This window comes from Acomys minous (assembly GCF_964271855.1).
Source record: "Acomys minous genome assembly, chromosome: 1".
In the NCBI taxonomy this organism is placed as follows: domain Eukaryota; kingdom Metazoa; phylum Chordata; class Mammalia; order Rodentia; family Muridae; genus Acomys; species Acomys minous.
Genome location: NC_140483.1, coordinates 61,603,774 through 61,668,694, shown reverse-complemented (window position 1 = coordinate 61,668,694; position 64,921 = coordinate 61,603,774). Strand labels below are relative to the sequence as shown.

The 64,921-nt window shown below is 43.4% G+C and overlaps 2 protein-coding genes across 8 annotated transcripts in view; one reads left to right on the top strand and one right to left on the bottom strand.

Annotated features, from left to right (window-relative positions):
- Positions 1-6,828: 6,828 nt before the first annotated feature.
- CCNT2 (cyclin T2) lies at positions 6,829-39,253 on the top strand. Of its 5 annotated transcripts, XM_084787722.1 has the most exons (10): positions 6,829-7,107; positions 7,853-7,934; positions 24,541-24,669; positions 26,404-26,464; positions 28,282-28,344; positions 30,924-30,969; positions 32,489-32,652; positions 34,952-35,022; positions 35,466-36,597; positions 36,696-39,253. In XM_084787722.1, the coding sequence occupies exons 1-10, from the start codon at positions 6,950-6,952 to the stop codon at positions 36,761-36,763; spliced, it is 1,974 nt and encodes a 657-aa protein (XP_084643848.1). In that variant the 5' UTR covers positions 6,829-6,949; the 3' UTR covers positions 36,764-39,253. The 5 variants fall into 5 exon arrangements, 4 of the variants coding, with proteins under 4 accessions (XP_084643848.1, XP_084643847.1, XP_084643846.1 ...); XM_084787721.1 differs by having other exon boundaries at positions 35,466-39,253; XM_084787720.1 differs by having other exon boundaries at positions 28,267-28,344; positions 35,466-39,253.
- Positions 39,254-46,784: 7,531 nt separating this feature from the next.
- The window catches only part of MAP3K19 (mitogen-activated protein kinase kinase kinase 19), a 38,808-nt gene continuing 20,671 nt past the window's right edge, over positions 46,785-64,921 (bottom strand). For all 3 annotated transcript variants that reach the window (XM_084796089.1, XM_084796090.1, XM_084796091.1), the window contains 8 exons: positions 64,528-64,618; positions 63,380-63,452; positions 61,940-62,178; positions 60,629-60,672; positions 53,805-56,192; positions 51,654-51,803; positions 48,290-48,987; positions 46,785-47,404 (listed from right to left, as the gene is read on the bottom strand). In XM_084796089.1, the coding sequence (XP_084652215.1) occupies positions 47,338-47,404; positions 48,290-48,987; positions 51,654-51,803; positions 53,805-56,192; positions 60,629-60,672; positions 61,940-62,178; positions 63,380-63,452; positions 64,528-64,618 (3,750 nt within the window). In that variant the 3' untranslated portion in view covers positions 46,785-47,337. The remainder of the gene's footprint in view (positions 47,405-48,289; positions 48,988-51,653; positions 51,804-53,804; positions 56,193-60,628; positions 60,673-61,939; positions 62,179-63,379; positions 63,453-64,527; positions 64,619-64,921) is intronic.

The window sequence follows — 64,921 nt, the reverse complement described above, 5'->3', positions numbered from 1 at the left end:
ACACAATGCCTGTCTGTGAGAGCAAGTAGTTGGCTGTTCTCAAAGCAACCATTTTTGTCCACTAGGACAAAACCAGGCTTCTGCCTCTGCCTCTCTGGATTTTCGAGCTCCAAGCAAATTTCTCTTACTGGCTGTTCAAGAAACAGCCACTGACTTGCTCGTCAGGCTGGGCCCTAGTTGCTAAGCTCCTTTGACCCTGAGCTCCACCCTTTTCCTCTCCAGACCATTCACTTCCGGTTTCGTGCTCCACCAAGCCCAAGCTTCCCAGGAGACTACCAAAACCCAGGCTCCCGCCAGCTGGGACACAGAACTACAAAGAAACTTAAGGGACAGTTCAGTCCATTGTGTTGGGGAGGCCTGGCAGAACAGAACAGCTCAGAATACTGTGGGAACGCATCAGGGAGCGAGAGAACATCTGTAATAGTGGGCTTTCTCCTTTTTCTTTTTTTTTTTTCAACCTGGAACCCAGCCCTAGTGATGGTGTCACCCACATTCAAGGCAGGTCACTGTCTTAGTCTGCTTTGGAAGAGTCTTCACAGCCACATGTAGAAGTGTGCTTTACTACTCTCAATCAACCACACCACGTCCATCCCTTGTCAACCCGACATCTTATCCCATAAGATTTGATTTCTCCCCCATTCCCAATGCTCCAAAGCTCTAGCCCAGTTTCTCCTGAGACCCGGGCAAACACTTAGCTGGGTGATCTGCTAATATCAAGTTATATAGTCCCAAGATACAATAACGTCTCCAGTCCCAAAGAATCCAGGAAGGATCCACCCAAAGCAACACTGAGACCCAGCAGGACAAATATTTCATCCTATAGCTAAATACCCAGCACCCAGAGCTCATAGTGCTGTGTCCAATAGGCTTGGGCAACCCGGCCCCTACGGTCTTGCTATTTGTAACCCAACTAGCCTTGGCTGGCACCGCTCTGTCTGAAGCCTTCCTCAGGAGACATCCCACCTTCCTGGCATCGCCAACACCCTAGAATCTTCCCTGCATCCATCCTAGAATTTACCCTCACTGTTCCATGCACTGCCCTCCAAGGAGCTACCTGCAGAGAAGCCAACAGTGTGGTACACAGTGCCTAGCCTCCCAGACTTTCCTTCAAAATCTGCCTGGAGGCTTCTCTTGTGAAAGACTGTGTAAGAACGCTGTGAACTTACTGTGAACTTGGGCAGAGTGCAGAACCTTCTTCCCACAAGGTGGCCTTCTACAATGGTAATGCCCCTGGAAGCAAGGCCATGGACGAAATGTTCTGGCTAGCATGCCTTATCTCTGGAGAAAAGACAAAGGCCTAGTAAGAATGTTCTTGGCCCTTTTCACGTGACCAAAGATGGTAAGCTACAATGCCAGGCATGTTCCCTTGCTGTGCTTGCTTAAGCTAACTGTAAACATCACCTCATGTTTTGCTTGCTTTAGTAACAAAAATGAGCAATGCTTCGTTTTCACGACTCTGGAGCTCAAACACCTGGAGTCCCCTGCCTATCCCGCATAGCACACCTCTGGAATATCCTTCGCTTCTCAGAGGCTTAGCCTCGGTGGCCACGGGGTGGGCTGACGTCTATGATTCTGTAACTCTTTCATTGTGTATGCCTGCAAGACCAGTGTCCTGTGGACATGAGCAGTGTCTGCCTCAGGCCTGAGGAATAGCTGAGCCGCTTTGACCACAGACGTAGCAGCCTCCAAGTACAGGAGCGCCGAGAGGTCAGTCTTGGAGAACCTTCTTAGAAAGCCGCTTGTCAGATGTCTACTCAAGGAAAAGTCTTTTCTACTGTCCTGGTGCAAGATACTTGCTGTTTTTTGTTTGTTTGTTTTTGTTTTTGTTTTTAAAGACAGTCTCAATGATCCTAGCCTGACTTTGAGCTCAACTCGGGATGTAGCCAAGTACCCTTGGACTTCTGATTCATCTGTTCAACCTGATAATTTTAAGAAGAAAGACCAAATCCACAATTGTGCAATTAAAGCAAACTTTATTTAATACTGGCCTGGAAGATGGACACTGGACAGGTCTATACCCAGGATTTCCAGAGATTGACACTAAATTAAGTCAGCCAGGTGCCTGTAAACCCACAGGGCTAAGTACTTTGTCTTGGTCCAGTGGGGAGCAAGCACACATCCTGATTGTACTTCCTGCCTACTACCTCCTGCCTCCGTGCGATCAAGTACAGCCTGTACAGCTGGGGCAACCAACCTTGTTTACTGGAGGGAAAACATGTGACTTGTTGTCACAAGTGTACTATAGCCCCCAGCATTCCAGGAAATTGTCTTTGGGCAAGCGGGGCTTACAGGTTAACTTTAGCCCTGACACCTCTTGCCCACCCTGTACCCCACCAGTGCTGGGATTACAGGATGTGCCACCATGCCGTTTGTTCTTATGCACTCCTGGCAATAGAACCCAGAGGCTTCAGTGCATCCTCAGTGCCCTGTCTCCCAGCAGAGCACCCACACCTTCCCGGGGTCTTTTTAAGAGCGTAATCTCTTCAAACATCACACTCTTTTCCTAAACTAAATTACCTTTCAAATCCTTCTTCTCTGCTCTTTTGCTCCAAGTTCTCACTATAAAACTGTTTTAAAGCAGCCAGGAGCGCCCACTCCACAACTGGAATAATGGGCTGTCTTGAAGCTTCCTGTTCTAGATCAACTAGTCTGTTTCCAATAAACCTAGCTTCCCCTAGGCCTAGGGCCTGGGCAGAATACAGGCAAGATAACACAAATGGCCTCTAGTCCAATTCTTAACACAATCCCCGTTCTCATCTGAAGGCGCGTTCACATCTCATTGGCTCTCCGCCAGGAATCCTGTCTGCATAATCCCAGGGATCTGTAGCTGGCTTCTCACCAGTTCTTCTTAACCACAGCCACAACCCCACTTCTGTGGCACCCGATTTCTCTACCAGTCACTCTTCCACCACTGTAATTGAATACAATAGAAACAACACGAGACACGAGGTTTCTTCGGGCTTAGTACCAGATCTCAGGCCAGCACCACAGGGATGGTGGAGCACAGGCGTTCCTGCCATGCTGAGCAGTAAGCGGAGGGTACCCGTGATAGGGGGGTTTTCTTTTCTCTGCCTTGTTCTGCAGGATGGTTCCACTTGTATTCAGCAGGGCTCATCGTCATCGGTGTGGTGTCCCCCCACCTCCACCCTCAGACACACCCACCTGTGTGTTGTACTAATCTCTCAGGCGTGTCTTAGTCCACGCAAACTGACAGGCAAGACCGACCACATGATATGGCTGTTTCATTATCACGTGACCTGATTAGTTTATTCAATGTCATAGATATATGCAGGTGTTACAGTCATGTAAAAGGCTCATTAAGGGGAATGGGATGGGATCTTTGGCCTCAACAGTCCTAAGACACCAACTAGACTTGCCAACAGTCTAGCTAAGGAACTCCCCCTCTGAAAGGTGACCTCACTTTGTATGCTGAAGGGATGAAAGAAATAATTATACCTTTAATGAGACTGTGTTCTTTTTCTTCCCAGAACCTCTGCCCTCTGCAGGGTGACTTGAGGGCCACAGCCACACAGCCTCATTAACCCTATCTGCTTTTCTAAGTTCTCACTTAAAAAAAGCATACACTTTCCCTTTTCTTCTTTTTGCCGCTGATACTTGTCGTGCGCGCGCGCGCACACACACACACACACACACACACACACACACACACACTTTCAGCATGTAGCTTACAAGCATGGCTTTTTCTTTCTCCTGTCTACTCCCTCTGGGTAGACGCCAAGGTTTATAGCTTTCTGGCCCTGGGAGTTTTTTTGTTTTTTTAAACTCTAATAAAGTTGTCCTTGAACTTCCTTCTGATTCTATTTTAATTTTAATTTTATTAATGAAGCCTAAGAAGGGACTGAGATTTTCCAGGTAACATGTAGCGCCCCAGTGGAGCACCCCCAAACTTCCAGTCACATAGTGTTCATACTCACCTTCCTAAGAACATTTTCCCTGTGTCAGAGGTGCAGGCACGCTCTAGGCACTGGGGTGTAGAGACGTGAACAGAAAGGATGGGATTTCTTCCCTACAAGTTGCAAAGTGAGGAGCATTAAGGAGGGAGAGAAGAGGACATAGGTAGGCTAAGAGGAGGAACAGGAGGCCTGAAGGAAATGTCTCTTCATGGCTGAATACCTTACAGACAGGGGAAATGTGATGGCGACGAGGAGACAGCTGGGAAGTAAGATATTCAGTTGTGCAGCCTCTTTAAAGAGGATTCGGAGACGTGAATGACAGATTGGTTAGCCATGAAGAGGCTTCCTGCGTGACAACAGCACAAAAGTGCTGAGGCCGAAAGAGACTGTAGCTAGAGAGCCTGGGCAAGCAAAACCGGAAGACGATGAAGCCAGAAATTTGGCCAGATTATTAGGACACAATGAAGCATTTAGATTTTTATACTGAATCTCACAAGAAACTGTCAAAAAAAAATTTTAATAGTATAAACTTAAGCCCTGTGGCGTAAGGGGACAGGGCAAGAAAGACGACTGGGGACAGAAGTGACAAGGAAGAGATTCTTGGGGCAAAGTGGCAAGGTCATGTGAGGCCAGTTATAGAAGTGCTATGGAACGCCAAGGTCAGTTATAGTTTCATGTATAAAAAAAGGAATGAAGGCTGGGCCTGGAAAGATGACTCAGCAGTTACAAGCACGTCCAGCTCTTTAGGAGGACACAAGGTTTAGACCCCAGCATCCATGATCCAGCAGCTCCAGGAAATCTGGCCCCGTTGTGGGTACCATCCCTATGTGGTGCACATTCATGCATGCAGGTGCTCAAACACTTACAAAAAAATGTTAAAAAAAAAAAAAAGGATGAAGGTTTTCATGGGTTAATTCAATAGCTTATAGGATAAAAGTAACTGCCACCCAGACCTTAGCTCAAACCCACAGTCCACACGGTAGGCAAGAACAGAGTCCTACATGTCTGCTTTGGCATGCCTGCAGCAATATGCGAAATTGGGAAAAAATTAAAAATCTACTTCTTCCTTCCCAATCTGCTTACAGTTTGTTTCTCTCTTTTATTGCATTCCCAAGACACTTCGTACCACATTGAAAAGAGTCAACAGAGAGGGCCCGTGTCCCGGATCTTCTATGGAAATCACCTTGGTATCAAGCGCCATGCTGGCTGTGGCCTTCTGTAGATGCTAGCAGGCTGAAGAAGCCCTCCTGCATTTCGACTTCTTTAACAAGATGTGAGATCTTGTTCTAGTACCTGTGACTGGGTATCAGTTAGGCAGCCGTTCACAGTCGCCACCTACAATAATCAAAACACTAGCACAGTACAACGGGGGCAGGCAGCAGGCTGAGGCCAGGAACCCCAAAATACTGACAAACAAAAGCCTCAAGTTGGAATCACAAACACACTGGCCTCTGTATTTATTTTCTTTTTTAAATAGGGTCATTTTCAGGACAAGTTGTTTTTTGCGCAGGAGTGTGTCCATGCGTGTACGCCACTGAACACACGTGCAGCTGAGAAGACAAGTTGTGTTGGTTCCTTCTTTCCACCATATGGGCTGTGGTGACTGAACTCTAGGTGTCCAGCTTGGTAGCAAGTGCCCTTAACTGCGCAGCCATCTCACTTGCTTTTTGAGAGGCCAATTTTTGCTCCCCTTTTGCTCCTCTTCAGCAAATAGTTAAAAACTAAAATGTACTTTGATCCTATACAATAGGCATTAACTCGGAGGCAGATAACATTTAACTGAGTGGTGCATCAGTTATAAGAGAGATTACTTTAGAAAATTCTAAGGATTTTTTTTTCCCCCCTATTTGGCTCCTCTTGCCCTCAGCTGGTAGACTGTTGGCCTAGTATGCCCTTAAAGCCCTTGGTTGTAAACTCAAGCACTTCAGTCAACCAAGATGTGCCACACGGGCCTATAATCCCTGCACGCCAGAGGCTAACAGTAGGGGAATCTGACGTTCAAAGTCGTCCAGCCTGAGTGTCTAGACAGCCTGGGTTAGCACATTCTGCTTCCCCCCAACCCGCGAAAACCACACAGAAGTTTAAAGCCATACACCCAATCTGGATGGAAGGCCTAGAAGCCCTCCAATTATTAACTTCATAGTGTTTGTCAAGTAACTTAGACAGGAAGCTATCTGTATAGTGGTTGCCACCGACCTGTAACCCCCAGCCATAGGATCGGAAGGTCAAGGCTACAGAAGTGAACTCAAGGCCAGCCTGGGACACATTTTAAAATGAAATAACCCGCCCCTTGAATGATCTTATTTAAAGTAACATGTTTAAAGACACATGCCCCCAACATCTATTAGCGATCTTTTTTTTTTTTTTTTAACCACAGAAGATACCTAAGCGCTGACCATTGTTAGAATTTGCGTTATTTCTTCCCAGTCTTCCTTAGCTAACTCCTCCTGGGAGCCGTCCTCGGGATGGGAGCCATTCGTAGGCACAAGATTCAACACACTTAAGAAAATACACCCACAAACTTGTAAGGAAAATGGAGGCTTTGGCGTGGGAACCGCGACCAAAAAAAGCCTTTTTCTGTCTCTAGTACATCGCAAACACTCAGACCGAGAATTAAAGCGCGGAGTTCAAAGTACACGCCCAAACCCTACTGCGCAGCCGCGTGACCTCTTCCCTGCCCGCCCCGCCGCCCCTTCGCCGAATTCCCTTTCCCGACCCAGAGTGCACCGCGTCGACCTTTTCTTTCCGAGTGTGACCCCCTATTTACGGCGCCTTCTCAATGACAAGAGGCGCGGAGCATTGTGGTCCCGCGGACCAGAGAGAGAGGCGGGAGGCCGGAAGGAGAAAGCTAAACAGGCCTCTGCGAACCGGCAGGGAGGCCCCTGCGCATGCGCACAGGGTGAGGCCCGGACCGGAAAGGGCGTGGCCCGCTCTACGGAGAGCGCATTGGGGCGGGGCCTCGAGGCCTTGGCGCCGAGTCCCGGAGGCAGGCGGGGAGGGGGCGGGCTGAGGGTGCGGGCGGAGGAGGAAGTGTCATGGCGTCGGGCCGTGGAGCTTCTTCTCGCTGGTTCTTTACTCGAGAACAGCTAGAGAACACGCCGAGCCGCCGCTGCGGAGTGGAAGCGGATGAAGAGCTGTCGCATCGCCAGCAGGCGGCCAACCTCATCCAGGACATGGGGCAACGTCTCAATGTGTATCCTTTTCCTAAGTGGAGGCCCTGCGTTCCTCACGCCGCGGTCGCGTTCGCCGGGTGACCCGGCCTAGTGTCCGGCCGAACATGGCGCCGCTGCTTCTTCTGCCTTCTGGCCTGGGGAAAGAGAGAAGCACAGGAAGCTTGTGTCCCCCCCCCCCCCCCGCCAGCTGCCGAGGCGAGCCCGGCGAAGAGGAGATGTGCCGGGGAAGGCGGCCCCGGGAGCCCGCGTTGTGTGACCTGCGCCTGGAAGCGCGTGATGCGCTAAGGGAAGAGCCGCCCTGCCCCGGCGAGAGGGGAAAAGCCCGGCGGAGCGAAACCGAGGGGCGGCCCTTCCCGCTACTTCGGAAGTCGGAAAAGGCCTTGAGGCGTAGGGAGGTCCCCAGACGTTTCCCAGAGAGTGTTTTTCGAAGGCTTCCTTGCCGGCTCCAGGGCGACTCTTTTGGCGCCGTGGGAGCGCATGGAGATCTCTCGTGTTCTTTGCGTGTGCGGCGCGCGCGCCTTTCGACTACTTAATTTCGACTGTACTAAGCTGTAGACATTACAGATAATTCCCGGGCTCTCTCTACGTGGCGTGGTAGAATAATCTGGCGTCAGACCTGGCCTCTCTCCTCCCCGCAGACTTAGATACTTTCAATTCGGGGGTTGGATTGTGAGTAACTGGAAAGGGGGGTTGTCCATTCCCAATTGATTTAGTTCTTAGAGGTATTTTTTTTTCTCGGATTATTTCCTAAACGTTGTATCCCAGCTCTCAGCTTACAATAAACACTGCGATTGTTTATATGCACAGGTTTTATATGCACCATTCTTTCACCAAATTCAACAGAAATGTAAGTACTGTTTTATAGTAGTCATAGTCGCCGGATGTTAAAATGAATAGATAGTGCAGAAAAAAAGTTAGTTGATCGTTGGATTGAGTGTTTTGCGTTGATCGTAAAATGTGAGTTATGTAATAAACGTTTTGCCTCAAATGCAGAGGTGTGTGTGAGAGAGAGAATTTTATTAATTAATCTCTAAAGCATGGTGTTATCCTTTCGTTGTTGGTGGGTTTTGGGTTTTGGGTTTAGTTTTTTTGGTTTTTGAGTCATGCATGGTCTCACTGAAGCACTGGCTGTCCTACACGTCACTATGTAGACTAGGCTGGCCTTGAACGCAAAGAGACACCTGCCGCTGGCCACCAAGCCAGCCAAGAAACAAACGTTTCTTAACTCAAAAAGACAACAGTGTTTTATTCATTTAGACTTTGCGGGGGGGGGGGGGGGGGGGGAGTGGTTTATATTAGAATAATTTCAGTAGCCACATACAGAATAGTTGGGCAAGTCTACTCCTTGGGGAGGATACATCTTAATTGTATAGGACTCATTGTTTCAAATGGTTTGAATTGAGACTTGCATAGTTACGTTGCTCTGAAGTGATACTTTGAAAAGGCAGGCTGTCTAGAGAAAGCCCACAGTGAAATTTCTTACAGTGTGAAGAGGGCATCAAGCAAGCGCTGAGCATTGCTTGTCTCTGTTTTTTTGGCAGTGCCAATGTCAGTGCTCCCGTCGCACCCATCAACTACACTGTTATTTTTGGTTGCAGAAAGCCTGTCAAATAGTCTTGAATATAACATGTACATCTTTACTGAGAGGTAGTTATTTTAATAAATTAATTTGTTTACTTAGAGACCCTATCACTTTTCAATGCAAGGTGGCCTCAAACTTACAATCCTCCTGCCTCAGCCCTCCTGAGTGCTGAAATTTTAGGCCTGTGGCATTGTACCTGACTTCTTTTGGCATTTTAAAGCTATCAGCGTTAGGAGTTGATGGCTGTTCTTTTCAGAGTAACATGTAATATACCTTTTTAAGAACCTGTTCTTGTGGGTTCTTGTTTTGCCTCCACCTTAATTTCTCATCTCTTTATTATTTGCCTTTTATTACAATTTTGAAACTGTTATCTGAAAGGTACATGTAGGAAAATAGGACACATTAGGACTATTTTGTTTGTGGATAGTCATTAGGAGCTCTGTTGCTAAGGAAATAGTTTAAGAAAAGTTTCTTACATTGTTGCTTTTGAAGTGGTTAGAAATTTCACAGTTTAGATTAATTCCTGCTTTAAGTTTAATTGATCTTAAATCTAACCTATCGAATTCACAAGTAGTGTTTTCTTAACTTGGGCATTTCTATATAGTACTTTTCTATGCAGACCTTCCTCTATGCTCTTTTGATCTGTTGCAGCTCTTGCTCTGTCCTAATTCTTTCCTGTTGCTCAGGTCAGTAGTGCTGTTGTGGAGAAGAAAAGAGCCTATGCTGTGTCGTGGTGAGGCTAAGAGAATTGGGTTTTTATTTCAGTTCTCTCTAAAAGTAGCAGGGAATTAGTGAGCACTAAATACATTTGGCCTTTTTAAAGTAGCCCCGGATAATGCTGTTAGAAACTACAAGTGGAAATTCTTTATAGAGCTGTAGGTGTCCTATTTTGTGAATGGGTTTACTTTTCTATTTTCATTAGAAAATCTTGTCACAAGGCCCTGCTTTTTGAGCCCTCTCTTTGTTTTTGCGGCCTGGTTTGTGTGCTTTAAACAAACACCCTTCTTGAGAGTAGAATCTATCTCTTCAAATTAGTTTTGTTAAGTGCAGGTCATTTCATTTTTGCTTTCACCACTTTTACTACAAGCCATCTAATGTAATCACCTCACTTAACCTCTTAACACGTGTGAGGAATGCTTGAGCACCTGGCACTAAGTCTCTTAGCAGGGTACTTGAAATACCTGTTTGGGGAAGCAGCACCGTCCCTCTTACAGCAGACTTCTTTCTGGCTTTCCAGCATTAAAGGCGCTTTGTATTGTATGCTTGCATCAGTTTCACAGCCTCTGTAGTCCTCCCTGCACACCTGATCCTTCGGTGATAATCTCAAATTGAATGTTGGCCGTGTTTAATTTCATATTTTCCTACATTTTTGAGATTTTTTTTTCTTTTTCTTTTGTTTTTGTTTTTTCTTTTTGACACAGGGTTTCTCTGTGTAGCCTTGGCTGGCCTGGACTTGCTTTGTAGGCCAGGCTGGCCTCAAACTCACAAGAGATCCATCTGCCTCTGTCTCCTGAGTGCTGGGATTACAGGCACGGCTGAGAAATTTTTTCTTACGGTTATAATCAAGTGTCATAGTAAAACAAACAAACAAGTGTCCTTTGATAAGTTAAATCCAGTGGAATCAGAAGCCAAGGTGGTAGGACAAACTGTAAGGTCTTAAACTGTCATAAGGTATCTTTCAGTGTTCAGTGCTTCATTTTAGTCTCAGATTAACAGATTTAAATGTAAAGAAGTGATTCTGTGCTGCTTATTTAAGAATAGAATCAATCTTACCTTCTGTGAGGGTGTCAGATTACCTAGGACCAAAGTTGACAGTTGTGAGCTACCATGGGTGCTGGGGCTTGAACCTGGGTCCTCTGGAAGAGCAGCCATCTCTCCAGCCCCATCGTGTGTTAGTACTATTGCTGCCTTAGTACTAGTACTGCTCCTGCAGTCAGACCTACCTGTAATATGCAAACTTCAACATATTGTAGTCCTTCCTCTTTAAGGACCCAGGAGTACATACTGAGTTAGGTGGGGTAAGTACTCAGAGCCAGTAGTCTTCAAGAATGACTGAGAATGCATCAAGACTTCTGAGAATGCATCAGCATCATATTTTATTCATGTACATCCATTTATACATGTTTACTTGGTCTCTTGCTACACAAAACAAATCTGTATCTGCTTGTGTTGAGTGCTTTTTTTTGTTTGATTGGTTTTAGGACTCTATACTCTTGCTGGTTTTGAGCCCTAGATGTTCCCAAACCCACAGTCCTCCTACCTCAGCCTCCTGTTATGCTAAAGTTTTATTTTTACATTCTTGCTTAAAGTAGGCTTGTAAGTGACTTCATTTTATTAGTGTCACTAGAAGCATGAAAACAGTCTTTCCCTAGATTCCTTACCTCCTCGTTGGTTTGGAAGAAGGCTGATCTTTACTCAGGGAGCGCTGCTCCTTTTCTTCTATTCCTCTGTAGAACGTGGCCTGTTGGGCTGTGAGGGTAAGGTGTTTTCTTTGGGGGCTTTACTCACTGTTGTGTCACTGGTGCCTAAAGAAGCATTTGCCTGTCAGAGAGATTTGGCCTCGGCTCACTGGGCTAGTGAATGTGCCATCTACATTTTCTTGATAAATACATTCTCCACGTAGATGTATTTAAAACAGTGGTTCTCAACCTTCCTAACGCTGCGACCCTTGAGTAAAGTTTCCTCATGCTGTGGTGACCCCCAACCACAAAATTATTTTCATTGCTCCTTCATAACTGTGGCTTTGCCACTGTTACAAACTGTAATGTAAATGTGTTTTACAATGGTCTTAGATGGACCTACAAGTTAAAAGCCACTGATTTAAATATTTCATTATTGAAAATTATTATAGGTATGTGGTAAGTGAAACAGTAGAATGGGGGTTAGGATAAATCTTCCTTGTCTTATGCCAGCTTCAAACCATTCGGGGCCTCCTTTCTGAAATATTTTTTTGCATGTATAAGTGCATATGCTACATATATGGCCATGTGTGTGTCTTGCATCACAGAAGTTTCTCCTTTTCCCATAGTTCTTATATGTAGCACACAGCATTAACATGGGATCCTAGATTTCAGAGGGGTGATATAGTCAGTTTTTACAGTAGTAAGGATTTAGCCCCAGGCTTCATGCATACTAGACTTGTGTTCTACAGCTGGACTACCTCCTAAGTCTGGAGGTATTAATCTGTAAAATGGCATCAGAAGGCATAGTGTAGACGGGATGAGTCTTTCTCAGCCAGAGCTAGTTTTGTCCTCCAGGAGACAACATATATGTTGCTGGGATGAGTAAGTGCGGGGTTATTCCTGCTGTTAAGTGCACTGAGGCTAGGAATGCTTTTAAACAGTTGATAAGCAATAGGACTGCAGCTGGTCCAGCCTGGGGGGTGGGGCAAGGAAGGGGGAGGTTTCTCTACTTCCAGAGTTCTGGATTGACCTTAAATATTGAGTGGAGAAGGGCAGAGCTGGTGCAATTAAAGCTATTATCTCCACTAAATTAATTGCAGATTCAGTTTTCTTACAATAAATCATTACATGCCCTTTTCTCCAAGGATCTTAATAAAATTTACGTACATGATTTCTGTTAAATTAAGAACTCTAGAGACAGTATGCTGTTTCTAAAATTTTAAGCTTAGTGTTAAACACTGCCTTCCTGGGAACTACTAGTGTGTGTTATTTAGCTTATTTGAGCTTGCTCCACGTTTCTCATATCTTGTTAGTAAGGTATTTTTATTTTGTCTTTTAATTTTTTATTGTAAATTTATTAATCAAATATATCACTTTAATTTTGCTTTCATTATCTAATGCTTAGGTTTATTTAATGATTTCATGTTTCATGATTGAGACAGGGTTTCTCTGTATAGCCTTGACTGTTCTGGAACTTACTCTGTAGACCAGACTGGCCTCAGAGATCCACCCGCCTATGCTGGCATTAGTGGTGTACCCCACACACCTGGCCTGTAGAGGGACTTCTTTTAATTCTTAGATTTCTTGTTGTGGGCTCCTAAACACTTGTTTGGGGTTGGTATCTTCTTTCTCCTTTTTCATGCAAATAAAGAAGATAGGAATCATGAAGGTTGAATTCCTTTTCTGAAGTCACATAGCTACAGTGACAGTCTAACTCAGATGTGAATTTCGTATCTCTGTGCTGCTGGGGCCTCTTTGTATCCCTGAAACTTCCCAGTAAAAGCACTGTGAAAGGCTCTGTGTGGGAAGAGTGATTCATTAGCTACCTGCACCAATGTCAGCAACTGGATCTTTAAAAAGTAAACCTCACTGAGCTGTACCGACTTATGTAATTAGGGTTTGTGGGAAGGCACCGTCTACCTTAACCAGCCTCCCCTGTGGTGCCTGTGCTGGAGGACGTTTAAGGCTGGTGGCTGAACTTTTGCTTTTCTTTCTGTGATTTTTCTCTACCGCTGTATGCTCTCAGGTGTCACAGGAGGCAGAGCCGTGTGTGTGTAGTTCTTTACCTTCTGGAGTGGGTGTCTTAGGAAAGCTAAGGGCCCCGCCATGGAACTGGCATTTACAGAGAGTGTGTGTGTCTGTTCACTTCTCAGAGTTTTCTCTTGAAGAAGCAGACTCATTTAGTGAATGTGTGTTTTTCTCTAAGCAGCTGCAGTGTCCGTAACCCAGCTCGTAGCATGTCTTGATACTGGTGGTTAGATGATGCGCCCTCAGTTCACACTTCCCTTCTAGCATGCGCTCTTTCGTGCTCTAACCATTTAGGTACTCACTAGTTTGGCAAGGTGTTAGGTACTCTCAGGTCGTGACTGCAGTACCTGACTGAAACAACTACAGGGAAGATTGGTTTTGACTCACTATTTCAAAGGGGATCGTTCACAGAAGTAAGGCAGCTCTGCAGAGCTGGAGGAAAACTGTTTACATCATTTTGGTATGGGAAACAGAAGACCTTGGCAAGAACCATGGACTCTGTATAGCCTAACAGTTGTACCAGTGTGACCTCCTGAAGCACCAGCATCAGCTAGGAGCAGGCTTTTAGCCAGGAGCCCAAAGGAACATTTCATCGTCACACTATGACAGGAAATAGGTTGCAATTTGAATTTTGTGGTAAGATGTGAAAAGGCCTTTCGTGCATACTCCTGTGACTACATTGCAACTATTGCCTGGTTCATCACCGGAACTTTGCTTCATTCCCTCTGATTGAATGATTGCCAGTAGCAGCTTCCCAGGCCCGAGGCAGCCATCACTCTGTTTTCTTCTTGGTTGTGGGGCTGTGTGTCATGTTGTTTTGTTGTTTCAAACTGGAGTTTCCCCTTTCTCCTGTGCCATTGCCATGCCTGCTGCTTACTCTGACAAAGTGGAAGCATACAGCATTCATCCTTTCATATCCAGCTTTTTTCCCACTTAGCATAATGCTTGTTCAGTTCATGTCTTAGCATTCAGAACTTCGCTTTAAGGCCTGAATATAGTCTCTTCTCTTGTGTGTTCACCTGTTAGCCTATCAGTGTATACTTGAGTTAACCTATCAGTGTCTACCTCTCACCTACGTGTCACAAGTGCTCACTCAAGGCTTTGCTTTACTTTCTTTTGCATATTGCCAAAAGCAGATTGCTGAATCATCTAAACCGTATTTTAATATATGACAGGAGGGCTGGTGGTTTATGTTTTGCTTTTTGTTCTAAATTATTTATTTTTATTCTGTGTACATTGGTGTTTTGTCTGTGTGTATGTCTGTGTGAGGGTGTCAGATCCCCTGGGACTGGAGCTACAGACAGTTGTGAGCTGCCATGTGGGTGCTGGAAATTGAATCTGGGTCCGCTAGAAGAACAGCCAATGCTCTCAACCACTGAGCCATCTCTCTGGCTTGGTTTTTTGAGACAGAGTTTCTCTGTACAGCCTTGGCTGTCCTGGACTTACTTTGCAGACTAGGCTGGCCTGAAACTCACAGCAATCCACCTGCCTCTGCCTCCCGAGTGCTGGGACTAAAGGCATGCACCACCACGCCTGGCCTTGTTTTTTGTTTTTAAACAAAGTCTCACTACATAGCTAAGGCTTGGCTGAAACTCACTGTGCAACCCAGGCAGGCCTTTCATAGTGCTTCTACTTTGATTTGGGGGGCGGGGTGGAGGCACGGGGGTTGAGGCAAGATTTCTGTATAGCCATGCTGCCCTGGAACTTGCTCTGTAGACCAGGCTAACCTCAAACTCAGGACTCTGCCTGCCTCTACCTCCTGAGTGCTGGGATTAAAGGCATGTACCAGCACCACCCGACCTCTACCTTTTAATTTTTGAGCAGCCTACCATATCACTTTGTAGAGCAGCTGCTGGTTGTAAGTTTCTGTTGCGTGTGTGATTTGCTTCTTTGTAGAAATACAGTATAAGTAGGGGCTTTTTCCTTTGCCCATTCCAGATCCTAAATAATGTCAGGGACCTATTACACTTATTAATAAGCCATAAACACTGCAGCTGGGCAGATACTGATTTATTCTAACTTGATTATACTAGCCCAGCACTTCCCAGCCATGCTTCTTCCTCTGTTACCTGGCATCTTAGTCTTGCATTGGCTGCTTTTGCTCCATCTGTCTCTCCTCAACCTTAGACCTCCTGACTGGGATCTGAAGTCCTGCCTCCTCTCCTCTTGCCCAGCTATAGGCTGGTCAGCTCTTCATTAACCAATAGGAGATGATGGAGACCAGTTTTTACCCAACAGTGAGACGGGATTCTTCATAGAAATGGCAATGCCACAAGACCATCCCCAACACTTCTTTCTGTGGGTTTTGCTGTTTTGAGCAGAGACTCACTCACTATGTTACCCTGATTGTCTGAGAAATCACTATGTAGACCAGTCTGGTCTCAATTTAGAGAGATTCACCTGCCTCCAGAATGCTGGGATTAAAAGACACTGGGGGCCTAGTGGCTCACTCAGGAGACAGGCACGTGATTTCTGACTTAGGGATTCTGGTTTACAGAGCTAAACAGAGAAGCCCTCTATATATGGGGGGGGGGGGATGACACCATGCCAGGCTACTTTTTGGGGGTGCCTGGTTTGGTTTGTTTGTTTGTTTCCTTTTTTTTTTGAGCACAAAAGTTACTGTGAAATCCAGTGTTCTAAAATTTTTCTTCTTTTCATCCAAAAATGTATAGTTGTAGATCCTAAGCTTATTAAATGTCTTATATACAGTGTAAGGTAAGATTCCAAGTTCATTCTTTACCGTATGGATGTCCTGCACCATTTTGTAAGTAGTTCTTTTCATTATGATTAGTTGCCACAGCTTTCCAAGCTTATAGTGGCTTTCCGTGGCCTAAGCCCTCTGATTACTCAGTGTTGTGAGGCTCCGCTTTCCTGTACTGTAGTGAGAATGTGCACTGCAGAGGTATTTTCCCATCTCACAAAGCTCTTTCTCGTTCATTTTCCTCTTCCTTCATTGTTGTCTTCTCTCTAGGCCTTCTCCAATCAGTGTGCCTTGCTCCCAGGAGTGGATTTCCAGGAGAGCATAAGAGGCAGTCTCAAAGCCTCACTTCTAAGCTGTGAGGGTCTTTATTCACCAGCAACACTTTGCCTGGATTCCCAGTGGACACCTGTCGGCTCTGTTAAGGTTTTCCTGTAATCAAATCTTTTCATACCCTGTCCCTCCTTTGGTTTCTTGCCACGTAAATGCTGGGCACTATGTCTTGCAGAGCATCCTGTTCTACATTTGTATTTGAGATTTTCCCAGCATGCCTTGTCATGTAGTTTGGTTATAAGTATCCATAGGACCTCTCTCTGATTTTTTTGTTTTGTTTTGGGTTTTGTTGTTGTTTTGTTTTTGTTTAGTTTATTGTTATCTGGTGGGGCTTGGTAAAATTTTCAAGTAAGTCGTGAAAGGATTTTTGTTGGTCCCTTTGATAATACCCCAAGACCATGACAACTCCCCTCACTACAATAGGCTATTCTTTAAATGTGTCCTATGAAGAAGGCAAGAACACAAGAGAAGGAACCTATTTCCCCTCTTTACACTGACTTTCAAAGCAACCTTAGAGTTAGATTTTAATGGTGTGTAAGTGATTAGAATAGTTTTCTAAGTGACAAGTCAATTCAATTGTTATCCTATTGTAAATGGGTAACGTGTTCTAGGAACTGGGGACAACTGAGGGAGCTAGCAGTTGACATTATATGGAGGCGTTAATCTAATACTTTACAGTAGGTTCTAGTTTAAAGCTGCTGTGGTATGGCCATGTTTAGGGGAAGTCTGGAGGGTTCTTTGAAGGCGATGGCGTTACTTGTTCATTACTTGTTTTAGATATGAAGTTGTTATACAGAGTGTAGGCCAATAATAAAGATGTAAAGCTAGTCACTTGTACTTAGTAATAGTATATTCATTTACTGACCACAGGACCAATAGTCTACAGATTGAGTTTATAGTGACAAGCAAAGATGAGATTTGCCACTTTCTTCATAAATACAGAAGACATACACAGTGCTGTCCCTTAAGGACACATCCTGTGGGAGAGAAAATTACCTATGAGGGAGCTTAGAGTCTGAAGTGTAGTGTGAGCTGGCTTACATTGGCAAGTGCTCGCTGCCTCTCCCTGGATAGAAGCTGGGAGGTCATGATAAGCACTAAGCAGAAGTGGCTGTGTAACACATGGAATGTGGTAGTTGCACTAGGAAGCTGATTTATTTACTTATTTTGGTTTTTCAAGACACGGTTTCTCTGTGAAACAGCCATGGCTGGCCTGGTTACTTTGTAGACCATGCTGACCTCGAACTCACAGAAATCTGCCTGCCTCTGCCTCCCTGAGGGCAGGGGATTAAAGGCATGGAGGCACCACAGCGCTCAGTTTGGAAGCTAATTTGTAATGAATCATATTTTAGAACTCAGGCAATATGAGGTAATTTCTATTAAGCATACTTTGTCTTTACAATGTCTCAGTAAAATGTCACATTTTAGAGCTCTAATATGACAGAAATATAAACTTACCACGTTTAACAAGTTTTATATTGATTTTAGTTTATTGTGATAAAGTACATCTAAACTAATTTTACTTTTAAAAGATTACAAGTTTCTTGCTATTTGTGGCTGGGTTTTTCTGTTTAACAAGTCTGCTTTGGGCTATAGATATTGGTATATCGATTGAAAAACTATTGGGGCTCAGCTATATAGTAATTTGCTGTATACACATATCTGTACACTAAAACTAAATTTAAAGCTGAAAACTGCTTTAAATTTAATGCTGAGACTTTTTTTACGTGGAAAAGATTATCGTTTCCTGCTTAAATCTGAAGATAGTAAAAAGCGAAGGCGATTCATGGCAGGGAGAAGAACTTGAATTTGGGGCAGTGTTCAAGACTTCAGAGAGGCTGAGTTTCTGTGCCTCTCTCCACAGTGGGCATATCCAGGTATTTTCTGCCGCTCTACTGCTGAAGGAATCTGTGCTCTTTAGCATTAGTCGCTTTTGTATTTATTTTTTATAACAAAGTCTTATAGTGCTGGGTGGCTTGTAACTCATTGTAAACCAGGCTGGCCTTAAATTCTCAGATCCACCTGCTTCTGTCTCTTCAGTGCTGGGAGTAAAGGCGTACACTGTCAGGCCCAGCTAACAGTAGCTGCTTTTAAAAGTATCTTTCTTGGGTGATATTTCACAGACTTTAGAGTTTATCCATTTAGAGCCATAATTCAAAGCATGTCCTATACTACCACGACAGCAATTGCAATTTACAGTATTTTCTTCCCACTCAAAAGAAATTCTGCCCCATAGCAAGTGTGTTCACAAGCCCCTTCCTCTAGTAAGTTCAGACCTAGTAAGTGCTAAAAGTTACTTCTGTCTCCATACATTTGCATATTTTTATTAATGAAATCTTGAATGATAAGATCTTGAGAGCAGCATGCTTTTTTAAAGATCTGTTTATGATGCAGCACTGTTAGGATTTCATCCCTTCTCACTGCTGTGTATTTCATCTGTTATGTGCCTGCATTGTCACTCATTTTTCAGTTGGTGGACATTTGGGTCAGTCCTGCTTGCCAACTTTAGAGCAGTGCTGTCCTCAAGTGCAGGTTTTTTAATGGAAGTTCTGGATTGTGTGTTAATTCTAAACTTAAGTGTTTTAGAGGCCTTTTTGAAGCACATTTCCGAGAAATGCAAGAATATTTTCTATAGTAAGTAGTTACACCATTTTACCTTCCCATAAATGCTGTTTGAGGGTTCCAGTAGCCTTACAGTACAGATGCTTAGGTTTTAGTGTATGTGTAATTCATGTAAACACTCTGTATGTGTTGTGCTTTTCACTTTCTTGGCAATATTATTTGTAGCATAAGCATCTGCTCATTATTTTTTGTGTGCTTGTGTTGATGCCATATCGGTGTCACATTGGAAAAACCCTTGGTTAATCTAGGATCATTAATAATTTTTTAATTTTTAAGAATTTATTTTGCTAATTAAAACAAAATATCTATTTGCTTTAGGGTCTCATGTCTTGGCTCACTTGAGTTCTCTATGTAGTCAAGGATAACCTTGCACCGTTGGTGTTCTGCCTCTACCTCAGAAGTGCGGGGACACTAGACATTAACCACACCTGCCTTTTTTTTTTTTTTTTTTTTCTGCTTTCTTATAAGAATGTTACAGACTTAGGCCTTTGACGCATTTTCAGTTAATTATTGTTTGTGATGTAAAGTAGCCATTTTCTTTTTTTTTTTTTTTTTAAGTGTGAATATATAAGTTGTCCCAGTACAGTGTGTTATGCCTGCCCTTATTATCTCACAGACTTAAGATATTCTACACAAGTCTCCCCACTTCTGATTGCATGTTCTCTGGTGAGACCCTGCCAAAATACCAGCGCAACCCCACCTTCACCAACACACACACACACACACACACACACACACACACACACACACACACACCCCACCACACACACGGTTATGAGGACTAATACAGTCTTAGAGCAGGTTTGGAATTCAAGGAGTTTGAGTCTTCCATATTGGTTCATTTTTTTAAAGATTGTTTCTTGTTCTGTTATTTCCATATGAATTTTAAGATCAGCTTGTCAGTTAGGTATGGAGAGTTCTTACGTTGTCCTCACAGCACACCACTGGAAGTGTCCTTATAAGGCTTGTGTAGAGTACATGAAAGCTTGTGCATTAATGCTCTTGTGCATACAGTAGTATGTCAGTGTTCTGTTGTTGTTCTTAAGATTTGCTTATTTGTTTTGTTTATGAGTGTTTTTGTCTGCATATGTGTATATGTACCTCCAGTGTTCCTGGAGGCCACAAGAGAGCATTTGGTCCCCTGGAACTAGAGTGACAGACTGTTCTGAGCTACCGTGTGGGTTCTGGGAATTGAAGCTGAGTCTCCTGGAAGAGCAGCCAGTATTCTTACACTGCTGAGCCATCTCTTGAGTCCTGTGTGGTTTTTCTCATTAACTGTGGACTGGTAGGCGCTGTGTCTGTTGTAAGGAGACAACTATAAAATGCCACCTAGCCTTCAACATGCGAGTTAACATTTTTCATTTTTCTTAGAAACTGATTGTAGTGTTGAAATAATTTCCCCTAGACAGCTTTTTCAGATGGCAGATTGTATAACACATTCAATATATTGTTTATAGTGCTCAGTCTATAAACATCAGTCCTTATTTTCTGCGCTACTTTTCAACAGCATTGAATAGTAAACTTTTAAATGAATAAGTTCTAAGCTGAAGATTTTTTAAAACTAATGTGAATCTTCTTGTGACATATTGTATAATTACTTTAATGAAAAAACAACCAAGGTGCTAGACTGAGTCACTGATGTGATCTGGTCCTCTACTGCCAGTGCCTCCATACAGCAGAAGTAAGGTCATGAGCTGCTTTCTGACGTATTAGAGTATTGGTTCAATTAATTCCGGCCTTAAAGTCTTTCCAGAGGTAACAACGAACATTTGGTTTATTCCAATATTTCTGATTGACTCTTATTCTGAGGTCTTCCTGTGTGCCTTTACCAACTTTTCCTGAAGTTTGTTCAGTTTCCCCCCTGCAAGTGCTTTTCCGTGTTTTAGCTGTGATTAGAGCGAGGTATTCATTAGTGACGCCTCCTTAAAGGGCACTAAAAAATTAGTCTAGTCTCAGTTGATAATAGCAGAGATGAGAAAATGTACAGGGCAGTTAGCTAAAAGGCAGGGGAGAAATGTCTTCCCTTCTCTGAGAGCTTAAAAATACAACATAACCAATTAGAGTGAGCCTGCTACTAGTTTCTCAGCAGACATGAAAACCTTTGTCTCTTTGGGACCTTTTGCAGTCAGCCTGTTTGTTTAGCTATGGCATTTATCCTCATCAAGGCTATTAAATCAATGAGAACCAAATGGAATTGTTTGAAACTTACTGATTGCATCCATCTTCAACAACTAGTAATTATCCCAGCCTTCTGTTAATTCAATTGGCTTTGCTTACAACCATCAAGGTTGAAGCCAACATTGCCGTGAAGAATGTCAACACTGAGAGGTGCCGTGACAGAGACAGGAGAGAGAGGCCAGAAATGGGTAGGAGGAGAACAGAGAAAGGAGCCAAACCAAGAGGTACAGCTAAAAACACATAAAGGAATATGCCAAGAGGAGAGAAGAGTATGGGTGCGAATCATCGAAGTGATGTCAAGTGGTATGATTTCAGTGCTTAAGTATCCTTAGGTCTGCAACAAATCTTTAAAGAATTGAATTTAACTTGAAGGAAGATGAGCAAGAAAAGGCATTTTAAGCAAGCTGTTTTAAACTTAAGATCAGAACTAACACAGTACACAGCTGTTTGGTGTCACATAATATCTCAGTCATGTTCCTACCCAAAGTGCTGTGCATATGTTAGTTGGTCTTATTTTTATCACAGCTGTATAAACAGGTATTGTTTCCTGAGCCACGGAATAATTTGCCTGTGCTGCTCAGATAACATCTGGGATTACAGTGAAACAATCTTGACGGCTTGGCTGCAGTTGGCTTCAGCACTTCTACTCTCATTCTCAGTATTTGTGTGTTAACATTTCTGCAAAATTTTGTCTTGGCTTGAGAATGTAACATTCTAAAAAGGGAGGGGGAAACTGAACATGGTGGTGCAGTGCTCACCTCTAATGCCATGCCTCTGAAGTAGGAAGCAGGCAGAGCTCTGAGGTCTGGGACAGCCGGAGCTACGTAGTGAACCATGTCTCAGATGAGTGAACGAGCGAATGAATAAATGAATGAATGCCTGAAAACTTTGCCCCCCCTTTCCTTTAGCTGGAGTAATTGGAGAAGATTTCTTGAACCAAGTATTAGAACACTGAAATACTGCCTGTGCCTCTCACCAGTGAACTGAATCTGTTTCTGTTTGATCACAGAAACCAAACTATCTGTACTTTTCTAATAATGCTGTGAATTCTTTGGCTTTAAACCATGTTTCTATGTGCCAGAGAATGTTGACACCTTTCAGACTCAGCCTTGAACATAAACATGGCTGCTAGTAATGCTTATGTTGCCCAAAACCTCAGGAATTCTTCTAAGCCACCCAGAAAAGACAGTCTTCCATACAGGATGCAGTAGAACCTGGTGTGATCAAAGTCAACCTTAAACTTAAGGCCTCAGACGGCTGATAGCAAGAAGGAAAGTTAAATCTGCCTTGGTCTTTTTAATTTGCTTCTCCATCGCTTTCCTCTTGATAGTGTTAGCAGTTGAGGGCTGGCCCAGCTAGAATGTGAGCAAGATCGTGAATGAGAGTATCGGGAAGGAGCGCTCACCTTTGTTGTAGTGAGGACTTCGTGAATTTCCTCCATGTTGATGCCGGGAGGTTTTCAGAGTGGCATCTGGAGTGCTTGGAATTTGATATTGGTACCTTTAGGTATCATTGGCCACATCATGCTCGGCAAACACTGAAATCAGCTACTCAGTGATAAATAATGGCAATTCAGATGAATGATTCAGTCTGTGCTTTAGCTGATTGCAGACTCATTTACTTAAAGCACTCAAGATAATTTGAAATTCTTTAACATTACCATCATAACATTATTTCTGGTTGCTAAAGAGTATTAATCAGCTTTCTGTTACTGTAAAAAGATTTAAGGTTTATGTTTCTGATGCCATTGCTCTGGGATTCTGGCAAAGAAAACACATCCAAGGCACAGCAAACTACTGGTCTCATTGATGAGGGGGAAAAGGCCACAGTCCCTTTGGGCCTTCCCTCCAGTGACCTAAAAGTCGGCTGTGCTACTCTAGGCTTTTAGTACATGAACCTTGAGGGATATTGAACATACAAACTATGTTCAATATGGTAGCACGCCCCTTTAATCCTTCACTGAGAAGTCAGAAGCAGGAGGATGTCTTTTAGAAACCAGCTCAGACTACATAGTGAGACCCTGTCTCAGAAGTTCTGCTACAGAAAGAGAATTTCTCAAAGTCATTTCTACTCTACTTACTCTCATGCTAATGCAGTTAAACTGAAAAGGTCTCCTTTAGATCTGATCTGTAGTCCAATATGAATTTTATCAGTCTCAAGTGTTTTCAGGAGAGGATTCTTTGATCTATCAGATATCTTCTCCTTCTGCTAAAGGCATAAATAAATCTGTTGGTGATAATTTGTGCCTCTTTCCTCATCTCTCTTACGGCACCATTTCTGAATGAATGACCCTCAGGTAACAGACCATTTGCCTTTTGAACAATAGGTACCTGCATCTTAGCATTTAGAAATTACCATTCTATGGGAAACTTTTGTGTATATTTTTTAAGCTTTTTTTAATGTGTATGAGTGCTTTGCCTGCATGTATGCTTGTGCACATGTGTGTGCCTGCTGCCTTCAGTGGTTAGAGGAAAGCATCAGAACCCTGGAACTGTAGTTACAAACGGTTGTGAGCCACAGTGTGGGTGCTGGGAATTGAACTGTGTTCTCTACAAGACTAACAAGTGACTTAAACCACTGAGGCTTCGCCACCTCCTTTGTGCAGATTCTTTAAAAAAATTTGAATTTATAGTTTCTTTGGTTTCTGAGTCAGTAATTACTTGGTTTGTTACTGACCCCAGGAGTAGATAATTGTTGAAATTCATGTGTCTCTCTGTCATAGTCAGTGACTATGTCGTTAATGCTCTCTGTACTTAATACTCCAAGAATTACCTTACTATACTTTGAGGAGTTGGGGGCACTATTTTCCAGATCTCCTTTTAGAAAAGGCTCTGTTATTTTAGTCTTTATTAGGTTTCTCCTTTTAAAAAAAAACTGTAATGAAAATTCTGGGTAACCTATCCATTTTCAGAATTTTCTTTGTGATATACCCCATAGAGTCTTTTGGTGCCCTATAAATAAGATAACATGACTCCTAGACACATTGGGAGCTGATGCTGGATTTAATAAGCACTCAGAAGTAGCGGCTGAGTGGAAAGAAAAGGCCGTGTGCTCTGCTTGGCCTGCTTAACTGTTTTAAAACTATGGCATCACGTTATTTTTTCCTTTACCTGTAATATGTACACACTAATACTAAAGTTTCCTTACTTAACCAAGGTCAAAATCTTTTTCTTTCCCCCTTGTGTTATATTTTCAAAATAAATACAATGAATAATTATTTAAAACCTTGAATATTGCCTGCTCCTATGGTCCTGAGTTATAAGAACTTGTTAGCATCAGTGTTGCTAAATTTAATACACACAGTGTGCCTCATTGCTAAGCTGGGCTAGGGGAGGGGAGAGAGAAATAAGAATGACTTAGATCCGTGCCAGGGATACACAGTTCAAAAGCAAAGCATGTACTTAACCATGTGCAAATCTCTGGGTCCATCCCTGGCACCAAAGAACGCAAAGCTTTTACATCAATCTTACTTTTTACCTCAATCTCAGTGTATATTTTATGCTATAATAATATATTCCTTTTTTTACCTGGCCTATCCCAGGATGTAGAGACTATTCCCAAAATGTATTTGCTTTTAAATGACCATTATTTTTTTAAATCTCTTCTACAGATAATATCACCCACAGCATTGTTTTTGGCTGCAAAAGTGGAAGAACAGGCTCGAAAGCTTGAACATGTTATCAAAGTAGCACACGCTTGTCTTCATCCCCTAGAGCCACTGCTGGATACAAAATGTGATGTATGTAAAAACAGAGGGGTTGTTTTCATTTTCTTTATAAATTTGAAACCAGCAGCTGTCTGTCAGGAATGCTTCATGCATAGTTCATGAGTATGTCTGTCATCCTGAATTGTATAAGGTTTTGAATTGTTCTACTTTGATTCACAGCTATTTTGAAATGTTTGTGAATTCAGTGACTTATCCTCACAGTGCACCTGCAGTGGAAAGGGTAGGTCCCAGGACTTGTTGGTAGGTGTGAACCTGTTAGCAGAGGAAGGAATAGAGAATCTCTCCTTAAGTTCTGTGACATCCTAAAGTAAGAGCTACAAGTGTGGGGCTTTGCAGTTATTTTTCTAGCATCATAGGTAAGGCTTTTAATTGAGAATCTTCATTTGATTTAGCTCAAACTTAAAGTCCTAAGTTTAGCCTCTGATAGAAGATTGATACATTTCAGCATCGATGCTGGTTTTTAAATGAACAGAATATCAGTGTGTACATTAAAAAGCAATTTGTAGTTTTTTAACAGTAATTCTCATAGTTTCTACTAATATAATAAATTCACTTATACTAGTGTGCACATGCTAATGTTTTAAAAACCAGCTCAGTGACATTAAAAATGATTTCACTCTGCTCTTAGTGTGTTCTCAGAAAAATGGGCATGCAACATCTGTGTACATGCATTTAAAGCAGATGTACCAGAGTCTATCTCTGTATGTAGTCTAGGCTAGCCTCAACTCAGTCTTTCTGCCTCTGCCTGCCAATGGTATAAGTACCACGATCACCTTTTTTGTTTTGTTTTTGTTTTTGGAGACAGAGTTTCTCTGTGTAGCCTTCCTGGACTCGCTTTGTAGACTAGGCTGGCCTCAAACTCACAGTTATCCGCCTGCCTCTACCTCCTGAGTGCTGGGATTAAAGGCGTGCGCCACCACGCCCAGCATCCAAGACCACCTTTTATGCAGCATGTTGCTTCCTTCTCACCTGGGTCAGTTGTTAGGGTCTCGAGACTAGGGTGGCAGGAAGATGTCTATGTGCTTTGTTCTCAGAGCTTTGTGAAAAGGAGGCTGGTTCCTGGGTTTTAGGGGAAAGATTCTGTGACAATTTCTATCTTTCTGGTGAATGGATGGTATTCATTGATCTAGGAGACTGAAAGTTTGCCTTTCCTAGGGAAGTTCATTCTAAAGTAACTCACAGACATGCGTTGGTACGTTTCCTCGGACAAGGCAGGTTTGCGTTAAATGCTCTTCATGGCTCAGTGTCTGGAAGCTTGCACTGTGTAGACTGTGGGGCTTTTATTCAGCTGCCTCACACTGTTTCTACTGCTGAATTGGTCCCTTCGGCTTTGTTTACATCTGATTTTTAAATTGGCTCCACTTAGAAGTGTTCCAGGGATGGAATGCTCCATCTGTTGCCTCAGTTTCTTTGCCTCGTATTTGTTTTAGAGGCAGCTATAGTTTTCTATCTTTATAGTTTGCATGTTTGTTTTTTAATATTTTTTGAGACAGGGTCTCTCTGAATAGCCTTGGCTATACTGGAACTCACTCTGTAGACCAGACTAGCCTCAGACTCACAGAGGTCTGCTGGCCTCTGCCGCCCGGGTGCTGGGATTAAAGGTGTGCGCCACCACGCCAACTCTCTTTGACTCCTGTTAGTAAGCAACTGCTGTTCTGTAATCCTCATGAGGTCAAACAGTAACAGTCCAGGACTCTCTTCATGTTGTGTGTATTCTAAATATCTAATATCATTTTTATCTGACAGGCTTATCTTCAGCAGACTCAAGAGCTGGTTTTACTTGAAACCATAATGCTACAAACACTGGGTATGTGCTCATATCATTTTGTGTTCACTAATGCAGTACTCTAAGCAAAAAAAAAATTTTTTTTTTAAGAAAGTTGTTTAAAACTTGGAATGAAATAGTATTGCTTATTCTAAGAAGCCAGTTTTCTGAAATTTCTTTTGGCATAGCTTAGTTGAGTGGTGCCTGTGGCCTCAGTGTGACAGGTTCCACAGTAGCAGCTCTCTTGCACGGTGATGTGAAATGGTCTTTGTACAGAGGTGGTAGTGTGTACAAATATTTTCTGTAATAGAATTTAATAATTGAGGGAGCTTTGCTAACAAGCAGACTGAGACAAAAGAATGGTAGACGGGCATATCTAAAGTTAAGTGTTCCTTAGAGAGGAACTTAGCAAGTGGAGGTCAGATAAATCTGTGCTCCTGGGAGACCAGACTCTAACTACAGGATTCTGACCACCTTTGTAGATGTGGACGATTTCCTTACCAGTTATACTTCCATCCTGCATATATGGAGTAGAGACTGCTTTATATATGTAGCACATTTTTGTTTTTATTTCACTGTTATTCCATTCTAAAATGTTGAATAGAAATATAAGTACAAGCAGGAGCGGTCATACATGCCTTTAATCCTAGCACTAGGAAACAGAGGCAGGCGGCTCTGAGTCTGAGGACAGCCAAGACTATAGAGTGACCCTGTCTTAAAAAAAGAAATATGAATACAGTTATGTGTGTTGGCATATTTTTATTATAAAAGTAGCTTATTTAAAACACATTAAGTTTTATTAAAAGGTTCAAAAATGAAATTGAGTGTATTGTATCTGAGTCTATCTGTCATGTGATTATCTTGAGTATAAAATTTACATGAATTTCTGAAAAGTTACAAAAATTTGTTTAAGATTACTGTGTTACATTATAAAACATACTTATTTTTATGGTACAAAGGCATTACATGGGAGCTGAAGATGAGAGTCAGACAGAACTCTTGACTTTGTGTGCTCCTGAGGTCATGTTCCATCCCTAGTACTACAGACTAGTAGTCACTGCACAGTAGTTTGCCTTACGACACATTCTTACTTACACATGGAGAATGAATGCATAGTATTTAAAGATACATTAGAAAACAGATCTCTTGAAATGTTACTTTGCTAGTTAGTTACAGGAGAGATATAAATAAAATACACTTTTGTGAACCGTGATTACTCATTTGTGTAGACTTTTACTCAGTTTCCTAGATATTAAAAGCAAAAATCCTGCCATATGTAAGAGATGATTTGATATTCACTGACAGCTTTCCAACACTTTTTCTGTTGGATTTTTGAAGATATTAGAAAATGCCTGCCTGTGTAGCCCACTGTCTACATGACTCCCCTAAGGAGATGTAGCTGTACCCCTTTGATTTAACAATAAGACAGAGAGCTGCAGTGTGTAAGATTCTTTGATTCTGCTCTTGGCAGCAGGTATGTTTATGAGAAATGTTTTTACATCTTCTGAAGCAAAGATTTTTAATGTTAAAGAGAGATAATACATAAACTGTGGCCATGATATAATTAGTTGATGATTTTAACATAAGCCCGGGTGAATTAAAATCCTGAATTTTAGATCATACTGTTCTTGTTGTTTAAATAATTTTCTGTTTTCCTATTGAGAAATAAGAAAGTAGTTACCGTTTCTTCTGGAGGGTAATACATGTGTCAGCAATGAGAAGGAAGCTCTAATGTTGGCTTTGGATTTCTCTTGAAACTGAAGAGTGTATTAGACATTTGTGATTTTATGATGAGCCTCATTGCTCAGGCAAGTATTGTAGTGGTAAGTAGTTGGGAAAAAAAGTGCTTTTCATTTCAGGTTTTGAGATCACCATCGAACACCCACACACAGATGTAGTGAAATGCACCCAGTTAGTAAGAGGTGAGTGGTCCCTCAACCATGTGGATAAGTTGATGCTTTCTCTTCTCTAGGATTGGTGTGGATGGGTGTTGTGTATTCTAATCTTTTGCTGGGTTTTATGAACAAGGGCAGATGTCATTTTGAAATAGTGTTCTGTATCTTAGCCATCTACTTCTGTGTTTGTCCAAGTGCATTTGGTTGCTGTTGTATGGTAATGGAGAAAACTACCAAAGCATATCTACTACACCTTACACCTTATGTAAGCAAGAGCCCTTTGTATCTGTGCTATGAGAACCCTTCCCACAGGTTGCCAGCATTGCTTCTCTGGTGCCTATTTGGATTGCTTATGGGCACATCGTAGACTCCGGGGGCCACTCCTGTGCTTTTTTTTTTTTTTTTTTTTTTTTGTCTTTTCGAAAATAAAATTCTGTGGGTTTGGTCTCTTACTTGCAGGATTTTTAAGGTTTATTTTTAAATAAAGTGGGTAAGACTTTTAAAGACCTTGGGATTTTTGGTGGTGGTGGTGGTGGTTTTGTGTGTGTGTGTGTGTGTGTGTGTGTGTGTGTGTGTGTGTGTGTGTGTGTGTTCATCTACATAGCATTTTACTTTGCTAATGGTAACATTGGAAAGCAAGCCTAGAGTCTTGATAACAACATAACCAGCATCCTTGCTAACAAAGTAGAATTCTAAGACTTGAACTTCTTCATCTGAGGATCATACATGGCCAGTGAGTCACTTTGTAAACCACAGTATTTTAATTGCGGTTCCTGTTCTTCACAGTCATACACACACACTTCCCTAGTTACAGTAAGGCACAGAATCAAATAGCAGCTAGTCATACACATTGAGTTAAGAAGCAAAGCTTGTAAGTTGGTATCACAGAAAACTTGAAAGAATGAACTAATCTTTGCAAGGTAGCCAGCCATGTCAAGGGCCTAGTGAAGAAAGACATTAGTATGTGTTTAGCAAAGGTGCATATGTATTGCCTTAGTAAATATGGCTGGATTGTAAACTAACACAGTGAAAACTAGATTTGATTTTTTTTTAATTATTATTTCATGTTGTTCTGTTAAAGTGTGGTGTCTTAAACTTTGAGTACAAAGAGTGTGTGTGTGTCTGTGTGTGTTCCTTTGACTCCACTTTGAGATGGCTGCACTTCCTCCTTTTAAAGATTTTCTTTCATCATTAGTGTCTTTGTTTCCTTTTCTCTGTTACAACTTTGAACTAACAAGAACACTTTCCCTTCATTTTTGTTCATTGAAAAACATGTTACCACAGTTGAGTGGGGTGTTTTTTTTATTATTTTATGGGGAGTTTGTTTGTTTGGTGGTGGTGGGTAGCTACTATTCATGTAAAGCGCTCACATCCCACTCCAGATGAGGCACTTGCTACTTTGCTGCAGAATTGGCTGTTGTCATTTTACCCGGGAACTTTCACTCTGATTTCTCCTTCCCTCCCCACCAGGAAAGAATACCATACTTAAGTCACACTGCCTCCAAGACCTCTGGTGCTCTGACAGTCTTCTTAGCACAGCTCTGCCAGACCCAATCCCTTTTGTTAAACCTTCCCTTGATGATCACATGGGGCAGCAGGGATTACAGGTGCCAAGAGTGAAACTAGGAGGGGAAGGAATCTGGGGGCTAGGGAGGGTGGGGCTGGGGCTGCCAAGCCAGGCGAACAGTGATTTTGAACAGAAGGGGTGGGGGCTTATGAAGTCTCTGGGAAGAATATGGGATAGGAGAAGGGCACGGGAAACTGTTTTAGTGTCTTAAGAAACTAGTTAAAAACTGTTTTTCTGTTGGGGACCAGTGTCCCCTTAGAATATTCATCTTTCTATGTTTTATCACTAATCAGATCTGTAAGTTAAAAATAAATACAGTGGGGCTGGAGAGATAGCTCAGTGGTCTGGAGCACTAACTGCTCCTCCAGAGGCCCTGAGTACAATTCCCAGCAACCACATGGTAGCTCACAACCATCTATAATGAGATCTGATGTGCACTGTATACATAATAAATAAATCTTTTTTTAAAAACATTAAATGTATAAAAAAAAAGTACAGTGGAGCTTCCTATATTCAGTTAATATATAATAATGCAATAAAGAACTAAGATTTGTGCTCTAAAGTTTGGGGTGGGGGTTGTTTTGTTCCATTTGGAAGGAAACATTTAAGTCAGCTTAAATATGATGACAGGGTTAAATTTGGCAGACAACTCTTTGTGTTTTGTATTAGACTTCAAAAATCTTTTCTTCTTTTTTGTTTTTTGTTTTTGTTTTTTTTAAATCCAGGAGAATGCTTTATTTCAACTTTTAGCTGACTAGATGCTTAACTTAGTAACAAGTTTAGCCCTTGTAACTGGCTAGCTAAAAGCAAATCGGCTTGTTTCTCAGATCTATGGGGGATAGCAAGAAACATTTGAGTGAATGTTGTTGAAGATTTTCAGTAGTATAGAAAATGATGGCGCTCTTGTGATATTTGTAAGTAGTAAGTAAAATTTACTTTTTGTGTACAAATCTTTGCTGTTTTATTGTATTGAGAGTTTTGTGGTGTTTACATGTCGAAGCTGATGATACTGTCTTCGTTCTTCTTTCTTTTCTTACAGCAAGCAAGGATTTGGCACAGACATCCTATTTCATGGCTACCAACAGGTTGTTATCCTGACCCTCTTTGTTGCACTGTTGTAGCACACTATAGCTTCCTTTAATGCAGGGCCCCCTCAATGTGTCTCTTGCCCTTGTTGCAACAGGAGACTGGACCATCTACTGTGGTGGTACCTTCCTGGTTGCTTTGCGGTGTATTGTACAAGGGACTTTGGGCACAGAGGGGTTAAATGCACACTGTGAAGTGTAGTGGTGCTTTCTGGTGGCATATTCTCGATTTGTGAGTGCATAAGTCTAAACTTGGTAGCCTGAATAGCAGCTAAAGATTACACAGAGCTAAACTTAACCTAGAAACTTGGTAAGTATAAAGCTATTTCTAGTTTACAATTATAGTTAAATGACTTTTTTTTTCACATTGATCCAGTCTTAAAATAATTGTTAAAGTTTAAGTAAAATTTATGTAATTTTGGGCTTGTTCCAGATGATATTCCAAATAGTAAATTAGAAGTAGTCAATTATCAGTGCCTAGGTTTGCAGAGATAGTCTTTATTTTAAAAGTCCTGTTTTTCCATTTATGTAAAGTAAAAATGTAGTGTTTGTTTATAGCTATTCAGTAAATGTTTCATCTGTTCTAAACTAGAAGAATAGTTTGTAGGAGGTTCTAAAATGAATGTACAATTCTGTTTGGGGTTGATATGAAAATGCAAAGTTTCTTAAGTTTGGGCGCTGTGGAAATAGGAACCAAACTAGCTTTTTGGATTATCCAAACTTTGGTTAATCAGCTGGGTATTATAGCATGCCTGTTGTCCCAGCACTGGAAGGTAGAGACAGGAAGATCAGAATTTCAGTTTGAGGCCAATCTGGGCTATATAAAACCCTGTCTCAAAAAACTTTATTAGAAAAGCTAGCCTGTGAAATGTCACATGCCCAATTTTTGGTACGTGATAAGAAATAGTATTTATGAGTATTGAGCTATTTTGAGCCTTGAAATTTTTTGGCATAAGGTAAGTTCTCCTTGAGGCTCTGCTGGACACAGAAATAAATACATAAACGAAGACTGAAAACTCCAATTTACTAAGAAGGTTTTTTGGTTTGGGGAATTTGTTTGGGGGTGTTTTGGTCCGTTAAGCCACATCTTGATTGTGACATTGAAATTGCTTTGTTTTATATAAAGTTTTTACATTTTTGCCATAATGTTTTAAAAAAAAAAAAAACCAAGAGTACCACTAAAACAGTTTAAAAGGTTATGTTTTGTATATGGTGATTATTGTAAATATACTCTCTCCTTTATATAATACTTTGCTAGGTTTTAAAACAATTTATTAGTATTAATTATGTAAATAAATTCATATACAGTGGAGGAGTGAAAATGAGGGAAGTGTTTCATGATAAAGACTTTTATTATAATTTTCAGTAATGTTAGCTCTTAATTTAATAGAATATTATTATGTAAAGAAAAACATTTCTGATTTTATGTTTGCTTTTTGTCTTACTGGCAAATATTTTTCTTTGTTTTACATATTTTGAATTTCTGTGGTCCTCCACTTTTAAATCTGCTCTACACCAGTTTGCATCTTACGACCTTCTGTCTTCAGTACAAACCCACAGTGATAGCATGTGTGTGCATTCATTTGGCTTGCAAATGGTCCAATTGGGAGATCCCTGTGTCAACAGATGGAAAGCACTGGTGGGAGTATGTGGACCCTACAGTTACCCTGGAACTGCTAGATGGTAAGCATCACTCCTTCCTTTGTGGAAAGTATACAGTGGCCAGCTGTGGTCAGTCCATGCGTATACCATAGCCTTGTGGGTTGCAGGCCATACTTCCCTAACTGGCTAGGGTTAGCCGGCCCCACTTGTAAATCATATTTTAAAACAAACAAAAACTCCTTTTTATTCTAACCGGAGGTTGGAAATATATGTACTATATATTATACACAGACATATTTGTGCTACTGGCACTTAACATGCTGTTTTTAAATGGTTACGGTTTTTTTTGTTTGGTTATTGTTGTTGTTTACCCCATTTATTTGGAGGAAAGCAAATCTAAAAAACCACTTAGGGCCTTCTCATTTGCTCCCTTTGTCCTATACCTTGAAAAATCAGGGTACTATATCACTGTCTCACCTTAGCACATTATAACTTATCTGCCTTTTAGGTCCCATGTACAGTTACTTTATTGTGCTTGTTATTATTGACATAAGAGCCACCTGTATTTTCCTTCATTTCTATTCTGCATAGGTTCATTATTGATTTGGAAGTTGAAACTCATTAGGACAGTAGCCTGGTTTCTGTTGTGATTTGTTATCTTGACGTGGTTGCTACTACTACTACTATTATTACTTCCTGAGTCCACTCATTTAGTAACTAACTGGTCCCCAAGCATCGGCCTAGTTATAAAGTTCTCTGCATGTGAGTGTGAGTGTGTACACAGTAGTGATTTATCTCTCATTCTTCTGAAGTTAGCTCTAAGGGAGAAAGGCCTCAGTAGGGAGTGCTGGCAGAAATCCAAACCCCTAGGAGGTGCAGCCAGAAAAGTCATTTTTAAAGCTATAATCCCAGGCCAGCCTAGGCTACTTAGTCCCTCTGTTTTAGACCTCTATAATGCATGTCTTTATTTACATTAATGGATTATTACAAAATTTGACAAAATAGGACGCTTGAGAAAGAAAGAAGAAAGTTTGTGTTTTTGCTTGTGTGCAGATGAAATTTGAGGCAGGACACCTTCATCCTCACTGGACCCAAAAGTATCTGAGTATTTGCTACATCTGCTGGAATATGGTGAAAAGTTGTTTCCAAAAGAGGAAATGGAGGCCTCAGCATTAGATTTTATTTTATCCAGACTTGTCTCAACAAGTGAGACAAACAGGAAACAATCTTGAAATTACTGAGGAAGTTCATCTAAAACTCATGGCTGGTTTAGATTTTCATTGATGGGTGGTTTTTAGCACAATTTTTGCTGACTGATCTTGGTGGTGGTGGTGGTGGTACAATCATCATTGTCTGGAGCGCTGAACATTGAACCCAGTGTCATAAGTGCTAGGCAAGTACTCTACCACAGAGCTGCACCCCATCACCTCACAGGCTGAGTTTGGTTTGTTGTCATGCTTGTGATGACATTTAGATAGCTCTGTATCTAGTGATACTGAAATAATTTTTGTATGTTCTGCACTGAGACATTCTCTGTTATCTTACTTGTTTCTGAGTCTTAACATTTGCCTAGGCTAGGTGACAGGAAAGCCTGCTATTTGCACCAAAAATCAGTCAATGTGCAGTCTCTGTAATTGGTCCCATTGTGTCAGATTGACTTGACATGGTTAATACAGATGATACTCTGGCTCACTTGACATGTTTGCCAATGATTATTAATAATGAATTTTGGGTGATAAAAATTATAATTTAACATATCAAACTTAAGATAATAGATAAAATTCTGACCAGAGTAATTTGCTGGTATAGCATTAATTGCTGGGCAGTGTAAGTGTGGGTGGAGTTTCCTTTATTTAAGATTTTTCAAGACAAGGTTTCTCTGTGTAGCCATGGCTGTCCTAGAATTTGCTCTGTAGACCAGGCTAGCCCCAAACTAAGAGATCTGTCTGCCTCTGCCTTCTGAATGTCTTTTTCCTCTTTTTTTTTTTAAACATTTAGCCTTGAAATAATTTTAAGCTTAAAGAAATTTCTAAAATACTTACAGAATCCTTATGATATCTTTACCTAATTTCTGTTGTTGACACCTTAAATAATACTTAATTAAGATTAGGAAAATAAGCCCACATGGAGGAGCACACCTATTATCCCAGGACTCAGGAAAGCAGAAGCGGGCACATCTCAGAGATCAAGGCCAACCTGGTCTACGAAGTGAGTTCAGAACAGCTAAGGCTGTCTCGAAAAAAACAACAATAAAACAATAAAAGGGGTGAATATAGAGATACGAAGGGATGATAGGTGAACTCTTAGGACCTTTCTCACTTGAGAGAAGTTCACATCGTAAAGGCATTGTCTAAGCTTTAAATTTATATTTTATTTTTAGAGCTAACACATGAATTTCTACAAATATTGGAGAAAACGCCTAGTAGGTTGAAGAGGATTCGAAACTGGAGGGTAAGAGAATTGACAGGATTTAATTAATAAAATATCAATTTGTCAGTCATCTAGCAAACTCTTTGAAGTGGAAGTATTAACCAGTACTGTACTTTGCACCATTTCTCTCACACATAGGCTCAGCTCCTGTGCCCAATGGACTTCTTTTTTTCTTTTCTTTTTTACTCTTTCTATTTTTTAATTCTCAGTCATGATGGGGAAATTTCCTTACAAGGGAATTTCAAGTGAGGCTAAAGCCTATACAAGTTACATCTCAAGTCCCGGGTTAGGGTGTAACTATCTAACTCTCAAGCCTTAGCGCCTTCTGTTGTGTTCCATTACTGCCATAGAACATTGGGTTCAGGTAGTTTTGTTCCCATGTACTTCTATAGAATTTTGCAAGCAAAGAAATGTGTGTTAAATGCCTTTGCTGTCATTGCTTCTTCTGTTTCTCATTTAACTAGGCTATGGCTAAGAAACCAAAAGTAGATGGTCAAGTATCAGAGACCCCACTGCTTGGTTCATCTTTGGTCCAGAATTCCATTTTAGTAGATAGTGTCACTGGTGCACCTGCCAATCCCAGTTTCCAGAAACCATCAACATCAGCATTCCCCGCTCCAGTACCTCTAAATTCAGCAAATACTTCTGTTCAAGATAACCGTGCATCTGATAACGTACCAGTGCTAGCAGCAGGAATGCCCAGCACCTCGTACAGTTTGTCGTCACACCAAGAATGGCCACAGCATCCAGATTCAGCCAGGACAGACCCAGTGTACACACAGAAACAGGAGGCCACTATCTCTGGGAGCCAATACATCAGTTTCCAGCAGGGACCTTCAATGACACTGCATTCAGGATTACATCACAGGCCGGACAAAATTGCTGATCATTCATCAGCTAAGCAAGAATATCCTCACAAAGCTGGAAGCAGTAAGCACCATGGGCCCATACCTGCTACTCCTGGAGTGGTTCCTCAGAAAATGTCTTTAGACAAGTACAGAGAAAAGCGGAAGCTGGAAACGCTTGACCTGGACACAAGGGATCATTATATAACTGCCCATGCAGAACAGCAGCACAGACACGGGCCAGCTCAGGCAGTTGCAGGCAGCTCTGTCACTTCTCCCATTAAAATGAAACTTCCTCTCGCCAACTCTGATAAACCAGAAAAACACTTGGCAGAGAAAAAGGAGAGGAGTGGATCGCTGAAGCTACGGATTCCCATCCCACCCCCCGATAAAGGCCCCAGTAAAGAGGAGCTGAAGATGAAGATCAAAGTGTCATCCTCTGAAAGACACAGCTCTTCTGACGAAGGCAGTGGGAAAAGCAAGCACTCGAGCCCACATATCGGCAGAGACCACAAGGAGAAGCACAGGGAACACCCTGCCAACCGCCACCACAGCAGCCACAAGCATTTGCACATGCACAGCACAGTCAGCAAGCATGCTGCTGACGGAATGCCACCCACTGTGCTGAGGAGTCCTGTGGGCCTGGCCCCAGAAGGCAGCTCCTCCGCCTCCAGTGCAAGGAAGAAGCTGCATATCAACGATGCCTCCCACAACCACCACTCCAAAATGAGCAAAAGTTCCAAAAGTGCAGGTAGTTCATCTAGTTCTTCCTCTGTTAAGCAGTATCTGTCCTCTCACAGCTCTGTTTTTAACCATCCCTTACCCCCTCCTCCCCCTGTCACATACCAGGTGGGCTACGGACATCTCAGCACCCTCGTGAAACTGGACAAGAAACCAGTGGAGCCCCACGGTCCTGAGGCCAATCACGAGTACAGTACAAGCAGCCAGCATATGGACTACAAAGACACATTCGACATGCTGGACTCGCTGCTAAGTGCCCAAGGAATGAATATGTAATCATTTGTCTAGGTCAACTTTTCCTTTCCTTTTTAATTTAAAAATGGTCGCAATGGAAAACTCCCTCCTGGTCCAGCAGTGGTGCCACTGCTTCCGTATTTGTAAGTGCTGCTGTGTTCTTCATTCTGAAAGAAGAGATGATGGTAAACAAGTCTGTCTCCACATACGCTAGTGTTACCAGGACTGTAAACGCATGGAAGATGCAGCTAAGAACATTAGGATGAATGGCTGGCTGCTGCTAGGAACCTAAGCTGCCTCAAGCTTCTGTTATTTATGATTTGAATACTATAGCTGGGTTTTTGTTGTTATTGCTTGGCTTTGAATGAATGTCAAATGTTTTCTTTTGTGTATTTATACTTGTATGTATGGTTTGCATGTCTCAGTGATAAAGGGATAAAACAGTATACTGACAACTGTTTACAAGAAAGTGGAGAAAAATGTACATACATTTTTGTATGTTTAGCTATTACCATAAATACTCAGGATTGGAGCTGCTTGTAAGTATAACAATATACAGAATAACTTTATTTTCTCTTGTCAGAGTCCATCACTAATTAAAACACAAGTGGCACTTTTTATGTTAACCTTAAACTCTAGGCCTTACTGGAAGCCGCTGAGGGGACACTTCACTACTAGACGGGGATGCGGTGCCACAGGTGGTTCTTAACACTGGGAAACACTCAGTTTGCCTTCAGAGGTTCCGACCAGATTGGCTGTAGAATCAGCCCCTGATTTCTGAAGGCTGGAAGAGGAAAAAATAATAAAGTTTACATACTCTTGATGTGAAGTGCATTTAAATGTATGTTGGCTTGTTGCAGTGCTATAGAAGAGCAGTTAATAATGGGGATGAGGATGACTGTGACTTAACTCACAGGAGCTCCCAGTGAAGAATTGGTCCATTTCTTCAAGAACTTTGACACTATGGAGTCTAACAGTGAACAGGGATCACTTTTCCTTTAGCATTTGCAGTGACACCATAATCTTGAATCTACTCTTCCCATGGGGATAGAAGGGTGTGTGTGAGAGTGAGAGAGAGAGAGAGAGAGAGAGAGAGAGAGAGAGAGAGAGACCCCATATTTCTTTTTCAGGTAAATGCAGTCTTCCTTATAAAAATGAAATTAAACCTATGCTCTCTTGATTCTTTTATATTCTAACAATAAATAAAAAGAAAAGTTGCTGACTGTGCATTGTACCTGTATTTATAGTTTATGGTCATTATCAGGAAAATGTAAGGAAAAGGGCCAGCCTCAGGCCAGCCGCTGCTGGAGGGTTAACATTCATTTGCACGTCTTAGTAGGTTCTCGTTGAGGTAAAGCTTGCGCTGTCACCTGACGCCTGGTCAGGGGATAGACTAACTTGTCTAAATTTTGGTGTAAGCACCAATAGTAATGGCTCTTGTCTGTTACCTAATCTTGAATTTATTTCTGTGGTAAGTCTTAGCTGTTGGGTCTCTTAAGATGGGTCAGATTCAACTTGTATTGAATCACAAGTTTTCCTCTGTATATGAACTGTTTTGTTATAAAGCCACTGATCTGTGCACAATTGTAACTTTATTCAAGTATGTTGTTGTTGTAAATATTAGAGTTGAGCCTTGTACTCTACTTTTATTTAGCAATTACCTAATTTGTCAGTAGCTGTTTGTTTGTTTGTTTGTTTTTTAAAGAAAAATTGTTGGTTATTTTGTCAATATTATTTGAACCTGGGATTCCAGGAGCTTCTTTGTGGGTACTCAGCCTAATAGGTTAGTCCTCACTCTGGTCTTGTCTTGCATCAGTGATCTTTGTTACCTATGTGATTTATGTTGCTATGTGGTATACTATTGTATCATAAACATGGCGATTCTGATGCAGTTACAGTTTTACTGTGGTACATATCCAAGAACTAGCATAGAATTTAAACAGAGTACAAGCTGAGGGAGGGAAGGGTTTTGTTGGTGGTGATTTAGATGTGAAACCTCAACAGAGCATCATGTGAACTGACATGGGGTGGTCGTGCTACTGTATCATTGGGAGTGATGCCAGGAATTTTAATCAGCTTTTGTAAGAGTATCCAGAGACGTAGCGAATTTATTTTCAGTATGACATAGAAAACAATGTGAATATTTAAGGTCTGGGACTATAGTTAAACTTCACTTAAGGGTTTTCAGAAATGTGTTGTTTTCTGTTTTTGTTTTTTTGTTTGTTTTAGATATGGGAATAAAGGTAATTTTGTTGAATCTTTATTGGTGCTAATGACGGACAGTTAAACAGATAGTGTATATGCTGTGGATCAGTACACTTAGTACTTCCAGAATTGACTTTGAAATGCTATGTATTCACTTTTCACTCTGTAAATGTAATTCTTTACAATGACTATTTATTAAAAGGCAGTCAGTTGTGATTTTTACAGGATTGTGTGAACTATTCAAACTCTTTCAACTTCTGAACAAGATGCTAAAACCACAATGGGGGAAGTGCGTGAATCCTCTTATATTTCCTTTCCTCTACGGAAAACCATCATAATTCATATCACCATGATTTGCTTGAGCGACCTTGTGTGTGCATAAAATAGTCCATCTGCATGGTCCCATCAGACTCTACCAAAGAAAAAAGACTCAATAAATGGACATTCTGTTGTGAGTCTTGTAAGTAGCCATAAATAACCAAAATAGTATCAAACTTAGGTGTGAGATTTCACATGTGCAAAGTACTGTTAAGGTGATAGATTTTTAATGAGTTTTTTTAATACTTGAAAATATTAAAAAACATTACATTGTCCTGTAAAAGAGTGATTCATTCTAAGGTGTGTTTCCCTAGGTTTTCGACCTTTCTGCAAAAGCACATTGTAATCAGAGGCTTCCTGTCTACCTCTCGCTAATTTTCCAAAATCAAGATGTGCTTCCTAAATATTTGCCTTAGCTACTAACATATGCTGTTTTCAGAACCAAAGCAAAGGAGCGCTTGTTTGTGGAAGCCTTCGAGGCCTGCATTACAATTCAGTGCCAGTGCCCACTGCTGGGTAAGGCCCTGCGTGTCTCCTAGGAGCACATAGTAGCAGCGAAGGCGGTGGTGACGGTCCTGGGTACATGTTAAAGTCTTTCCTGGTACTAGAATACTCAGCCTTTTAAGATGTCTTCCATGGTGCTGGGTGTTTTCTTCAGGAATGTCATGAGCTCACACCTGTGCCAACAGATAGTAATTACACAGACCTCCCAAACTTTTGGACCTATCGGTCCCCTTTGAACTAAAAATAGGACTAGTTAGGATTTACTCTAAAGAGCCAGTTTGAAATGTTTTTATTAGTTACCAAATACCTTGCCTTAAGAGGTTTCAAGAAAGCGTATTTTCTTAAAATTTAAATTCTGATTTTATTCCAAAGCCAGCCTGAAGAATATGCCACTGCCTGTATATGCGTGGGTAGAACATGGTGTGTTGATAACTTAGGTTCCTGCATTATGGAGATGGTTTATTTAGATCTTGGAAAGAGCAAACTTTCCGGTTTGGGATTTTTGAGACTTGGTCTTGTGCTGTATAAGAAGAAATTGGGCTGGCTTTAAATTAGTCCGTTCTCCTCCACCACCCATGCTTGGATCAGCGCTTCCAAGTTATTCCCAGTCTTACTTAAGCAAAAAAGTACTTGAAAAGTTGACTCAATTTGCCAGAATATTCCGAGGATATTTTGCTGAGATAAGTGTAGAAGCTTTTTGTACCTAGAAACCTTTGACTTGGTATTTCTCTTGATTCAGCAGTTTCCTCCTCAGGCACAGTAGGGATCCACTCACCCTGTTTTCACAGGGGAGGAATCAGCAAAGCCTCTGCTGGGAGACCATGAGTTGATTGGGTTAAATTCTGTGCCTGTTGGCTTAAGGTAGGCAGGTTGAAACATCAGCACCGGCAAAAGGCAGAGTGCGTTCCTGTTTTTCCGCAGTGCTCGGTGTTGGTGCTCAAGTGTGTGTTTAGAATGCAGGCCTGTCTGTAGGACAGGTCAACAGATAGTTGCAAGGCAACTTTGGCCTAGATGGAAGCCAAGCCAGATGCTTGTTGGAAACATCTGTCTTAGTGGTATTACATTCTGTGAATATGTTCCTTTATTCCAGTTTTGGATTTTACCCAGCCCCCTTTCCTGCTCTGTAATTCACTATCTCTCCTGCCTGGCATATTTTAGAGGTGTGCTGACATGCCCACGACTGCATGGGTAGGAGCAGTTCTGTTCACATAAAGCCGACTTCATTTATTCACTGCAATTCGGTAATCTCAAAATCAATCATATGAACTCTGTAGTTTGCTTTTGTTTCTGAGTTTTGAGAGGAAGCCTCACATAAAATTCTCCAACTGACAAGTCCATGTAGTAGTTTGTGTAACTTGATTGGCCTGGTAGTGCGTAGCTTTCCTTGGTCGGGAAGACTTCCCTGGAGTACCAATTTGTTACGAACGGTGGAATTGGAACGTTCAGAACCCTTGTGGATAATTGAATGGAACAAGATAATGTGTATATCGGCATGAATTAGCCATTGAATTTCAGCTTCTCGTTACATAAGGAATTATTAATAAAGTTTGTTTCTTGACAACCAAATCCAAGGCTGTAACATGTCTTAAGTTAATGTAAATCCAAAATAACGGTTCCTGGGAAAATGGGAAGTCGGCCTAGGACAGTTTGACTGGAGTCTGTGCTCTCCTTCATAGTTTAACCTCAAACTGACAATCACCACACAAACAGGACTGGATATTATGCTTTTGTTTTTAATTAACCCTGTAGCCTGAGTTGGCTGGCCACAAACTCACTATGTAGCTGAAACTGGCCTTGAGCTCATACCCACATTTCTCAAGTGCTGGGATTACAGACATGCACCACTGCATCGCCCTTACTCTACCTTTTAAACATCTTAGTTGCTCTGAGCTACTTCCTCTCGACTTTTCCAATGTTCTCCATTTGAAAGAGAATGAAAGCTGTTCATAATTTTAATGAAGTAGAATTAGAAAGTTTGGGGCTGGAGAGATGGTTACGAGCATTGTCTGCTCTTCCAGAGGTCCTGAGTTCAATTCCCAGTGCCCACACAGTGGCTTACAACAGTCTGTACTAGAATCTGCTGCCCACTTCTGAGATGCAAGTGGACATGCAGATAGAGCACTCCTTTACATAAAATAAATATATAAATCTTAAAAGGTGGGCGTATTGGTGCATGCCTTTAATCTCAGAATTTGGGAGGCAGAGGCAGGTGGATTACTGTGACTTTGAGGCCAGCTTGGTCTATAAAGCGAGTCCAGGACAGCCAAGGCTAACACAGAGAAGCCCTATCTTGAGAAAACAAAAAATTAAAACTTAAATTCATTTCCTCTAACCTCTACATGTACTCTTTAGCATGGACATGCACACATAAGCATGCAATGATAATATTTAATTGCACTGGGCCCATTGTCTGTGTCAGAAAACTCAGTGCTGGGGAGTATCACCAACCAGCTAGTCTAGCCTGCTTATTGAGTCCCAAAAATCAGGCAAATGGGGCTGGAGAGATAGCTCAGTGGTTAAGAGCACTGGCTGTTCTTCCAGAGATCCTGAGTTCAATTCCCAGCAACTACATGGTGGCTCATAACCATCTATAATGAGATCTGGTGCCCTCTTAGGGCTGACAGGCACACATGGAGACAACATTGTATACATAATAAGTACATCTTTTAAAAAAAAATAATCAGGCAGATGGCAACTACGGGATATCAGCCAAAGTTGCCCTATCTGCATAGCTACCTGCAGCCCCATAGAAAAGTGCCTGAGAGCTAATGGTCTTTATTTGATCTTGGCCATAGAGTTGACAAAATTAAACATATTACCAGATATGTAGTCCCAGAACTCAAGAGGCAGAGGCAGGTGACTACGTTGAGTTCAACATCGGCCAGAGCTACAGAGAAATGCTGTCCTGAAAAAACTCAATAATGAAGTAAGGGTCTTTTTTGTATGATTGTCTGAAAATGGCAACAGTTGGGTCTAGTGAAAAGGGCAAAGGCCAGGCAAGACATTGTTAAGTGGGGAATGGACAGCTTTTCACACCATTAAAGGACACAATATAATTGATACTATTTCAAAACTGAATCCGTGGAAGAAGGTATGAGGGGGCCAGAGTTCCAACTTTTATAAGATTGGGTAGAAATCTTATTCCTACATATTAGTTGTGTAGCCTTGAAATGGGTGTGTGTGTGCGCGCACGTGCATGCGCACCTGTGCCTATATATGTGGCATTGGGTGCCTTAGTCATTGCTGTATAATTTGAGACAAGCTCAGAGCTCAGAGCTCAGTCATTGGTTGTACTGACCGGCCAGTCAGTGATCCCCTAGGATCCCTCTTGCCCTGCCTCAGCACGGGGGGTGAGAGTGCATGCCACCTTGCCCTGCCTCAGCACGGGGGTGAGAGTGCATGCCACCTTGCCCTGCCTCAGCACGGGGGTGAGAGTGCATGCCACCTTGCCCTGCTTCAGCACGGGGGTGAGAGTGCATGCCACCTTGCTGTGTCTCAGCCAGGGGTGAGAGTGCATGCCACCTTGCTGTGTCTCAAACAGGGGTGAGAGTGCATGCCACCTTGCTGTGTCTCAAACAGGGGTGAGAGTGCATGCCACCTTGCCCTGCCTCAGCACGGGGGTGAGAGTGCATGCCACCTTGCTGTGTCTCAGCCAGGGGTGAGAGTGCATGCCACCTTGCTGTGTCTCAGCCAGGGGTGAGAGTGCATGCCACCTTGCCCTGCCTCAGCACGGGGGTGAGAGTGCATGCCACCTTGCTGTGTCTCAAACAGGGGTGAGAGTGCATGCCACCTTGCTGTGTCTCAAACAGGGGTGAGAGTGCATGCCACCTGCCCTGCCTCAGCACGGGGGTGAGAGTGCATGCCACCTTGCCCTGCCTCAGCACGGGGGTGAGAGTGCATGCCACCTTGCCCTGCCTCAGCACGGGGTGAGAGTGCATGCCACCTTGCCTGGCTTTTTTATCTGGGTGCTGGCTATCCAAATTCTTCATGCTTGCATAGCAAGCACCTTGCCCATTGGAGCCTTTTCCCCAGCCCTACCAAACTCTGCTGAGGGTTTTTCATCTGAAACTGTCCAATATTCTACATCAACAGATGTGGGCTATACTTATTAGCCAATTCATTTTGCTGTAGTCTTCTTGCACCCCACCCCTTCCCCAGTGTTTTAACAGGCTTGAACAGAACTAATTAGTTACTGCAAAATTCAAACTTCCAGATTTAAATGAATTCTGGAAATCCAACTTTTGCAAAATTACTTTTCTATTGTTTGGTTTGTTTGGTTTTGGTTTTTTGTTTTTTGTTTTTTGTGTTTTTTGTTTTTTGCTTTTTGAGCAGGGTTTCTCTGTGTAGCCTCGGCTGTCCTGGACTCACTTTGTAGACCAGGCTGGCTTTGAACTCACAGTGATCCGCCTGCCTCTACCTCCCAAGTACTGGGATTAAAGAAGTGCATCACCACACCAACTGAAAGTACAGTTTTTTAGCAATAGTTGTAAAGTTTAGTAGACAAAACATCAAAAATAGCCTACCAATGTAAAAGGGCTTATAATCTTGACAACTTTTCACAGTGTTTAGAAATGAAAAGACTTGAGTCAGATGGTAGTGACACATGCACACAGGAGGCAGAGGCAGGTGGCTCTCTCCTAAGTTTGAGGCCAGTATGGTCTACAGAGCAAGTTCCAGGACAGCCAGGGCCACACAGAGAAACCCGCCCCCCCTCCCAAAAAAAAAAAAAAGCCAATAGTGGAATAACCGCAGTGCAGATGACGTCAAGCAAAGTAACCAAAAGACCTGTAACAAGCTTACATGCTGTGCTGACTGTCCCCGGAGCAGATCTAGGTTCTGTGCCCCCAGCTCAGCTACTTCTCCCTGCGAGTGTGAACTGACTCACTGAAGGAACTTGTCAAATCAGGTGACTAGGAAACCATCGGGAAAGCAGCCTGAAGTTTATGACCACACCTTAAATTGATAAAGTATTTGAGCATTTTTTTAAAAAACAGTCTAAGACCATTAGGAGTTTGAAAGAGAACCAGCCGGGCAGGGAAACAGTAGACCTCAGCAGCTACGGGGAGGAGGGAGACAGGGAAAGAGAAAGTCATGCCTTTACAGTTGGGTGTGGGGTGGGCAAGCAGCTGTCGTCACAGGAGTCTCTACTGCTGTCATAAAACACCGTGACAACAGCAACTTAAGAAGAAGGGGTTTCTTTCTGCTTATAGTGCTGTGTCACAGTCCTTCACCGAGGGAAGTCAGGAACACAAGGAGGGCAGGAACCTGGAGGCAGTTGATGCACAGGCCGTAGAGGAGCTCCGCTATCTTCCTTGCTCAGCCTGCTTTCATATAGCACCTTGGACCACCACTCCTGGGGTGGCACCACCCACAATCAGAGGGACCCTCCCACGTCCATCACTAAGAAAACACCTTACAGACTGGCCTACACACCAGTCTTGAGGCATTTTCTCAGTTGAGATTCTTCCTCAGATGATTCTAGTTTGTATCAGATTGACATCAATCTAGCCAGTCCGGAGGGGGGCGGGGGTAGTACAGGGGAGCATCTTCAGAGAAACAGCGAGAAAGCATCGGGTGTATTAACAAGAATACAAGCTGGGCGGTGGTGGTACAGCCTTTAATCCCAGCTCTCATGAGGCAGAGGCGGGTAAATCTCTTGAGTTCAAAGCCAGCCTGGTCCACAGAGCAAGTTCCTAGTTAGGACAGCCAGGGCTACACAGAGAAGCCCTGTCTCAACAAAACAAACAAAACAAGCAGAAGAAAATTTGGTGAGTTTTTTTTTTAACACTGATTTTTTTTTTTTACCTATGTAAAAGTGCTTTTTAGTTCTGAGCCATCTCTCGAGCCTAAAAGTTACATTAAAAAACAAAAACAAAAACAAAACTAGAACTCTGAAAAGCAGGCAGGCTGAGCAGTGAAGCTCTGTAGCCAGCTCCCCAGCTGCGTGAAGATTTCTGCTTTCAGGGGCAGAAAGAATATACGGCCTGCAGCTCCTCTTGTTTTGTGTCCAGGGGTCCTGGATTCTAAGGTTATCGTGAGATTCAGCGCGCGCGCGCGCGCGCGCACACACACACACACACACACACACACACACACATTTCTGCCAGGTGGTTAGTTACACCTTCACAGCAGTCCCTGAGGTTTCTCACCCTCTCCTCCCCACTTCATCTAGATTTTTTTTGGGGGGGGGGAGGGGCAAGAATTAAGCCATGCTTGGCTGAGGAGATAACTCCATGCTTAAAGATCTCGGTGCACGAGCTTGAGGACCTGAATTCAGTCCCTGACGCCTGTGCTGAAAATCGCTGGGGAGGACCTGGAAGGGCGGCTCAGCACATAGCTGCTCTTGCAAAGGATCTGGGTGCAGTTCCGGCTACCCACGTCAGTCGCGTGGCTCACAACTACCTGGGACTCCAGTTTCGAGGCATCTGATGTCACTTCGCCTCTATGGACACCTGCACTCACATGGTATGCATATATACACACTCAGACACACATAAAAAGAAATCTTTTTTAAGAAAATCACTAGAAAGGTGGAGACAGGAGGGTCCCTGGGGCTTGCTGGCCAGCCAGCTTAGCCAATGGGTGAGCTCCAGGTTCAGTGAAGAGACTCTGTCTCAAAAAGTAAAGTGAGGGCTGGAGAGATGGCTCAGTGGTTAAGAGCACCACCTGCTCTTCCAAAGGTCCTGAGTTCAATCCCCAGGAACCACATGGTGGTTCACAACCATCTATAATGTGATCTAATGCCCTCTTCTGGTGTGCAGGTGTACATGAAGGCAGAGCACTGTGTACATAATAATAAATAAATAAATAAATTTTTTTAAGTAAAGTGGACAACAGAGGAAGAAGCCAGATGTCAACCTCTGATTTACACATGTGCACACAAATAAGCACACACACAAAGAAACCACTATATCATCAGGCAAAATATGTGTGCTATTTATTTTAAACTATTAAACTAAGCTGGATGTGGTAGCGCACATCTTTAATCCCAACACTCTGAGATAGAGAGGCAGGCAGATCTCTGTGAGTTCGAGGCCAGCCTGGTCTATATAGTTCCAGGACAGCCAGGGCCATGTAGCGAGACTCTGTGTCAAAAAACTTAATAGAAGTCTTGGGAGGCAGAGGCAGGCAGATCGCTGTGAGTTCGAGGCCAGTCTGGTCTATAAAGTGAGTCCAGGACAGCCAAGGCTACACAGAAAAACCCTATCTCAAAAAACTTTTTAAAAAAATTAATAGAAGTATATAAAATAGAGATTTGGGGCAATCAAAACTGTAAACACTGGAATGGGGCTTTGGGTATTTTTTTTAATATTTTGAAATTTTTCTTCTCATGCACATAAGACAGTCAGGCCTGAAATTTAAGGTCAGTATGTAACTAAAACTTTCCAATAGTGCTGCGGGATCTGGCTAAATGGAGCAGGTCCCTCAGCCATCCTTTCCCACTGCAAAGCAGGGCGCTGGGAGTCTGGAGTGGGGCGTTGCTGTGTGGTTACTGGCTTCTCTTCAGGAAAGAGTGTGTCAGGAGCTGGAGAGCAGTAGGTCTCTCGTGCTGGTCCCTAAGGGAGAAAACAGGTTAGAAGCAGAACACAGTCGTGTGACCACTACCAAGACCTCCTTGACTTGGGTGCAGACTGAAGATGGAGACACAAGCAGGGCAGTGGTGGTGCACGCCTTTAATCCTAACACTTGGGAGGCAGAGGCAGGTGGATCTCTGTGAGTTTGAGGCCAGGCTGGTCTACAGAGTGATTCCTGGACAGCCGAGGCTACATACACATAGAAACCCTGTCTCAAAAAACCAAAAAGGGAAGGAAGGAAGGAAGGAAGGAAGGAAGGAATGACGGAAGGAAGGAAGGAAAAGTAATTGCCTTTGCAAAAGGACTATGCTTCAGTTCCTGGTACCCATGTTGGGTGGGTCACAACCACCTGTAACTCCAATGCTAGGAAATCTGATGCCCTCTTCTAGTCTCCTTCAGCATCTGTACATGTGCAACACACACACACACACACACACACACACACACACACACACACAGCACTCAGGAGGCAGAGGCAGGTGGATCACTGTGAGTTCGAGGCCAGAGCCTGGTCTACAAAGCGAGTCTAAGACAGCCAAGGCTACACAGAGAAACCCTGTCTCAGAAAAAAAAACCACAAACAAACAACAACAACAAAAAAGAGTGGGTATTTATACTATTTGGATGTATCTGTTTGTTGAGACAGGATTTCTTGTATCCCATGCTGACCTTGAACTCCTGAGCGCTGAGGCTACAGGCATCCAGCACGCCCTGTTTATGCTGTGCTGGAGACTGACCCAGGGCAAACACTCTATCTGCTTAGCTGCATCTCCAGCTCCTGACACAGCCCTTTGACTGGGCCGTACATAATAAAGGGAATAGCTGCTTCGGGTCTCTGGGCATCTCCTCCTTCTTCGATGTTCTTACCTGGTCAGGCACAAGCGCACAAAGTCTGCAGCAGGTTCTGAGAATCGGTCAGGTAGAGGAGGCATTAGGCCTCTGTGGGCTCCGATGTAAAACATGGCTGCCATCCTATCCATGGACGCCAGAGGAGGCTTCCCTGTAGCCATCTCAAACACGGTGCAGCCAATGCTCCATATATCCGATTTCCTTCCATAGCCAGACTCGTTGATGACCTCAGGGGCCATCCAGTATGGAGTTCCACGCATGGACTTCAGCATGTCACTGTGGGTACCATTGAAGCCTGCCCAGGCCAAACGCTTGGCGCAGCCGAAGTCGATTAGCTTTATTACGCCAGTTGGCATAAGCATGACGTTGTTTCCCTTGATATCTCGATGGACGACACAGTTCTCGTGGAGATAAGCAACACCTTGCAGAATCTGCCTTGTGTATTTACAGAACACCGTCTCGGGCAGTGGCCCGAAACGGTTTATAATACTAGAGATGGAGCCGCCGGGGACAAATTCCATGAAGATGCTCACGGTGTCCTCCTCCAAGCATGTCCCTAGATAGGCCACTATGTTTACATGCTTCAGTGCCTTCAGCAAATCCACTTCCTCCTGCAGTTTCCGGTACTCCTTCTCAGTAGCCAACTTATCAGAAGTATCCAGGGCCACCTGCTTTACAGCTATTAGCTGCCCTAGGCTAGTAAGCCCACAGTATACCTACAAACAAGCCAACACATACTGTTAAATTTAGGGTAGAATAACATGTTCAAAAACGGTCACGCACTCCTTTAATCCCAGCACTCGGGAGGCAGAGGCAGGTAGATCGCTACATGTTTGAGGCCAGCCTGGTCTACAAAGCAAGTCCAGGACAGCCAAGGCTAACACAGAGAAACCCTGTCTCGAAAAGAAAAACAAACAAACAAAGGTGTCTTTCCTCCACTTCCCAAACACCTTTTGTCCTCTGAATCAGTCCATCGCCAACTGAATGACACATAGTTATGCAAACTCTTGCATTCAAGGGAGCCTAGACAGTGATGGACAAGCATGAATAGATGACATAACTGAATTATTGTCACATGATTTTATCAACACAAACTCTGGCCTCATCATTCCCCCAGCCACCAAGTTATATGGTTTTTCCCCTTGCTTCTCATTTTTGTTTGTTTGTTTTGTCTTGTTTTGTTTAAGCTGGGCATCTTGGCACATGACTTTATCTCAGCACATGGAAGGCAGGAACAGGGAGGTCTCTGTCAGTTCCAGGACAGCCTGGTCTACACAGTGCCAGGTCAGCCAGGGCTACACTGTCTGAAATTATATTCTTACTTTTATTTATGTAATTACGTATGTATGTTATTTAGATGTATCTCCTTGTATGTGTCTGGCCAGAAGAGGGTGTTGGATCACCGAGAGCTGGGCTTATATGTGGTTATAAGCTGCCCTGTGTGGATAGGGGCAAGGAAGGGAGCTCAAGACTCCTAGAAAAGCAGGGAGTGCTTTTAACTGATAAGCCATCTCTCCAGCCCTTCTCTTGTTTGTTTGTTTGTTTGTTTGTTTTAAGACCCCCATCTCATGTAGCTCAGGATGCCCCCAAATTACTTTGCAGCTGAAGATAACCCTGAGCTCCCAATCCTTCTGCCTTCTCCTGTATCACTGCACCCAGTAGACGTAAGATCTATGTGTGTAGCCGTGTGCACATGGAAGCCAGAGATGAACTTTGGATTTCTTTCTCAGTTGTTGCTCCTTCTTCGAGACAGAGTCTCTCTTTAAACTTAGAGGTCTCCAACTAGCTAAGCCTCTGAGCCCTGGGGACCCTCCTATCTTTTTGTCCCCTGTGCTGGGATTTCAGGTGCATGCTACAGCACCTAGTCTCTATAGAGGTGGTAAGGATCGAACTCAGGTCCTCATGGTTGCAGAACAGGTGCTTTATGAACTGAGCCATTCCTCTAGCCCCCTATGTATGATCTTTTATTCCTTTTCCTGGTTTTCTTTTCTTTTCTTTTCTTTTTTTGTTTTGTTGTTTTGTTTTGTTTTTCAAGACAGGGTTTATCTGTGTAACACTCTTGGCTGCTCTACACTCGCTATGTAGACCAGGCTGGCCTCGAACTCACAGGGATCTGCCTGCCTCTGCCTCCCTTTTCTTATCTATAAAACTGACACAACATTTGCCTCACACATTTCTCTGAAGAGAATATCAGATGCTGGTCTGGGAAAGCTCCTCGGGGCCAACTCAGACCTAAAGTTCTCCAGAAAGTGGAGGCAGAGCCACCAATCACCCTGTAATGTGCGCCGAGTTTTTGTTTTGTCTTACCTTCTTCTGGCTTTCGCCAAGAGACTCCTTAAGTCTTAGAGGCTCCGGTCTGTCTCAAGGCCAGTCTTTGTTATTGTTGTTTGTTTTTCAAGACAGTGTTTCTCTGTGTAGCCCTGGCTGTCCTGGAACTACCTCTGTAGACCAGGCTGGACTAGACCTTACCGAGATCCTCTTGTTTCTGCCTCCTGAGTGCTGGTTAAAAGCCTGCTAAGGTCAGTCTTTTCTTCAGCTGTCTATTCAAATACTCTTTAGACCACCAAAACTTTAGGGGGGTCCCTTATGCAATTCACAGGACACAAAGAACAGCATTTGAGTTTGCCCCTGAGTAGAAAGCACCCTCGATTCCAGTGCTATTTTGAGCCTCTGGAGGGTAAGATAACCCCATCCTCCATGGCTCAGAATGATGGTTAGTACTGACTGTCAACTTGACAGAATCTAGATCCATCTAGGAGACACACACATCTGGGCATGTGAGAGAATCTCTAAATTAAGTTAACTGAGGTAGGAAGACCTACCCTAAATGTGGGCAGCACCATTCCATGAGCTGGGGGGCCTGGACTGAGTGGAAAACAAGAAAGTGAGCTACGTATGAGCGCTCATCTCTCTTCTTCCCGACTCCGGATGCCGTGTGAGCAGCTGCCTCACACTCCTGCTCCCGTGCCTTCCCACCAGGATGGACTGTGTGACCTCAAACTGTGAGCCAGAATAAACCATTGTTTCTGTAAGTTGCCTGTCAGGTGTCTTATGGAAGTGATGAGAAAGGTAGCTACTACAGGGCATGAGCTGGGAGTGAGGAGAGGGTAGAGTGCAATGGGTCACTGCCTGAGAGCAGGAGCCCGGGGGGGCCTGGAAGACAGCAGATCTTGAGGAAATGGCTAAGTCTCTAAAACCACCTGTGCCAACATCAAACCATCTCCACGCCTTTCGAATGCATAAAACAAGAAACATCCTACGCCTAAAGCAAGTTTGGGTTTCCTCTGTGATCCATCTGCAAATGTTCTAAGTACAGACAGTAGGGAAGAGAGGTCATGACAGGCGAAGAATCCTAGCATCTCGGGGTTCAAGGCTGACTTACTGTGCCATAGGCTCCTCTCCCAAGGATCTCACCCTTGGTCCAGAATATAGCCTCTTCGTGTTTTAAACTCTTGTCAGAAAGTGTCTTCTTTTCGTTTGAGTTAAGAAAGTTTTCTTCCTTGTCATATATCCTGAATCCATTAATACACCGCTGGGGAAATGAGGGGGAAATAATCACCATTAAACTCTGATTTGTTGTGGAGAGTTGAGAACATAAGAGATCTGCCTTCTCTCCTCCTCCTCCTCCTCCTCCTCCTCCTCCTCCTCCTCCTCCTTTTTTGAGATAAGGTATCAGGTAGCCCAGGCTGACCTCCAACTTACTATGAAACCAAGGATGACCTGAAACTTCTGGCCCTACTTCCTTTATGTCCCAAGTGCTGTGATTACAATGTGCCACCATACCTACATGCAGCCCAGATAACCTGTATGCAGCCCAGGACACCCAGGACACCCAGGACACCTGCATGAAGCTCAGGACACCTGCAGCCCAGGACACCTACATGTGTGCAGCCCAGGACACCTGCATGCAGCCCAGAGCACCTGCATGCAGCCCAGGACACCTGCATGCAGCCCAGAGCACCTGCATGCAGCCCAGGACACCTGCATGCAGCCCAGAGCACCTGCATGCAGCCCAGGACACCTGCATGCAGCCCAGAGCACCTGCATGCAGCCCAGGACACCTGCATGCAGCCGAGGACACCTGCATGCAGCCCAGGACACCTGCATGCAGCCTAGGGTAGCTATGAGTATATGTGGTCCAACACAAAATCATAAACTTACTTCAAACATCATGAGCTTTGTTTGGTTTTGGTTTTTGGTTTTTGGCTTTTCTTTTTGGTAAAGCAATTGTGAGGTTCTGGAGCTGCCTGCCAAGCTTTGCCTGTAACTGGTGATCATTGAAAATTATCTGCCAGTGATTGAAAATGTCAGCATTGAACAAAATACTGACCAACTTAAATAGTTTTGCCTTATTAATTTGCTCCAGGTAACCTGAAACTAGAGAATCAAACTAGCTAAATTCCAGATCACAGTGTGAGCCCTGAGGATTCGGCTCAGTAGCTAGAGTGCCTGCTTTGCATTCACAAAGCCTTGGGTTCCATCCACAGCACTATATACACCTGGCAAAAACAGGAGGATTGGAAGTTCAAAGGTCATCCTTGGCTACATAGGAGTTCAAGGCCAGTCTGGGCTACCTTGTCTCAAAGAATTAAAAGAGCATAGTAAAGAATCATAGCCTGGAAATCAAGAGACCTGGATCCCAACTTTGCCTAACAAACCACAAGACCTTGAAGAAATTACTATTTAGTGTTTATAATTCCTTGTTTGAAAAATAAAGATTTTAGGTACATAAATAAAGACTCAGCAGTGGTTCTCAACTTGTGGGTCATGACCCCCATTGGGAGCATAAATCAGGTATCCTGCATATCAGATATTTACATTACAATTCACAACAATAACAAAATTACAGTTATGAAGTATTGTCGAGCCAGGTGATGGTGGGCACATCTTTAATTCCAGCACTTGGGAGGCAAAGGCTGGCAGATATCTATGAGTTCAAGGCCAGCCTGGTCTTCAGAGCTAGTTCCAGGACAACCAGGGCTACACAGAGAAACCCTCTCAAAACACCAAACAAACAAATGAAATAATTTTATGGTTGGAGGTCACCACATGGGGAACTGAATTAAAGGGTCGCAGCATTAGGAAGGCTGAGGACCACTGATCCAGTGGGAGGAGGCACCAAGCCTGACAATCTAAGTCTGACCCCAGGAGCTGAGATGGTAGAAGGAGGGTACCAAAGATACCCAATAGGTATCCTCTGACCTCCACCTCTCTGCTATATCATATGTGTCACACACACACACACACACACACACACACACACACACACACACACACTACATTTAATTAAAAATAAGGGTTTTGGCCAGGTGTGGTAGCACGTACCTTTAATCCCAGCATTTGGGAGGCGGAGGCAGGCAGATCTCTGTGAGTTCGAGGCCAGCCTGGTCTACAAAGGGAGCCCAGGACAGCCAAGGCTACACAGAGAAACCCTGTCTAGAAAAACAAAACAAAACAAAACAAAACAAAAAAAGGTTTTTGAACCAGATTGTCTCTAAGGTCCCAGTGCACCTCTGATTCTAACCGGACCAACCTGTAGTTTGACATTTGTTGTCTGTCTGTCCAACTCTTCGATGGTACCGATGGCATTACCTCTCCTACTGAAGACAAGATTCCGGTTTTTGGCGTCCGCCTCATTTGTCATTATTTGGCAAGAGCTGTTATCTTTCTCGTCAAGCGCTAACAGCTCTTCAACTAGACAGCCTAGTAACTCATCTGTCAGTTCTTCATTCTTTCCTGGGTCTAAGATTTCTTGGGAAATCTTTCCCAGTGTTTGATATGTGACAGAGTTATTTTCTAAGCTATCCTGATCCAAAGAGTGTGTCCAGTGTGGCTCTGTAGGGGAGGGCGCACTTTCTGGATTCTCCTGGAAAGGGAAATTCGAAAAGCTCACAAGTGTCTCAGGCTTATCTGAAAGGCTATCAAACTCTAGGGAACCCATGAACATCTGGTCAGCACCGAGTTTGTCAAGAGAGTCTACATACTGCATTTTTGGCGACACGCGCTTGCCTGAACTCTGCTCCCTGAGCACAGCCCAGCTGTCTTCGGAAGGGACAAGCGGGGTTTGGTGATGCGGTCCTTCAAGCTCTTTCAGATCTCGGAGGCTTTGGGAAAGAATGCCATCCTTAAGACTGTCCTCTTCCTCAGCACACCCGTCTGGGAAGATTTCCTCCACAATGCATAGATCGGAGACAGCGGGGCTCTCCTTCTGTTCTGAGGACTGCTCGGGGATCAGAGACAAGTTCGTGAGACGAGCTGCATCTTTGGAAGACAGAAAATTATTTCCGGAAGGTTTGATCTGCCAATCTGGTTCTGAAACAGCATCCTCTGTGTGGCTACCCATAGCCTTGCCACCCTTTTCTTTAGAAATTAACCCCCTGTGCTTTTGCTTGAGACCCAGCGAAGGCTGTGGGGGTTTAACGTGTGGTCTCTTCTGAAGAAGCCTTGCTCTGCCATGGCTGCTTCTGTCACTTTGGGAAGACTGACATTTCGTGACGACACATCGGCCAGATGGAGCTGTGCATACCTCACGGTTAAATCTGTGTTCGTGCCTTTCTGCCTCTCGGATGTGACTATAAATAGGAGTTCCAAACATCTCATAGATCCCTGGTCCGTTGGATGCTGAGTTGATTTCTCGGAACATGTCGCTGTACTTCAGATCCAGGAAATGCTGTCTTGGATCTGCTGTTTCAACCGAGAGGGGAGCGCCTGGCTTTTTTATGCCCGAGCTTTTACAGATTCGAGGGAATGCTTGCTTTTTAGGTTTCTTCTTTTCTGTCAGAGGCGCTCTCCTTTGAAACTTGGGTGACAGATGAGGTCGGGGGTCCATGTGTTCCAAAGCAGGGAAAACTTGAGTCTTGACGCTGTTTTTGTGCATGCTGGGTTTAATGGAAGCTTGGATGGGAACTGTAAGATTAGGAGGTGGTCTGTTTCTGGCCTTGGTCCTTGAATCCAGCTTGCTTCTGTGAGTGGTTGTCTGGACTTTTTTGTGTTCTTGCTGAGCGAGTATGTTGAGGTTACTGCTGTTCTGCGCCATGTGCTTTCTCTTTTGGAGGTTTGGTTTGCTTCTAGCTGGTCCCTTGGGTGTCCCCTCTCCAGGGAATGTAATGTGGATAAGTGGCATGACCCCAGTCACTTCTGGTTGGGTTGCTTCCTCTACTGGTCCTTTTCCGTTCTGTCCCATGTCTCTATGGCCTTCCAGGAGCTCTTCCGAGTTCACACTGGGAGTGATCTTAAGAGCCCTAACCTCTTCCAACACCGCGTCTGGTTCCATCTCTCCAGCTTTATGTACAGAATTGCTTTTGGAATCAGGAACTTTCTCATTTCGGATCTCTTTCCCCTCAGCTGGAGTGATCGCTGAACTCGGGGCTTCCTGGAGCTTGCTGAGAGTGGGGCATTCAACTTCTGAATCTTGTTCAAACGCTCTGGCCGCAGAACCCTCTTTTTTTCTTGGTGAAAGATATTGGGAGTCCTCGCCCCCTTTTCTCACTTCACTATCCTTTTCCCTGTCTGTGTGAGTATTGTCCTCCTTGTCGCTCTCATAGGAAACCAAAGATGGCCCTTCTGGAAAGCAAGAGGTTTCGGTTTTGCCCCATCCTTCCATTTCCTGGGATGGCCAACTCTCGGCCACTCCCCCCTGTTTTCTGGGATGGTTCACCTTCCGGAAAGAGCACATGTTTCTAGACCAAATGGCACTGTCAGAAACCCTGAGGGTCTGCTCTGCTGGTCCTTCCCACATGACTCCTTGATGGGTCTTTGATGATGTAAACTCAGCTGATTGGCTAAGAGGCTCCAGGAGCTTATGTGTAGAGAGGGTGGGGCTCAGGACTTTTCTCTCCCTGTGTGTTGGGAATTTGTGGCTTTTTTCCATATCGAAGACACAAGATCTCATGGGCAAGAGTGACAGTGGTGGCAGAGGGAACTACAAGAGAAAGAAAACAATGAATACATAAAAACATCTAAGCACCATGTTCACTGTTTTTCTGTTTGTTTGGTTTGGGGTTTGGTTTAGTTTGGTTTTTCAAGACAGGGTTTCCCTGTGTAGCCCTGGCTGGCCTGGAATTTTCTCTGTAGACCAGGCTGGCCTTGAACTCAGAGATCTACCTGCCCCTGTGTCCAGAGTGCCAGTGGAGATTGTGGTGGTCTGAACAGGAATGGCCGCACAGACTCATAGGTTTGAATGCTTGGCCTATAGAGAGTGACACTATTAGGAGGTGTGCCTGTTGGAGTAGACGTGGCCTTGTTGGAGAAAATGTGTCACTGTAGAGGCAGGCTTTGAGGTCTCATAGGCTCAAGCTATGCCCAGAGTGGCTCACACTCTCCTTTTGCTGCCTGTGGATCGAGGCATAGCTCCTTCTCCAGCACCATGTCTGCCTGCTTGCTCCGATGTTTCCTGCCATAATAATAATAGACTAAACCTCTGTAAACCAACCCAAATTAAATATTTTCCTTTAGGAGATTTGCCATGGTCATGATGTCTCTTTACAGCAATAGAACCTTAACTAAGACAGAGATCAAACCCAGGGCCTGTGCACACTGGGCAAGTGCTCTACCACTTAGCTGCATCAATATGTCAACAGGCCTGAAAGATCCCAATTGTTAAAACCACAATCTGGAACTGGTGATGGAGCCAGTTAGTAGAGTGCTTGTCACCTTGGTTTGATCCTCAGCTGGGTACCATGTATACACCTGTAATCCCCATGCTAGGGAGGTAGAGACAGGAGGATCAGACGTGTAAGGTCATAGACTGCACAGCCTGGGTGAGAGAACTTGCCCATAAGCACATGCATGCATACATACATATATACATACATACATACATACATACATACATACATACATAGCAGAAATAAAATAAAACCAGGTGCAGTGGTGCACTCCTTTAATCCCAGCACTCAAGAGTAAGAGGCAGGAAGATCTCTGTAAGTTCGAGGCCAGCCTGGTCTACAAAGTGAGTTCCAGTACAGCCAGGGCTCTTGTTACACAGAGAAACCCTGTCTCAGAAAAAACAAACAAACAAACAAAAAACAAAAAACCACAAAAAGAAAAAAAGCCCAAAAACCTAAATCAGGAGCAGCAAGATGGCTTAGCAGATAAAGGCAGCTGCCACCAAGCCTAAAGACCTAACTTTCATTCCTGGGGACCCACATGGTGGAAGGAAAGAGCTGACTCTCCCAAATTGTTCTCTCTCCCTACCCCCCTCTCTCTCTTACACACACACACTGAAAACAGGTAAGTTAAAAATAAGTCTCAAGGCCTGGCTCAGCGGTACAGCATATGTTAGCATACATGATGAAGCTCTAAGTTGGATTCCCCAGCACTAAAAATGGAGGCAAGGGAGTGAAACAGTACAAAATAACTAAAATATCATTCTCAGTACCTTTTCAGAACCAAGATTAAGTGACTTTTTTTTTTTTAAAAAGGTGTATTTATTAATACATATACAGTCGTGGTTGCTGGGAATTGAAGTCAGGGCTTCTGGAAGAGCAGACTTAACCTCTGAGCCATCTCTCTAGCCCAGATTAATAATTAGGTGTTGTAGTGATGGCTCAGAAGTTAAGGACCTAAGTTTGGTTCACAGCATCCTTGTTGGGCAGCTCATGGCTGCCTGTAAAGCCAGTTCCAGAGGACCTGGTGTGCAGACATACATGCAGACAAGTTCTCATATTTACCAAATGTTTAAAAAAAATTTAAGCTAAAATGTATATGTCAATACTCATGGTTATACACAGTGTTTATGTGGGTGTTTGTTTGGTTTTGTTTTTTTGTTTGTTTGTTTGTTTGTTTGCTTGCTTGATTTTCTTTGATTTTTTAAGACAGGGTTTCTGTGTGTAGCCTTGGCTGTCCTGGAACTCACTCTGTAGACCAGGCTGGCCCAGAACTCAGAGATCCACCTGCCTCTGCCTGCTGAGTGCTAGGACTAAAGGCGTGCGCCTCAATCAAATTCAGAGATCCAACTGCTTCTTCAGCCCAAGTGATCATATTAAAGTGTGGGCCACCATGCGCAGCTTAAGTGTTAAATTTCAAGATGAGAAATATTTTATTTCTCTTTCCTTTCTGTTTCCATAGGATTGGTTAAAATGTTTCAATTCCTCTAGAGAGCCATTTAAACTTGTTCTTCTGTGCACTTTCAGGGCCCATCTGGGGCTGGGGGCACTCATCGCTGTTTGGCTGAATCCTGTCGTTGGGAATGGCTTAGTCACACTGAGGGCTTTGTAGGCGCTCAGTTGCTACTGTTTGCCTAGAATGCCGAAAGCCCTGGATCCAATCCCCAGCAGCCCATAGGCTGGATGTGGTAGTGCATGCCTCTGATCCCCGGACTCTGGAGGTGGAGGGCAAAGGATCAGGAAATCGAGGTCATCCTCAGCTACACAGCAAGCTTGACGCCAGCCTGAACTGTGTGGCGATCGATCTCAAAACAAACAAACAAACAAAAACAAGTAAAACCTCAATAGCTTTGTGTATATATATATATATATATATATATATATATATATATATATATATATATATATAGTTTTTTTTTTTTAATGTGTACGGGTGTTTTGCCTGCATGTATGGATATGTACCATGGTGTTTGTTGGGTCACCTGGAACTGGTGCTCTTAAACACTGAGCCAGCTCTCCAGACTTCTCAATAGTTTCTCATTGCCTTTGCCCTCCCAACTATTTCAACTTCAGCTAGTTTTAATTAGTACTAACCTCTAGAGGGCAGTGTAATGCAAAGGATAGCATTCAACTTTGTGCTGTAAAGTCCTTAAGTGCATGAGGTTTTGTTTTGTTTCTTCTCTGTGGCCTTTTCTTATGTATACAGACTCTGTACATAATCATATAAGATTATTTATAGACATGAATATTATGCATAGTGACTGGGAGCTATAATTTGTATTTTCACTTGCCAGCTAAGTGCTAGTAAGAAGGGGGAAAAAATCCAGATACTAGAAACTCTGGTATTAGGGGATACATAGCTCCCTCAGTCTTATTGCCTGAATTTCTTTCCCATTTCTCAAAAACGGGAAATGAAGAATGATGAGGCGGCTCAGTCAGTAAAGTACTTGCCTTGCGAGTAAAAACACCTGAGTTAAGTGCCCCCCCGCCCCCCCACTCCCCCACACACATTTAAAAAGCTAGCTGTGGTGGAACAAGTTTGGAATCCCTGCATTGGGGAAGTAAAACAGACGGATCCCTGGAGTCTGCTGGATGATTAGCCTAGTGTGATTGGCCAGTGAGAGACTCTTTCTCAAAAAGCAATGGGGACAGTGCCTGGGAAACAAGTGCACAGGTGTCACCCACGTGCTGATGCACAGGTGTGCACAGATAGCACTCCTGCAGGTGCGCAGGTGTGCACAGGTGTCACCCACGTGCTGATGCACAGGTGTGCACAGATAGCACTTCTGCGGGTGCACAGGTCTGCACAGGTGTCATACATGTGGCACAGACGTGTACAGGTGTCATTCATGTCACTCGTGTGTTGATGCATAAGTGTGCGCAGGTGTTTCTATGTTGCCTAGGGCACTGAAGGCCAAGAGAGCTGAGAAAACCAAAGAATGACAAGTATCTTTCCAGAAGCTCTACTTTTAAATTACAGAAGCAGGAAAAACTCTCCACCCATGGGGGTGGGAGGTGAATTGCAAAGAATTACCTGGGATTTGGACAAACATAAGAGGTGAGTAAACCTAGCACTCAGGAGGCAGAGGCAGGTGGATCACTGTGAGTTCGAGGCCAGCCTGGTCTACAAAGCGAGTCCAGGACAGCCAAGGCTAACACAGAGAGACCCTGTCTCGAAAAACCAAAAAAAAATTTAAAAAAGAGGTGAGTAGTATGGTGGCTCACACCTTCAATCCCGGCACTTGGGAGACAGAGGCAGGCAGAACCCGTTCTATATTAATTCAAGCCCAGCCAGGGTTACATAGTGAGACCCTGTTGCCAAAACTTAAACACATAAAGAAACAAAGAAACAGACAAAGAATTGAATGAAAGAAAACTAAGAGACCTGTCTAACTCACACCCAAGGGGCAGGAGACCGCCCAGAGAAGCAACTCAACAGTGCAAAGGATGATTTCCCCAGGAATAATTGGCTTCTCCATCAAATAGTCATCAATTTTTCTTCTTCTCCACAATATTATTTCTGGAGATTTGACTCTGGAGAGTTTTTGGGAACTTGCTGGTGATGGGTTGTTTTGTTTTGTTTTTGATTTTGTTTTGGTTGAGACAGGGTTTTCCTGTGTAGCCCTGGCCATTCTGGAACCTATTCTATAGACCAGGCTGCCCTTGAATTTGCAGAGATCTTCCTGAGGCATGTGCCACCACTGTCGTTGTTGATTTTTAATTAAGCCAAAAATAAGGGAACCCATCTTACCTCATTTCTTCGGCTACTGTATCTCATGTCAGAGGTAGGAAATTCTATAAAACAAACAAATGAACAGGAATTGGTAGTCTTAGTAGTGGCATGGAGAGTTCGTGGATGGAGCAATGTCAATACTAAAATATGTGGGAAATTATTTCAAAATATGTTTTTACCCCTGTGAAGTATACGCAGTGGCAATGGAAGGATTTCAGAGAACCTCAGTCCAAAATCACCGGAAGGGGATGTTGTGGGTTTGTTTGTTCATTTGTTTTTGAGTCCTGGTCTTCTTTCTGTAGGCTTCCCTTGAATCCCCTAGGTAGCCAAGGGTGACCTTGAACTTCCAACCCCCCTGCCTCCACCTTTTGAGGGTTAGGATTACAGATATGTGATTTTATGCCCAATTCAGTGCTGGGAACCAAAGCCAGGGCTTCATATATGCTAAGTAAACAGTCTACCAACTTGGTCACCTGCCAGCTCCTACACTAGCTTTTTTTTTTCCCCTCCTGTCCATGAAATACTCCTCCCCGAAACACACATAGAATGAATTCCCTCTTCTTCAGTCATTTGTTCAAGATGCCCTCATTACTGTCATCATTATTATTACTACAATTAGTGCACCTGTGTGTGCATGTGTGCGTGCACAGAGGCGAAGACATCTTTATTCCATGATGTTTGTAGCAGTCAGAGGACGCACACGAACATGTAAGCACCATTGTCCTACCTTTAATCCCAGGTTTTGAAACAAGACCCCTCACTAGTCTGGAACTTGTCAAGTTGGCTTCCGGCCAGTGAACCCCAGGAAATCTTCCAGAATCAGCCACCCCTGGGCTGTGGTGACAAGCACATGCCATCATATCTGGCTTTTTCCCCCCCTTCCTAACATGGGTTCTGGGGAACCGAATTCAGATCATTGTGCTTGCAAAGCACTTTACTGACTGAGTTATCTCTCCAGTGCCACTGTAGAATTAAATGCTCAACTTGATGTGTTTTCTCAGAGGAGGGGAATAGGGTGAAAGCGGGAGGGAGGGAGGAACGGGAGGATACAAAGGATGGGATAACAATTGAGATGTAATCTGAATAAATTAATTAAATAAAAAATGTTTTCTCTTATCGGTGGTTTCTAGATTTTTAATAGAGACACATAAAATCACATATGTAAATATGGCATGAACAGAAAAGTGAAATTGGTTAGGGAACAATGGGCGCTATTAGGATGGGGGAGGGGCGAGAAGACCGAGAGCATGCGGGGGAGTGTGTTCGCCATACAGTACATAGCTGTACGGCACCTTTACAAGTAAGTACTTAAACAACCGCTTGACTCACCGTCAGGCTTTCTTTGCTGCACTTTCACAGCATGAGGAGCCTCCTCTCTGGCTGCAGGGCCAGGGCTGGGTGGTAACAGAGCCACGTTCATACCCGAGAGGTCCTCAGAACTTCCTGCTGTCTTCGGAAGTGGGGGCCATGTGGTTAACATTTTTACCGTGAAGCCTGCCGTCTCCACGTCATTTGGTGGAGAGACGGGATACGTTTGTCCCCACTCCCGATGTCCTGAAGCCACCTGACTGAAAGGGCAGAGATGGAAACAACTCATTTTCTGGTATAGTTCAGATCTCAGATGGTCCCTCGGTGTTAAAAATTTGGTCCCTAGCATATGATAGTATTGGCAGAGGTGGCACATAATGGAAAGAAATTAATTCACTGGGAGAATGCCCTGGAAGGGGGTTTTGGAACCCAACACTACCCTGTTGGCATAATGTTACGTTGAACTATATAAAGGTTATCCTTGTGGTATTCAAATGCTGATTTCTCTGCCCCCATATGTGGTTGCAATCTGGGACATGGCGCTGTAATGTTTATTCTAAGAACCTCCTGTCTCAAGTTTATGTAAACATTGCTCCTCATTTATTCTGATTTGTCAATAAAGCTGATCAGCCAATAACTGAGCAGAAGAGAGAGAATACGTCTGGACTTCCATTTTCCGCAGGGTGAGGGGTGAAGATTCATTTGGCCATTTTTTTCATCATCTGATCAATGGACAAAAGATTGTGCTACCAAATTACAGCTTTGCAATGCTCACCCTCATGTTCCGTTCTGTACTAACAATATTTGTACTGGTCATGAAACTACAGAACCACATTTTGTATAGCATTTTTCTGGAGCATTGCAGATGTGCTATGGCCCTGGATTCAAATCAGACCTTCAGGCCTGTTTCATGTATGTGTGTGTGTGTGTGTGTGTGTGTGTGTGTGTGTGTGTGTGTGTGTGTATGCGTGTGTGTACATGTACGTGTCGGTCTGTCTGTCTGTCTGTCTCTGTGTGTGTCTGTCTGTCTGTCTCTCTGTGTGTGTCTGTCTCTGTGTGTGTCTCTGTCTGTCTCTCTGTGTGTGTCTCTGTGTGTTTCTGTGTGTTACCCCACTGTGTGCAGGTGCATTTGCTTATGTACACTGACGTGGAGGCCAGTGGAGGGTACTGGGTGTCCCACTCTTACCTTCTGGTAGGCTGGCCGCCAGCAAGACCCAGCAATCCTCCTGTCTCCACTTTTCCAAGGTTATACGCACAGGCATACCCATACAAAGCACTTTACATAGATGCCGGGGATTTGAACTCTGATCCTTATGCTTGCACAGAAAGTGTTCTTTCTAGCTGAGCTCTGGCATTGCGACAGATGCCATATGGCCCACACACCTCATAGTATCCGTTGCTACACAAATGTCATATTTTCTAGTTAGATTAAAATCCAGTACATGGGAGGATATTCCTTACTTGATTTCTTTCAAATCTTCTTGGCTTGCTTCATGGGGAGGATCTGGTGGAAATGTCACAATGATCTCAACACCTGTGGAAAGTCATGTCAGGAGTAGAAGAAAATAAGGAACCTCCAGTGGATGAGGGAGAACAATTGAGTCCACTTAGGCAAGTCTGTTCTGCATGATTATAGAACAGATCTTGGCTAGGGATGGGCTTAGCCATTTTCCCCACCGTTTACATGTCGTATGAAGTAGGCCGGCCTCTAGCCCATGGCCCCCTGCGGCTAAGGAGAATGGTGAATGTGGCCCAACACAAAATTATGTACTTGTTAAAATATCATGAAAGTATGTGTGTGTGTGTGTGTGTGTGTGTGTGTGTGTGTGTGTCTGTGTGTGTAACTAGAGTGCACTGTTCTTGAGTGGGAACTTCGGGGGTGGCAGTGTCATGTCACAATATCAAAGGGTTGGTTTTAAGGTAATTTCCAGAGTCAGGGTAGGATGGCTCAATAGGAAGGAACGGGCATCACCCCTAGTGAGCTGAGTGTCATCTTCAGGACCCACAAGGCAGAAGGAAAGGTCTGGCTCTGGCAAGTTATCTTTTGACTTCCACATATGGGCTGAGGTGTGTGTATATTCACATATGTGTGTGTGTGTGTGTGTGTGTGTGTGTGTGTGTGTGTGTGTGTGTGTGTTTGGAGATAAGAAGTCCTACCATGAGTATGAAGACAACACCTATGTCACAGAGTTGTGTGTCCCCTCCCCTTCTCGTGTTCATGTGCGAGTATACACAAGAAGCCAGAGCATCATTCCTCAGGCACTGTCCATCTGGGTTTTTTGTTTGTGTGTTTTGATTGTGTGTGTGTGGGTTTTTTTTTTTTTTTTTGAGCACAGGGTCTCTCACTGGCTTGAAACTCACCAGGTAGCCTAGGGCACTGGGATTAGACCCACACACCACTACACCCAGCATCTTTATGTGAGCTCAAATTCAGGTCCTTAGGTCTGTAAAGCAAGCCCTTTACCAGTGGGATGGCTCTCCAGCCCTAGTTTTTGTTCTCTTCATTTGTCTGTTGTTTTCAAAGTTGCACCATACACTTCTGAAATTCTGAGAGAACCCCAAATCATCAGTGCCATCCTTAGGGACAAGTCATGGGCGGAAGCGGATACCTTCTGTCCTTGGGGACCAGTCTTCACCGCTGTGAGCTCCTCCTTCCCCAGCCAATAAGGTCGGGCTGAAGTCATCTTCAAGGTCAAAGTCCTATAAGATCACAGAACAAAAGCTCAGAAAGGCTCTGGGGACATGCTCAGTGAAACCCTTGCCGCACAAGCATGGGCACCTGCGTTCCGTGCCCACCGTCCACATTAAAAAGTGTGGTTTTGTGGCACACATGTGTAGGAGGCAGGAGCATGTGGGGGTACCTGGGGTCAGCCAGCCTGGCACTCCAGGTAAAAAAAACAAGAGACCCTGTCCCAAGCAAAAGCCAAAACATGATAGGCTCCTGAGCAACACAGGCAAGGTTGGCCTCTGGCCTCCACATACATGTACACATATACACGTGTG

Excerpts from the sequence above, each read along its gene's own strand:
- CCNT2 (XM_084787720.1), top strand. The coding sequence starts at position 6,950 with ATGGCGTCGGGCCGTGGAGCTTCTTCTCGCTGGTTCTTTACTCGAGAA. Across the intron at positions 24,670-26,403 it reads TGCTGGATACAAAATGTGAT|GCTTATCTTCAGCAGACTCA; the intron begins GTATGTAAAAAC and ends TTTATCTGACAG. Across the intron at positions 26,465-28,266 it reads CATAATGCTACAAACACTGG|TGCTTTTCATTTCAGGTTTT; the intron begins GTATGTGCTCAT and ends TGGGAAAAAAAG.